The sequence below is a fragment of the Hevea brasiliensis genome, chromosome 16 (genome assembly GCF_030052815.1).
Source record: "Hevea brasiliensis isolate MT/VB/25A 57/8 chromosome 16, ASM3005281v1, whole genome shotgun sequence".
Lineage (NCBI taxonomy): Eukaryota > Viridiplantae > Streptophyta > Magnoliopsida > Malpighiales > Euphorbiaceae > Hevea > Hevea brasiliensis.
The window spans coordinates 50,317,479-50,381,720 of record NC_079508.1 but is presented as its reverse complement, the minus strand read 5'-3'; the positions used below and the strand labels follow the sequence as shown (position 1 = coordinate 50,381,720).

Genomic DNA, 64,242 nt, shown 5'->3' with positions numbered 1-64,242 from the left:
GCGCAAAATAAGGTGTCTGAGAGGCGTAATCGTACTCTTAAAGATATGATGAGGAGTATGATGAGTAGGTCTAATTTGCCTGAATTCCTTTAGGGTGAAGCCATTAAAATTGCCTTGTATATCCTAAATCGTGTTCCTAGTAAATCTGTTCCCAAAACACCTTTTGAGTTATGGATGGGTAAAGTGTGAATCACTTTCATGTTTGGGGTTGTCTAGCTGCAGTTAAAATTTATAATCCCAATGAGAAAAAGATAGACCCTAGACTACCCGTTGTTTCTTTGTAGGGTACCCAGATCATTCTAAAGGATACAAGTTCTATTGTCCTACACGTGGCATAAGAATTATAGAATCCATGACAACTAAATTTTTAGAGTTTGATGTTGTTGATGTTGATTGTTCACCATATCTTATTGAGGATGTTCAAAATCAAATAGATTCTCTTTCTTTGCCTATTTTGCATGAAAAGATAGTAAAGGTAACTATTAAGAGGGAAGGTGATATACAAAAGGGTGTTATTGATAATCCATTTCCTGTTGACCATCCTCCACAACCTGAGATAATTGAAAAGCCACTTGTTAGAAGGTCTTCCAGGGAAAGAAGGTCTGCTATTCCTGATGATTATGTTGTGTATCTTGGTGAGAGTGATTATGATACAGGTCATGTTGTTGATCCAGTAGCATTTGAAGAGGCTATCAATGGCACTCATTCATATTTTTGGTTTAACGCTATGAAAGATGAAATGGCATCCATGGCTCATAATGGAGTATGGGAATTAGGGCAGCTTCCACTTGGTTATAAGCCTATAGGATGTAAATGGGTGTTTGAAACTAAGAAGGACTCTAAGGGGAAAATTGAGAGGTTTAAGGCAAGATTAGTTGCAAAGGGTTTTATTCAACATGAGGGTGTTGATTATAATGAGACTTTCTCGCTAGTTTCCACTAAAGATTCATTCAGGATTATTATGGCTTTAGTGGCTCATTTTGACTTAGAGCTTCACCAAATGGATGTGAAAATCGCATTCTTAAATGGAGATCTTGATGCAGATGTGTTTATGGTGTAACCTAAAGGTTTTCAGGAGAGTGGTAAGGAATATTTGGTGTGTAGATTGAAGAAATCTATTTATGGGCTTAAGCAAGCTTCACACTAATTGTATCTCAAGTTTGATAAAGTAGTAACCTCACTTGGTTTTATAGAGAATAAGATTGACCATTGCATTTATCTAAAAGTTAGTGGGAGTAAATTTATATTTCTTATTCTCTATGTTGATGATATTTTATTAGCTAGTAGTGATATGAGACTACTTTGTGAGACTAAACAATTGCTCTCTAAAACCTTTGACATGAAAGATCTTGGAGAGGCATCTTTTGTCTTGGGTAATGAGATTCATTGTGATCGATCTTGTCATGTGTTGGGACTTTCTCAAAGAGCCTAAATTGATTGTGTACTTAGTAGATTTAATATGCAAAATTGTAAAGGTGGTGATGTTCCTATTGTAAAAAGGGGACAAATTTAGTAAGGAACAGTGTCCTAAAGACGGACACATTATTACATTATTGACTGACAAACTTTAACTTTTTCATGGAGTGGTGGACAGATTGAGGGTGCCAAAGTCGGAGTCATCAGAGTCGATTCCAAAAAAGTCCTTTGGCCATTGTCGATGTACAGGAGATTGTGGGTCAGCGCTTTGAATGGCATCCCGTGACTCTGTGTCCATAGGATCCTGGGAATCTTGTCACATGGGATGGGTCCAGTCAATAGGCTCATCAGTGAGAGACCGGATGGGACCAAGTGATGTACAATTCACATGGGGAGGCACCAGGCAATAGCAGCGGTTGATTTCACAGAGGTATTCGGCTAGCTGTTTTCTTAGGGGTCCTTTTAATATTTTTTTAAGCAAAGATATTAGCTATTTGACATTTCACAAAAAGTGTGTATATATATATATATATATATATATATATATATATATATATATATTAATTTTTTAAGCCTACTCTTCTTAATTTTACTTTCCTTTCTAAATGTCATTGCAAGTAATTATAGCTTGACTATATTATAAACAACGCATTAATTAGTTTATGCTTTGCAGGGATTTATTTTTATTATATTATTTAATAAATTAATCAAATTATATATATATATAATTTCTTTTATTAAAGAAAATGAAATTATATTAATTTAAAATAATTAATAAATATTTACAAAAGAAAATTGAAAATTTCTTAACTTCACCCATATATAATTTAAATATCAATAATATTTTATATTAACATGTTAACTGAATTATCTTTTTATGTTATTGTTATTTTTGTACAATAAAAAGTATATAATTTTTTTTCTTTTTATTGTTATATAATTTAATATATAACATTTATTTCCATTGGTAAGAATAAATTTATTATTATAAAATTAAATTTAAGCATTTTTATTATAAATAACTAATATTATTATTTAAAATTTAATTAAAATTTTAAATTATTTTATTAATTTACATATTAAAATTTAATATTAAATTTATTTTAATAATTAATAGTTTGTAAACACATATAAGTATTAATTAATAAAACATTATTAATATTAGTAGTAATTTTATAATATTTATTTAATAATATGTTGATTAAATTCTGTGTAAATTTTAAATTTTAAATTATTTATTTTTATCAATTTAGTGATTGGATCGAATTTAAAATTTTTAACTTTATATATTAAATTCAAATAACCAAGCCAATTAAAATAGTGAATAGGTGAATTAGACCTTAAACTAATCTGAAATTGCAACTGACTTAATTAAGAAAGTAAATTGATTGATTTTATCGGTCTGACCGATAAAACCGATGTGATATAGCCGGCGATTTATTTATCATATTTGCGTGCTGATATCAGCGATAATGATGAGGTGACAAAAATTTATATATATGAATAAGTGAAAAGTTTTTAAGTAATTTTCTTATCGATTATATTACATATTAATTATTGATTGATTAATTTATTTTTATCGTTGACTTGCTAAATTTTTTAAGACAAATTATAAAATAATTTCTATAATTTATCATAATTAATATAATTACTAGGTTCATGTACTTTAAAATTAAATTAATTTATTCCTCAAAGTTGATAAAGTTAACAATTAATTTTTTTATCTAATTTTTAAATAAGTTCCACTAATACAAGTCTTTACTTAGTACCCTCATTTTTATCTTTAACAATAACAATTCAATTTAATTTAATTTTATTTTATTTAATAATTAAAGATATTTTTTTTATAAATAATAATTTTATTAAAAAGATATATTATTTACATATATGTTTGAGTCATCAGTCCCAACTCCCCTATCGAAACAAAATTCCCCACTCAAACAAAATCCCCCCAATCCACTCTTTTAACATGTAAGCTCTAACCCCAAACCGGTAGGTCTGGTAAAAAATAATTAAATAAGTAAAATATAAAATTATTTAAAAAAATAAATTATTAAATTAAATAATTAAAATTTCAAACCACATGAAATTATTTATGTTCATCTGAACAAACACTCATAATGATAGAATTGTTTATTGCATATGGGATGCTTTACTCTCATATTTAATTTGTAAAAATATTATCATATACTCTTGCAGGGCATGAAATATGGTTATGAAAGAAAGCAGATGTGCATTCTCTCTCTCTATAGCATTTTTTGTTATATAAAATGGAATCTTAATAGGCTATTAGGTATAATTAATCGAAGCACTAAGTCTTCATAAATACCGATGTAAAGTTTGATGCAGGATTCAATAAACAAAAGGAAATCTACATAGCAATGCAACAATCACCACGTATATATATATATATATATAACAGCCCTTGGTTTATTTATGTTCCGTTTTAGGTCTGATCTCTATCCCTCGAACAACCAGACCGTGCTTCCAGTTAAGACGCTTCACTTCTAAAACACTTATTTCCAGCTCTCCATGGTCGCCTTCCTCATTCAAGAACTCGCCCAATTCAATCTCCAGCCATCCATCTCCTCTCTTTTTTGGATAGTTTTCACTGTTTTCTGCATTTGATACAGATGCTTCACGCCTCGAACCAGTTCGATTGTCCAAATAAATGGTACGCTTACTGCTTTCGCTCCCAGCAAATCCCACTATGCCCTCTACTGGTAGGCCTCCAAATCCATAAGCTCTTCTTAATTTGAACACCAGATAAGCTTTATATAAAGTTGCTGGGGATAGCATGCAAGTGTTGATTTTGCCACGGATTTCAAACCAACACACAGAAATAAGCTCCGCCACCTCTGTGAATCTGCATTTTAAGCATTTACAGGTATACAGTATCACTAAATATGTCATGTTATTAATCAGTTATGTACGTACCTGGGGTATAAATGTTTCGGGATGAAAGCTAGAACTTCTCCAAATTAAGGAATCAGAAACTTCTTTATGTTCAGCAAAAGTTTGTAAAATTTCACTTCCATTAAAATGATCTCTTTTTTTTTTTTTTAATTGAAAATTTGGAAATTATTATTATTGTAAATCGAGAGTAGTCTAATTAACAAACTATAAAAAATGAAAATTTTCGAATTTGAGTATCCCTATTTATTCATATTGTGACAAAGAAACTACCGTCAAAGGTAAAGCCACTTTTGGCTCAAAGTTAAAATAATAATAATAATAATAAATTACAATTACCGAAGTATGGCGGTATATGCATGTGAAAGGAAGGTAGTGGAAATTGAGTCTGGACCCACATCTTCTTTCCTTATCTGATAAGCTTTTGTCCAGCAAATAAATTGCTGTAAAATGGTTGCTTAACCATGTTGAAAACAGAGTGATATATTAGCTGTATAAGTCGGTTATTTTAGCCACCGTAACCGACTCATATATATACAGAACTCTTGTATTTGTGTAAAATATATATGAGAGGTGTGAAGCGTGTGAGTAGTGAGGAAATCTTAGAGAAAAATATTGTCTTCTCATATTGTAATATCTTCCACGTATAGTGAAAATTTTCTTCTACTGTGTGTCTATTTCTATCTTTTCTTCAACTCTGTTATTGTTGTCAGATATATTTCCTGTACCCAAATAACAAGATCAGTTTATATATATCTTCAGTCCTTAACAGTGGTATCAGAGCCAAAGGTTGCCGATATTGTAAACTGATTTCAGTTGGGGAGCAGGTCTCTGTCAATACCATGGCAGCAAAGTATGAGATTGAGAAATTCAACAGGAGTAATTTCTCCCTATGGAAATTGAAGATAAGGGCAATTTTGAGGAAGGACAATTGTTTAGCAGCAATTGAGGACAGACCCACAGGGATAACTGATGACAGATGGAAAGAGATGGATGACAATGCAATTGCTAATCTACATCCAGCAATGGCAGATACAGTTTTATCAAGTGTTGCAGAAAAGAAGACAGCAAAAGAAATTTGGGACACGCTCACCAGATTGTACGAGGCAAAGTCACTTCACAACAAGATCTTCTTAAAAAGGAGACTTTATACTCTTCGAATGAGTGAATCCACATCAGTAGCGGATCACATCAACAATCTCAATACGTTATTTTCTCAACTTACAGCGTTGGAATATCATATAGCAGAAAATGAACGTACAAAGCTTCTACTTCAAAGTCTACCCGATTCATATGATCAACTCATCATCAATTTGACAAATAATATTCTCACGGACTATTTAGTCTTCAATGATGTTGCAGCTGCTGTTTTGGAAGAGGAGTCCAGGCGCAAAAATAAAGAAAATAAATTGTTCACTTCACAACAAACAGAGGCATTATTGATGATGAGAGGGAGATCAATGGAACGTGGTTCTAGTGGGAGTCAAAACCATAGCAGATCGAAGTCACGAAGCAAGAAAAATTTTAAATGCTACCATTGTGGCAAAAGAGGGCATGTGAAAAAGGATTGTTGGCATTATAAGAAGATAGTAGAAAAAGCTCCTGAAGCAAAAACTTCTCAAGGATGTGTTGCAAGTACCTTAGATGATGAAGAAATCCCATATAGCAAAGCAGCAATAAGTTCTAAAGGTGGAAAACAGCTCACTGATATTTGGATAATGGATACGGGAGCAACTTGGCACATGACTCCACGATGAGACTAGTTTTGCACTTATGAATCTATCTCGGAAGGATCTGTGTTCATGGGAAATGACAATACCTTAGAAATTGCTGGAGTTGGTACTATCAAATTAAAAATGTATGATGGTACTATTCGAACAGTTGAAGGATTACGACATGTGAAGGGCTTGAAGAAAAATCTATTGTCTCTTGGGCAATTAGATAACCTCGGATATAAGACTCATATTGTAGATGGGATCTTGAAGGTTGTAAAAGATGCTCTGGTGGTGATGAAGGCAGAAAAAATCACAGCTAATCCATTTGTGCTTTTAGGAGATACATTGCAGAAAGTAGACGCATCAGTTGCAGCAGTTAGCCAAGAATCAGAAACAACGATGATGTGGCATTACAAACTAGGCCATATGTCAGAACGTGGTTTGAAGATTCTTGCTGAACATAATTTGCTTCCTGGACTCAAATCGGTAAGCTTACCTTTCTGTGAGAAATGTGTTTTAAGCAAGCAGGATAGATTAAAGTTTAATAGATCTACTACTAGAAGCAAACACATTCTAGACTTGATTCATTCTGATGTATGGGAATCACCAGAAGTATCCTTAAGAGGTGCAAAGTATTTTGTGTCATTCATTGATGATTACTCCAGGAGATTATGGGTGTGCCCAATCAAGAAGAAGTCAGATGTGTTTCCAATATTCAAAGACTTCAAGGCACAAGTAGAACTTGAAATTGGGAAAAGGATCAAATGCTTAAGGACAGATAATGGTGGAGAATACACGGATGGTAATTTTCTAGCATTTTGCAAGCAAGAGGGTATTCAAAGGCAATTTACAGTTGCATATACACCTCAGCAAAATGGAATAGCAGAGCGGATGAACAAAACTCTCCTGGAAAGAACAAGAGCTATGTTGAGAACAGCAGGTCTAGCCAAGTCTTTCTGGGCAGAAGCAGTCAAAACTGCCTGTTATGTGATAAATCGGTCACCATCAACTGCAATTGAGTTAAAGACGCCAATGGAGATATGGAGCGGTAAGCCAGCAGATTATTCTTCACTACAAGTATTTGGGTGTCCTGCATATGTAATGTATAATTCTCAAGAAAGAACAAAACTGGATCCGAAATCCAGAAAATGCATATTATTGGGGTATGCTGACGGTATTAAGGGGTATCGCCTGTGGGATCCCACTGCTCGCAAGGTTATAGTCAGCAAAGATGTAATATTTGTAGAAAATGAACTGCAAAGTGATCAAGAAAATGATAGCACTTCTAAAGAGACTACTACAGTTCAAATAGAGGAAAAATCTGAAAATTCTTCTGAAGCATAATCAGAGCACGAAGAATAAGAACCAAATGAGGCCAATGATGTTCGACGATCAACACGTCAAACAAGGAAACCAACATGGCACTCAGACTATGTTATGACAAGCCATGATGCATATTATCTTCTAACAGAATATGGAGAGCCATCAACCTTTCAGGAGGCTATAAAGAGCCCATAGGCTTCTCTGTGGATGACAGCAATGCAAGAAGAAATGAATGCTTTACATAGAAATAAGACTTGGGAACTTGTTCCACTCCCACAAGGAAGGAAAGCCATTGGTAATAAGTGGGTCTACAAGATCAAGCGAGATGGTAATGATCAGGTAGAACGATATCGTGCAAGATTGGTGGTTAAAGGATATGCTCAGAAAGAAGGTATTGACTTCATTGAGATCTTCTCTCCAGTTGTTAGACTTGCTACTATCAGAGTAGTCCTTGCTATGTGTGCTGCATTAGATCTGCATCTACAACAATTGGATGTAAAGACAGCGTTTTTTCATGTTGAACTTGAAGAAGAGATATACATGCTCCAACCAGAAGGTTTCGAGGAACAAGGAAAAGAAAACTTGGTTTGCAAGTTAACCAAATCTCTATACGGTCTAAAGCAGGCGCCAAGGTGTTGGTATAAGAGATTTGATTCCTTCATTATTAAGCCTTGGATACAACAGATTGAATTCAGAACATTGTACGTATTGCAAAAGGTTTGGGATAATGATTTTATCATTCTACTGTTGTACGTGGATGACATGTTAGTAGTAGGCCCCAACAAAGATCAAGTCCAAGAATTGAAGGCACAGTTGGCTAGGGAATTCGATATGAAGGATTTGGGACCAGCAAACAAGATTTTAGGGATGCAAATTAACTGAAACAGAAAAAATAGAAAAATTTGGCTTTCTCAGAAGAATTATCTGAGGAAAGTCTTGCGGCTCTTCAACATGCAAGATTGTAAGCCAATTTCTACCCCACTTTCTGTTAATTATAAATTATCCTCAAGTATGTGTCCTAGCAATGAAACAAAGAGGATGGAAATGTCTCGAGTGCCGTATGCATTAGCAGTGGGAAGCCTTATGTATGCAATGATCTGCACAAGGCCAGATATTGCTCAAGCAATTGGCATGGTTAGTCATTTTATGGCAGATCCTGGTAAAGAGCATTGGAATACTGTTAAGAGGATCCTAAGATATATTAAAGGAACCTCAGATGCTATGTTATGTTTTGGAGGATCAGAATTAATTGTCAGAGGTTATGTTGATTTAGATTTTGCAGGTGATCTTGATAAAAGAAAATCCACTACAGACTATGTGTTCACACTTGCTGGAGGAGCTGTAAGCTGGCTATCTAAGTTACAGACTGTCGTAGCTTTGTCTACTACAGAAGCTGAATACATGGCAACTACAGAAGCATGCAAGGAAGCAATTTGGATTCAAAGGTTAATGGAAGAACTCGGGCACACTCAACAGAAAATTTCAGTATATTGTGACAATCAGAGTGCCTTGCACATTGCAAGGAATCCAGCCTTTCATTCAAGGACAAAACACATAGGAGTACAATATCATTTTGTTCGAGAAGTAGTGGAAGAAGGAATTGTGGATATGCAGAAGATTCGCTCTAAAGACAACCTAGCAGATGTAATGACAAAGCCAGTCAACGCTAATAAGTTTAAATGGTGTAGATCCTTCTATGGCGTATTGGAAAGATAAGCAGCATGGATTTGGCAAGAGCAGAAAGTTTTTGAAAGCTCACCAAAAGTGACTTTAAGTGGGAGATTGTCAAAGGTAAAGCCACTTTTGGCTCAAAGTTACAAGTCAAGTCAACTCAAGTCAACTAAGCCTTTATCCCAAAAATTTGGGGTCGGCTATATGGATTCGCTTTCTCCACTCTAAACGCTTTTGGGTTAAATCCTCAGAAATGTGTAATGCTTCTAGGTCATGTTGTACTACTCTCCTTCAAGTCAATTTAGGTCTACCCCTTTTTTTCTTTCTATCCTCTAACCTAATGTGCTCTACTTATCTAACTAGAGCCTCCGTATGTCTACGCTTCACATGACCAAACCATTTCAATCTCCCTTCTCTCAACTTATCTTCAATTGGCACCACTCCTACCTTTTCTCTAATACTCTCATTACGGACTTTATCTAGTCTAGTGATGTGGCCCAACCGCAAGTGCACGGGTTGTTCAAGTAATACAGTAAAGATATCGTTCCCACGAGGAGTTGTGTTAATGATTGAATTTTTGATATAAAAAGTTGACTAAATTGAACTAATTTCAAAATTAAAATAATAGATTGAATGGGTATTGGAGTATGAAATCTATATGTGCAAAATTAATAATCTATCCAACAATGTATTAATTAAACTAAAATTGCATCAAATTGAAATAAGCAAGAGCAAATATGACAAGATTTAAAATGGCAAGCAATTAAATTCAATTGAAAATTAGCAATGATAAAAAGGTGATTCCGGAGTTCGGGATTTCATAGTCGAGCTATTTTGGGATTTTAAATTGGTTATCCAATCTTATGAAACTTATGGATTTTAAGGAGATTAATTCTTAAATCCTTTGAATTCCCTTTCGAGTGAGACAAAGAGTGCCTTAATCAATCTAATCCTACTTTCGTGGAGTTAGAGTTAATTAAGACCCATTAAGTTCTTTAATTAATCTGTGAATCCTCTTAATCCTTAGTCTATTTCTAGATCTAAGTTAATTAAGTCCAATTCCTTGATTATCTATCACAAGGCCTTCTCCTTTTGGTGCCTCAACCATGGATTAAGAACATTACTTAATGGGATCCTACACTAAGCATGTCATTAAGCACACAAGAAATGAATAAAACTCATTAGGACCACAAAATATGGATTACCCAATCAAAATTCACAAAATATCTCAAATATTACAACCCTTACTCCAGAATCAAAAGTAAAACTACTCACTATCCATAATGCTTACAAGATATATCGAGTTTAAATGGAAATAAAGCTTTAATCTAAGCTAAGAAACAAGAAATTAAACTCTAGAAAGGTAGGAAAAATGTAAGGAAAGAAAGAAATCTGCAAATCTTGGTTGAAAATGGTGTGGAAGGTGAAAGTGACTCTTCAAATTCTGCCTCTCCTCTCTCTTTTCTTTTCTGCTCCTTTTGTCTCCCTTCTAAAATGGGAAATGGGACTATTTATAGCATTTTCTGACATGGAGCCCTAAAATGGTGTGTTCTAGGAGGAATTTTCTGAGGGAATCTTCTGCCAGCTCATTAATGAAACCTTTATGGGACTGCATAAGTGGACTGCATAAGTTATGCAGTCCCTTATGCAGTTTTCGGCTGGTTCTGGTTCACTTATGCAAAACTGCATGACTTGGTGCATAGGTTATGCACAATTCCGTGAGAGTGCATAAGGGAGGCGTGAATGTGCATAAGCTATGCAGTCTCCTTATGCACATTTTGGCAGGTATTGAATAGTGATTTTTCTCCTTATGCAGATCTGCATAGCTTATGCGGCAAGTTATGCACAATTTGGTTAATGCATATTTCAGCTTGAAAATTTGTTTTTGACATCTTTGGCTATAGAAGTCACTCCTCAATGGCAAAATTTCTCTTCAGTCCTTCAAAAACACTATTTTTCCTACAAAATAAAGTAAAAATTACAAATTAATCCAAAATCGACAATTATGAAAAACTAACTAGTTAACTAATGAAATTAGCTAAAAATGACTAATAATCAAATAAAATGGCTATGAAATTAGACCTAAATGACTATGCAAAATGTATGCATCAAATACCCCCAAACTCAAGCTTTTGCTTGTCCTCAAGCAAACTTTAAAATGTAATGCAAAATTTTTAGGGGTGCCTTATCCAAAGAGCTATGAAAATCACCTATTAAAGTAACTTAACACCCCTTTAGCCATACCAGCAATCCATATACCCATCCTTCAAAATGCAAAGAATTTAATACTTATCCAAGCTTTCACCGCTTAGCCATCAAGTCAATTATCATTCAAAATCCCCAAACCAACCAATCAAAAGAGAGAGTCATGCATAAAAGGAATTCTAGAACAACCAATAGTCAAAGTGTCTCTATATGGAATGATGGAATTGAATGAATGAATAGATAATTTTTCCAATCCCATAGGCAAATTCCCTATTCCTATCTCCACTAATGTAGCAAGCACTATCAAGAGATCAAAGATCTTTTTAGGGGTGTAATGGGGCTATAGGGTTCAAAATGAGGCTAAGAAGAAAAATGGGTAAAAAGGATTCAAAGCATGAGAATATTTCCAATCTTGACAACATGAGGCACACTTTTTTTTTTCTTTTTCTCTTTTTTTTATATATATATATATTTATAGAGGAGAGAAATACACAATGAGAGTTGTCAAGTGCTAGCATATTTTACAAAACACATAAAGATGGAGGGACAATTTGATACTTTAACTTGTATTTTGCATTTTCTTTTGATGATGTCCCTAAAATTGCCACCCCCAAACTCATTTCTTTTAATACTTTGGGTGGATTTCTTTCAATTTGAATGACAATAATGAAAAGCACATATACTAGCACTTTTACAAGATGACAAGCATTTCTTCTCCCTTTAATTGTATATTTTTTCTTTTTCTTTTTCTTTTTTTTTTATAAAGTGTACCTAATATTCAATTATCCTCATGAAAAAGGTTGGAGTGTTTGGTTCATTGGCTAGGTAGCAATAAGGATTTCAAGAAAAATTAGGGATAAAAAGGCTCAAAGGGGTTTTCAAAGGTCAATTTTAATTAGGAAAAAGGGCCAAAGGTTTAAAATGAGAATGTTTAAATCAAAGAATGCCTAATCATCTCTCTTTTTAAGTTCAAGCTGGTATTTCTCCTTGAAAGGTTTAGAAAATTTGTTCTAGGATTGGTGAGACATCATTTGACTACCTTATATCCAATAACTCCCTCTAAACATTCCAATCTCTAAAGGACTAATTGGGTGGCTTTTTGGCTAAGAAGATATAGGCAAGGGATAGACACTTCAAAACCTTGTACCTCTTAGGAAACTTTCAATCCACAAACCCAACTAAAAGGTGAGTCAAATCACTCTCATAGGCAGCTTTTCAATACTCAAGGGATTTGGCAAAAGATTTTAATGCATGATGCATGATTCCTAAAATGAGTAATGCATTAACTAAATGGAGGAAGTCTATTTGTCTCTTTGTGTGCAATGTGATGTATAATGTGTATGTAAATGTGTAATGTGTGTGTATGTATGGATGTATATGTAAAATATTTACAATATATGTAAATGGAATGGGATGAGATGCTCCTATACTCAAAATGTGAAAAATGAAGTAAAAATCAAAATGTGCACCCCCAAACTCAAAATTGGACATTGTCCTCAATGTCTCAAGTAGTGCATTATCAAAACTCAAAGCAAAAAGTAGTTACCAGGAATTTTGAAATGTAAGAGCAAAAAGAAAGAATTACCTGGGATAGAGCAGATGATAATTCAAGAGATAATAGGAATGCATAAGAAGCTGCACAGGTTATGCATAATAAAGTGCTGTCCAAAACAGGTGCATAAGGAAGTTGCATAAGCTGTGCGGTTCTGCATGAGTGGCAATAAGGACTGCACAGGCTATGCAGAACATTTGCATGAGGGGATGACAGCCTGTGCAGATCTGCATAAGTGGCATAAAGGGCTGCACAGGCTATGCAAGATAATTGCATAAAGGAATTCACAGCCTGTGCAGTATGTGCAAAAGCTGTTGTATGATAATGAGCAAGGACAAATGTGCAACCACCAGTAGAAGCATGCAAGTGGTTGTGGGAGGTGGTGGAGGTGTCTCTTGTGGAGGGGAATCGGGGTTGGGAGGCCGTACTGACAATGGCGAAACCTAGAGAGGAGAGGTAGGAGGGGAATGGGGAGGCGACTCCATGGTTCCCGATGGTGAGGGTAGAGGAGGTGAGGAGAAAAGAAAATATGCACGGGGTAGTTAGGGCTAGGGCGGCGGAAATGGGTGTGGAGAAGAATAAGAGGGAAAATGTAGGGAGATATGGAGGGGAACGGATGGTCGTGAACAGAAAAGACAGGAGGCGGGAGAAATGGGTGCCGACGAAAATTTGGGATTAGATTGTGTAAGACTGCATAAGTGAAAAGTGAGTTGTGCATAACCTATGCGCTCTCTTATGCATGTTTAGGTGGTGATAAAAAGGTGTGAAAAACTGATTATGCAGGAGTGCATAGCTTATGCACTAACTTATGCAAGTTTCGGCTTGTTTTGGACTTCAGAGAATTAGCTCATGCAAAAGTGCATAAGTCATGCACTGTCCTTATGCACTGTTCGGCAAGTTTTGACCTTCAGGGAGAGTGGTCATGCGGAAGTGCATAAGCTATGCACTCTGCTTATGCACTTCTCGGTGGGTTTTGGGTTTTGGGAAATGTGGTCATGCAGTTGTGCATAAGTCATGCACTCTCCTTATGCACCTCTCGGCAAGTTTTGAGATTTTGGGTTGGTGGTCATACAGTTGTGCATAAGCTATGCACTCTGCTTATGCACTCCTCGGTGGGTTTTGGAATTTTGGGTTTGTGGTTATGCAGAAGTGCATAAGTCATACACTCTGCTTATGCACCTCTCGGCAGGTTTTGGGTTTCAGAGTTTTTGGTCATGCGGAAGTGCATAAGTCATGCACTCTGCTTATGCACCCCTCGGCAGGTTTTGATTTTTGGAGTTTCTGGTTATACAGAAGTGCATAAGTCATGCACCCACCTTATGCAGACTTCGGCAGAGAGAGAAAATGCAGAATTTGAAGTTATGCAAATGTGCATAAGTCATGCACTCTGCTTATGCAGGTTTTGAAAGATATGAAATTTGACAAAATTAGGCTATGCAGAGTTGCATAAGCTATGCACTCTTCTCATGCACTTTGCAATATGAATGAAAATGGCAAGAATTGTGGTTATGCAGGATTGCATAAGCTATGCAGTTGCTTATGCACAATTCAACAAGATTAAGATTGTAATGGAACATGATTTGCAAGTGTGAAAAATACCCTAGAATGAGGAAATATAATTCTATGAAGCATAAACCATGAGAAATTTTCACCAAAAACACATCAATATATACAAAGTCCATCAAAATTTCATCACACAAGCATGTAGAAATGGATCCTACATAAAAGACCTTTGAGAACCATGCCATTTTTACCTTTGAGAACCATGCCATTTTTACTCAAATTCTGCAAATCAACATTTAGCACATTAAAATTCAATAAAATCTGCATAAAATTGCATCTATTCACAAATGATGAACTCTCCAAGTTTTGCCAAGAGAATGCAATATTGTCCACCTTGAATTCCACAACCCAAATAAGCTCAAAACTACAAAGATGACCAACTTACCACCATATTAGCATTAAAAGCACATATACTTAAAAGTTACACACCCAACCTCACCAAGAACATAAGCCATTTGCTGCAGACACCCTCTTTGCTGCAGAATTTCTTCTTCCTCTCTGCATAAACTAGGTAGCAGACCTGCACAGGTTATGCAGCAAAAATCAATCAATTTTGGGAGAGTTTGAAGAATAAAATATCAGTTAAGGGTCACTCCCCAGCAGTTCACCAGCCTTTCTTCATTGAAATACATCTACAAGGGACAAAATTCAACAATGTCAAAAATTAAATTTGGGGAGATTCAAGATAAAAATAAAAGTAATGAAAGTAAAAGTAAATCAACAAAATAAAAATAAAAGGACTTGGGATGCCTCCCAAGAGGGCTAATTTATAGTCCTTAGCTGGACTTTTTATGCATTTCATGGTGGCTGGAATTGGAATTTATTGCCTCTGTTTCCAATAGGTGCTTCAATGAATCTATACTTCATTTTCTTTCCATCACATGAGAAGATCCTTGTTGCTTTGTCTAAAAATCCGACCATTTCTTTCTTTACAACCTTTGGTGCATCTTTTTCTTTGAGAGATGGTTGCTTTACTTCACTTTTCTCCACTTGCTCAACTTGAAAGATTGGTGCCATAGGACAAGGTGGATTACTATTCAAATCTTGTGCAAATGCAGCCTCTTTTGGATTTTCATCATTGATACTCCCTTCATGGATAAGATAACTTTCAAGAGAAGCCTTCGGATAGCTCTTTCTAAAGTGCTCTTTTACTAACTCATCAACTATATCAATTCTCAAACAAGAGTCTACATCTTCATGTTGCTTCTTCTTATCGTTGCCAATGTTGAAGATTAAATGATCCTCTCCGACTCTGAGAGTAAGCTTTTCACCTTTCACGTCAATCAAAGCACCAGCTGTAGCTAGGAAAGGCCTCCCCAAAATGATTGGGATATTAGAATCCTCTTCCATGTCCAAGATGACAAAGTCAACAGGTATATAGAACTTCCCAACCTTCAGAGGCACATTCTCCAAAATCCCTTCAGGATACTTAATTGATCTGTCAGCTAACTGAAGAGAAATGTGGGTTGGCTTAAGATCTCCCATATTGAGCTTCTCATAAATGGAGAGGGGCATAAGGCTAACACTAGCCCCTAAATCACATAAAGCTTTTACAGAACATGATTCCCCAATGTGGCATGGAATTGAAAAACTCCCTGGATCCTTGAGCTTTGGAGGAAGTTTCCTTTGGAGGATAGCACTGCATTCCTCAGTTAAGGCTATAGTCTCATAATCTTCAAGTCTTCTTTTGTTTGAGAGAATTTCTTTCAAAAACTTAGCATAAGAAGGCATTTGGGAAAGAGCATCGATAAAAGGCACATTTATATATAGCTTCTTCAAAACCTCTAAGAACTTCCCAAATTGCTTATCAAGCTTGGCTTTTTGAAATCTCTGTGGAAAGGGAAGCTGTGGCTTGTAAGGCTCTGGAGGTATATATTTCTCTTCTTTCTCTCCAACCTCCTCTTTACCTTTTCTTGCACTCCCTTTTTCACTCTTTTGTTTTTCATCTCTCTCAAAATCTTCCTCATTTTCTCTCTTCTCAACTTTTTCACTCTTCTCATTATGCACTATTTTACCACTCCTCAGTGTGATGGCATGACATTGCTCCCTTGGATTTTCTGTTTGACTAGGAAGTTTCCCCATAGAATTGGTACTTGATGAGCATGCTTGTTGTGCAATCTGATTTTCCAAAGATCTGTTGTGTGTTTGCATTTGTTCCAGCCTTGCTTTCATCTCTCTCATCTCTTCATCACGCTTAGTTTGATTAGCAAGAATTTGTTGTAATAAAGCCTCTGTGGTGGAACTTTGTTCTTGCTGTCTTGGTAAAGGTGCAGGATTTGCATTCTTTTGCTGAAAACTAGGTGGTGGTTGCCTAGGTTGTTGGTATTGATGCCCTTGTTATAGTGGTGGAAAGTTCTGAGTTGAAGCTTGATTTTGCTAATTCTCCCATGAGAAATTGGGATGATTCCTCCAAGCATATGAAGGATAATCTACTCCACAGCTCATTGTTCCTTTTGCATAAGTAACTTGTTGAGAACTTCCAGAGCATGATGATGAACTGACTAGCATACTTAAATCCTTCTTTTTCTTAGCAAGGACATTAGTGAGTGCATCAAATTTGGCATTGATCATGTTGAATGGATCAAGCTCATACATTCCAGCAACTTGCCTTTTTTGAGTTGGAGTTGACCCCCTTAGGCTACTCCATAAATGACTGTTCTTTGCTATTTTCTCTAACAACTCATAAGCTTCATCTTCATGCTTAATGATGAATTCCCCTCCAGTTTGAGCATCAATGATTCCTCTGATAGCAGAAGTGACATTTGTGTAAAAATTCTGGTTTATCATCCATTTAGGAATGGCATGATGTGGACATTGTCTCTCCAACTCCTTCCATCTCATCCATGACTCATAAAGAGTCTCATCTTCTCTTGGTCTAAAAGCAATCATTTGATTCCTCATCTCTTGAGTTTTTCCAGGTGGAAAGTATTGGGCAAGAAATGCATCAGTGAGCTGCTCCCAATTTGTAATTGAGTTGTGAGGTAAAGAATCAAGCCAATCCAATGCTCTATCTTTCAAAGAGAATGGAAACAATTTTAGCCTTGCTGCATCATCAGACACTCCTGGTTGCTTTTACATGTCACAGATCATAACAAACTTCTTAAGATGAGTATGAGGATTTTCTGAAGGATGACCTCCGAATTGAGAATTCTGAATCATTTGTAGTACTCCAAAATCCATCTTATAACTATTTGCATCAATTCTTGGTCTTGCTATACTCTCTCTTAAGTCATCAAAATGAGGAAATGCATGATCCATCATACCTCCCTTAGGCACATTAGCATTTACAACCTCTTCACCTTGGGCTGCATTTTCATTGTTTCGATCATTTCCAACATTACCACCATCAATTCTAATTCTTTCATCAGCCATGTCTCCTTCAATTTCAGCTGCTCTCAGTGCTTCTTTTCTTCTTCTGGTTTCTTTCTTGCTGGCTCTACAAAACTTCTCAATTTCAGGATTAAACAATAAGGATGTGTCATTTGTGCTTTTAGCTCTTCTCATAAAAGATTAAGAGTACCTGAAAAAGAACAAACAAACACAAAAATGAAAAGATAACAAAGATAAAACTAAAAACAACTAAAATAATCAAGAATTCAATCTTAAACAAACAACTCCCCGGCAACGGCGCCAAAAACTTGATGTGGCCCAACCGCAAGTGCACGGGTCGTTCAAGTAATACAGTAAAGATATCGTTCCCACGAGGAGTTGTGTTAATGATTGAATTTTTGATATAAAAAGTTGACTAAATTGAACTAATTTCAAAATTAAAATAATAGATTGAATGGGTATTGGAGTATGAAATCTATATGTGCAAAATTAATAATCTATCCAACAATGTATTAATTAAACTAAAATTGCATCAAATTGAAATAAGCAAGTTCAAATATGGCAAGATTTAAAATGGCAAGCAATTAAATTCAATTGAAAATTAGCAATGATAAAAAGGCGATTCCGGAGTTCGGGATTTCATATTCGAGCTATTTTGGAATTTTAAATTGGTTATCCAATCTTATGAAACTTATGGATTTTAAGGAGATTAATTCTTAAATCCTTTGAATTCCCTTTCGAGTGAGACAAAGAGTGCCTTAATCAATCTAATCCTACTTTCGTGGAGTTAGAGTTAATTAAGACCCATTAAGTTCTTTAATTAATCTGTGAATCCTCTTAATCCTTAGTCTATTTCTAGATCTAAGTTAATTAAGTCCAATTCCTTGATTATCTATTACAAGGCCTTCTCCTTTTGGTGCCTCAACCATGGATTAAGAACATTACTTAATGGGATCCTACACTAAGCATGTCATTAAGCACACAAAAAATGAATAAAACTCATTAGGACCACAAAATATGGATTACCCAATCAAAATCCACAAAATATCTCAAATATTACAACCCTTACTCTAGAATCAAAAGTAAAACTACTCACTATCCATAATGCTTACAAGATATATCGAGTTTAAATGGAAATAAAGCTTTAATCTAAGCTAAGAAACAAGAAATTAAACTCTAGAAAGGTAAGAAAAATGTAAGGAAAGAAAGAAATCTGTAAATCTTGGTTGAAAATGGTGTGGAAGGTGAAAGTGACTCTTCAAATTCTGCCTCTCCTCTCCCTTTTCTTTTCTGCTCCTTTTGTCTCCCTTCTAAAATGGGAAATGGGACTATTTATAGCATTTTCTGACATGGAGCCCTAAAATGGTGTGTTCTAGGAGGAATTTTCTGAGGGAATCTTCTGCCAGCTCATTAATGAAACCTTTATGGGACTACATAAGTGGACTGCATAAGTTATGCAGTCTCTTATGCAGTTTTCGGCTGGTTCTGGTTCACTTATGCGAAACTGCATGACTTGGTGCATAGGTTATGCACAATTCCGTGAGAGTGCATAAGGAAGGCGTGAATGTGCATAAGCTATGCAGTCTCCTTATGCACATTTCGGCAGGTATTGGAACAGTGATTTTTCTCCTTATGCAGATCTGCATAGCTTACGCGGCAAGTTATGCACAATTTGGTCATTGCATATTTTAGCTTGAAAACTTGTTTTTGACATCTTTGGCTATATAAGTCACTCCTCAATGGCAAAATTTCTCTTCAGTCCTTCAAAAACACCATTTTTCCTACAAAATAAAGTAAAAATTACAAATTAATTCAAAATCGATAATTATGAAAAACTAACTAGTTAACTAATGAAATTAGCTAAAAATGACTAATAATCAAATAAAATGGCTATGAAATTAGACCTAAATGACTATGCAAAATGTATGCATCATCTAGTATGACCACTCATCCACCTTAACATTCTCATCTCTGCAACTCTTATCTTAGACGCATACGACTCTTTCAGTGCCCAACACTCACTACCATATACCATAGCCAGTCATATGGCTGTACGATAAAATTTTCCTTTCAACTTATTGGGAATTTTACGATCATATAAAACTCCCGTGGCACGTCTCCACTTCAACCATCCGGCTTTAATCCTATGACTAACATCCTCCTCACATCCCCCATATACTTGAAGGACTGAGCCTAGATATTTAAAGTGATTACTTTGAAACAGTACCACTCCATTCAAATTAACTCCTTACCTATCACCAGTTTGGCCTTCACTGAACTTGCAATGCATGTATTCTGTCTTCGTTCTACTTAACTTAAAACCCTTTGATTCTAGAGTACTTCTCCAAAGCTCTAGCTTTCTATTGACTCTTTCTCGTGTCTTATCTATCAGAACAATATCATCTGCAAACAACATGCACCAAGGAATACTCTCTTGTATATGTTTCGTCAATTCATCTAAAACTAATGTAAAAGAGTAAGGGCTTATGATTTATCTTTGGTGTAATCCAATTGAGATTGAAAAATCTCTTGTGTCCCCTCCCACTGTGCGCACAATAGTAGTTGCTCCTTCTTACATATCTTTCAACACTTGTATGTACCTAATAAATACCCTCTTTTGTACTAACACATTTCATAAGACATCTCTTGGAACACTATCATAAGCCTTCTTTAAATCAATAAAAACCATGCGTAGATCTTTCTTCACATCTCTATATTTTTCCATCAAGCTTCTAATGAGAAAAATCGCTTCCATAGTTGAACGACCGGGCATGAAACCAAATTGATTGAGAAAGATAGAAGTATCATGACGTAGTCGATGCTCCACAACTCTCTCCCACAACTTCATAGTATGGCTCATGAGTTTAATTCTCCTATAATTTGAGCAACTCTGTATGTCTCTCTTATTTTTAAAAATAGGTACTAAAATACTCTTCCTCCATTCATCAGGCATTTTCTTTGAGTTTAGAATCTTATTAAATAATTTAGTTAACCATGCCACTCCCATATCTCCCAAACATTTCCATACTTCAATTGGTATTTCATCAGGTCCACAGGTTTTACCCACTTTCATTCTCTTAAGTGCTTCCTTTACTTCTAAAGATCTAATCTTTTTAGTATAATTCACATTCTTTTCTATTGTTCTATAGTCTATATTCATGCTATTACCATTTTGACTATTATTAAAGAGATCATTAAAATAATTTATCCATCTTTCTTTAATGTCCTCATCTTTCACCAACATTTTTCCTTCTTTATCCTTAATGCACCTAACTTGATTCAGATCTTGACATTTCCTTTCTCTTCTCCTTGCTAATCTATAAATATCTTTCTCCCCTTCTTTAGTTCCAAGTTTCTCATATAACTTTTCAAAAGCCTGTGCTCATGCTTGACTAACTGCCTTTTTTGCCTCTTTCTTTACTATCTTATACTGTTCATATGCCTCATTATTATCACATTTAGGTAATTTCTTATACCATTCCCTTTTTCTCTTCACTGTCTTTTGTACTTCCTCATTCCACCACCATCTCTCTTTTGAGGGTAGTCCATGTTTTTTAGACTCTCCAGTACTTTTCTAGCTACTTCTCGAATCTTTGATGCCATCTGTATCCACATATCATTGGCCTCCATATCCAGCTTCCATACTTCGGACTCGAGAAGCTCATTTTTGAACTTCACTTGCTTTACTCCTTTGAACTCCCACCACTTTGTTCGAGCTACACTATTTCTTCTGACCTTACTTGAATTGTTCCTAAACTTGACATCCAAGACCACCAACCGATGTTGACTTGTTAAAGCCTCTTCTGGAATGACCTTGCAATCCTTGCATAGAGCTCTATTTGTCTTCCTGGTTAAGAGGAAGTCGATTTGGCTTCTATGTTGCCCACTTTTGAAAGTCACTAAATGTGACTCTCTTTTTATAAAGTAGGTATTTGCTAGTATTAGGTCGTATGCCATAGCAAAATCCATGATATTTTTCCCCCCTCATTTCGACTGTCAAAACCAAAACCTCCATGAACATTCTCATAACTTTGTCTATCACTTCCTACATGTCCATTCAAATCTCCACCAATGAAAATATTCTCTTCATTCGGTGTGCTTTGCATCAAATCATCCATATCTTCCCAAAACCTTTGTTTACTCTCACTGTCTAGTCTTATTTGTGGGGCATAAGCACTAACTATATTTATTGTTTCTCCTTCTAGTACTAGCTTTACTAGTATAATTCTATCTCCTACTTTTTTTACAGCTATTACTGCGTCTTTCAATGTCCTATCTATGATTATACCCACTCCGTTCTTGTTTCTCTACTTTCCGGTAAACCATAGTTTGTAACCTAAATTGCCCACTTCCTTACTTTTCTCTCCTACCCATTTAGTCTCCTGAATGCAAGCAATATTCACCATTCTCCTTTCGAAGGTATCCACAAGCTCCATCAATTTTCCTGTAAGTGATCCAACATTCCAAGTACCAACCATGATCCTCCTCCTATCCTGCTCCTTCCTAATCGGTCTCCTTTTATGATATCTTCTATTATTTTCTATGTCTATCTTGTGTTCTGTTCCACTATCTGTTCTACTATCTGTCCTATGGACTAACTTCTTTACCCACACCCGTCCATGATGTGGGAACCCTTGCTCACTTAACACCACACCCGGGCACCGGTACGGCGCATCGCTTTCGGTGAACGCCCTACACCCTTGCATATTTCTCACTAAACCCAGACTCCGATGTAGCGCGTTCTGAGTAAAAGACGCCCCAACGTTTATATCATTTAAATCCATATCATAAGGTGTGACAAAATTTTTATGCTGGTTGTCACCTAACGCATGACGGTATATGCATGTGAAAGGAAGGTAATGGAAATTGAGTCTGGACCCACATCTTCTTTCCTTATCTGATAAGCTTTTGTCCAGCAAATAAATTGCTGTAAAATGGTTGCTTAACCATGTTGAAAAGAAAGTGATATATTAGCTGTATAAGTCGATTATTTTAGCCACCGTAACCGACTCATATATATATACAGAACTCTTGTATTTGTGTAAAATATATGTGAGAGGTGTGAAGTGTGTGAGTAGTGAGAAAATCTTAGAGAAAAATATTGTCTTCTCATATTGTAATCTCTTCCACATATAGTAAAAATTTTCTTCTACTATGTGTCTATTTCTATCTTTTCTTCAACTCTGTCATTGTTGTCAGATATATTTCCTGTACCCAAATAACAAGATCAGTTTTCATATATCTTCAGTCCTTAACAACTACCCTTCAGTTTGTCAATTATTACTCATCCATTGAGCTTGCATGAAAAAAAAAATCTCAACTATTTCAAATTCACATATCCCAAATGGATCTCAAGCTATATGAAGACAAGTGAAGCTTTCAATTACAATACCCAAAATTTTCATATTCATAACCTTCACACCAAGCCTTGCCTGAATGAAATATCAGAGAAAGTAAGTGATGAGAGAGAGAGAGAGAGAGAGACAGAGACAGAGAGAGAGAGAGACCTGGAGTCGGGTTCAGAGATCCATTGCCAATACTCAGGAGTATTGCCCCAAATAATCTTGAGATCCCTTGCAGAAAGCATGAAGCATTTCTTCCCAGTCCATTTATCCAACGCAAAGCTCTATTTAATTGTGCCAAAGAAAGAATTGAATCTCCAATGCATAATATCACTATACTAAGCACAGATTTTTGAACAAAAATAAGAGCACAATTTTACCATTTTGCCATCGTCGATGAGAATTGGATTGTCGCAGAGGCTGAGAAACATCTGTTTCCTGGGAAGGCGAGAAGCCAGCAGTGAAGAATCAGACGATCGGGATACAATAGACTGATAATCGGCAGGAAGGAAACTATTCCAAACGATGTCGGAATTAGCGGCTTCGTTAAATGTATGAGAGATGAGCGACAGTCGGCATGCTTCCTGAGGACTAGTAAAAGATAGGACGTGAGCCACACAGCCTTCAGTTTCAGGAAATTTCGACATTTCTCCTGTTCCTCCACTAGCTTACTTTGTACTTCTCTGCACTAATGAGATGTATAGATGTCATACCCTGCTTTAAAACGAAAATAATAATAATAATAATAATAATAATAATAATAAAAGAAAAGAAAAGATTTTGGGCTATTGGGAAATGCTCTGGAAATGTCCCCAACATTTACGTCAATGATTATCCGTTGTTTCTTCCTCCTCTTTGCCTTATCAATTTCTAATCCCTTCATCCATTAATGACGTGTCTATCATTGTTTACCATTTTACACAGACACACACATATATACAATTGGCTAAATTTATTTATAATTGCTATGTAGTCAATTTTTCTTTAACGCAAAAAACTTTTCACTTTCTTATTAGTAATTATTATTATTTTTAATGTTATTATATTAATATTTTATTTTATTTTATATGTTATTTTCAAAATTATTTATCTTCTTATCATCATGACATTTTTATATTTTTAATTTTTTTATTTATTTGTTTTATGAGTAACAATATATTTTAATTATATATGTTAACTAATTTGTTTTTCCATAGAAAATGAATTGCAAAAAGTGTAAGAAATGTAATTTTATTGAAAATTTAAATAATATATATAAAAATTAAAAATAAAATATTAAAATAGAATGGTATAGTTACTTGTTATAAACTTTAATAATTAATTATATAAAAAATATTATAAATTATTTTAGTAGAAAAATAAAATATTAAAATTTAAATTAAATATATAAAAAAATTAAATTTCTATTGATTTTACGCGTAGCACAAATATGTCAACAGTTATATTGTCTATTATGATTTCGTAAATAATGATTATTCAAGGAAATTTTTTTTTTCATCATTTAGGTTAGACGAGTATTTCAATATTGTACAAAAATCCTGGATGTATTAAATTGCATGAAAGAAAATACTCTTAAAATCATTTAAAAAAATATTTAATCTCATCAACATGAATAAGCTGAATTGAGGATACTTAAGACTATAAAATATAAATGAAATAATTCTTCATTTATATGGTTTCACAATTAATGATTGCTAAATGCAGCTCAAATTTGTGAATTTTCTCATCATTAGCCCTTTAATAATTTTGCATACAAATTAATCTCAATTTACACAAAAATTATTGAAAGTTATGTCATCTAATTATAACAAAATAATAAAATTATGACTCCCGTTCTCGTCATAGCAATCGTGGGCCAACCAGTTAGGGATTCGAAGATGACCATCAAGTGATTTGTGTAGCACTTCTATGTTTCCACGTCTTAAAAATGGCTTATTGGTGGTGGCATCGCAGGTTATCAAGAAAGTATCATCTAGGAAGCACCCTTAGAGAGTGCCAAATGGGTATGGGATATCGCTGAGGTTTCCGCAACTGCGGTTGCAACCAGGTTTGGCAAGAGATATTGGTGGTAATGCTGCTACTGCCGCTGCAGTTGCTAATGATAACAGTAGCAGCCAGTGAATCATCAAGAGGTGCATCTCTTTATGCAATCCTGTGTTTTCCTTCTTTTCTTTGTTTTCAGTGAAAGACCTACCTGTATGGTTAAAAATTTTTGGGGTTGCTGAAGTTTATGATAATAGTGTATACTCGTCAACCTTCTACTAACGCAAGTGACACGCTTTGCCTTGCGGAAGAAGACCATTATCATTAACTTGCTACGTCGTTTTCTGCCTTTTCTATGTGCAGCGGGACGAAACGAAAAATTGGAGTAGCCAAAGAAAGCTGTACATAACATTAAACAATCAATATACATATATACGTACTAGCTAATGGTAAACATCAAACCGATTTAACTAAATCCTGCGAACCAAGGCAGCGTGACAAACACGTTGTACTTGTACCTATCAATTAATTTTGCACCACACAATAGAAGATTATTACAAAGACTTAGGAGTCTCGACAAATTGGAGAAAATCACAAGAGATGTAACGCACATTAACTTTAAAAGAGAAAAAGTCTTTTCAAACGCGGATTTGAAAATTAAAAAAAAAGATTTAATCAATCCAATCAAATTTTGAATCGACGTTGTGAATGATTCATGATCAATTGAAATTGCCTTGAGGGAGACTTATCTTGATTCTTCTCTATTCCTTTTAGATATATATAATAGTAAGCCAATCATATAAAGACAAATAAGTAAATATACAGTTTGTCACAATTTGTTCATTGGTGCCTTTCATCTGTGTGGAGCTACGGCTTATTTATCTTGCTGATAATTTTCGAGTTAAATGGATATTTTTTTAATCGGATATTTTCTGGACATTTCTTTAATTAATAAATTATTTTATTTAAAAAAATAAAAATATATTTATATTAAAAAATTATTTTGCAAATATAAATAAAATTAAATTTTATGAAGTTAATTAATATTTATTTATATTTTTTAATTGGTTTGTCATTTTATACATGAAATAGCAATGTTTCGTTATAATTTTCCCAATATTTAGGTCCATAATCCTTCTTCTTGCCCTGTCAATTCCTAATTCCTTCGTTCATCAACGACGTGTAAACTATTATTTATCAAAATAAATATATATTAATAAATTAAATATATAAATCTCATATATTTATATTTTAAATCTATAATAAATTAAATTTATGTAAAATTTTTCATTATACTCTCTATTCTTAATTATTCATTAATTATTTAAGGAATTTTTCTCATCAATTTGGTTAGAAGAGCATTTCAAGATCGTATAAAAATCTTGAATGTATTAAATCGTAAGAAAGAATGTACACTTAAAATCATCCCAAAAAATATTTAATTTCTTCATTAACCCTTTAATAATTTTGCATACAAATTCATCTCCATTTACACAAAAATTATTTAAAGTTATGTCATCTGATTATAACAAAATAATAAAATTATGACATTAAAAATGAAATTGGTAATAATTATTCTAAAAGGTTCGATTAGATTGCATGATTGGAATATGAAGACAAACATGAAAATGTCGCATAAAAGAATCATCTCCCACCTTCAATTTCAAAAGTAACTTGACTTTCCACGGTATTATTCACCGCCATTCCTTCATAATAGAATTTGCATAGTTTCGTGAGAATGTATTCGCCCTGATCTTCTGCAGGCGAATCACCTTCCCCACAGGGCTGCAATCTCATTGCCCTCAGTGCCTCTAATTCCATTGCAACTTCCTTCATCGTTGGCCTTTCATCGCCCTTCACTCTCACACATCTCATCCCTAGCATGGCCACAGCCATCATTTCCTCAATATTATTTTCACTCAGTACTCGTTGATCAAAAATGGCCACCAAGCTGTTTCTGTCCACTAAAGAAACAAAATACAATGCCAAATTTCTTTCTTCTTCAGGCCTGTCAAAAGAAACTGCTTTCTTTCCTGTCACCAGCTCTATAAGAACAACCCCAAAACTATAAACATCGCTCTTTACAGTCAACTGGTGTGTATGCAGGTATTCAGGATCCAAGTACCCCAGAGTTCCTTGCAATAGCGTGGTAAATTGAGTCTGGTCCGAAGGGATCAACCTTGAAGCTCCAAAATCAGATACTTTAGCTGTGTAATTATGATCTAAGAGTATGTTGGCAAGCTTGATGTCTCTATGAATGATTGGAGTAGAAGCAGCAGAGTGCAAGTATGAAAGGGCTCCAGCGGTTTCTGTGGCTATTTTCAGACGAGTTTCCCATGGAATTAAGGTTGCACGGCCAGCTCTGTGCAGGTGGTCGAAAAGGGTACCGTTAGTCACAAATTCATAGACCAACAAGGAGCTTCAGTTTCTAAACAACATCCCAAGAGTTTTACCACATTTTTATGGTTAATTTGGGAGAGTATTATCACTTCATTAATGAACTTCTCAACTTGGCTCTGATCGACTGTTTTAGCCTTCTTGATGGCAATAACTTGATTGTCAGGCAAAATACCTTTGTAAACTCTACCTTGGCCTCCTTCGCCTAGAATTCTGCTTTCATCATAATTGTTTGTTGCCTTCTTGAGGTCTTCTGCCGTGAATATTTTAGCTGTTTCAATGGACGCATTATGTTTCGAAAGCTCTCGCTCTAGCAAATTGCCCCCATTTTGTAAAAAATACTTTTCTTTGAGCTCTCTGAACTTTCTCTGCTTTCGTCCCAAATAAATCCATGAAATGCCCAGCAGTAGAACTAAAAGGCTTATGCTGATTCCTATACCACATGTCAATATACGTAGAGAGAAGTAACAACAGATTAGAAGACTAAGAACAGCAAGTTTGAAGACTTCCAAACCAGTACAAGAATAAAAACAGCAAGTTAGACTATCCATATATATCCACGAGAATTTTTATTTCGATCTGATCCACTATGGATTTCACGTAAATGAGTAAATTCATGTATTTAATAGGGAATCTCGCTAGTTGAACTAAGTTTTGAATGCTACAATACTTTATTCAATGACTTGTGAGATTAATTAATTAATTGAGTATTTAAAATTTTAAAAAAATTTTAAATAAATATTATATGTCATTAAAAAATTTATAGTTTATGAATATTTGCCCCTTTTGTGTATATATATGTATATATATATTATTCATTTTGCTCCTTAACAATAAAAATATAAATTTTTACTCGGTTGGATTTTTTTTTTTTTTTACAATTCATTGATAACTTACATTGAAAAAAAAAAGAAAAAAGATAATTTGATATTATTCAATTAAATAAATGCAAATTACGTAAAAAAGAGTTTGAGAACAATTTAAAATGCTTAGTAGAGATGGATCGTATGCACATATTTCGCTTTACTATCATTGTTTGAATTAACATATAAATAAATATGACTTTTTATTTATAATTATAAACATTTTTCTTTAATAAATAAACATTTTATTATTTCTAAAAATGCGAATATTTTATTTAGATTTTATATTATTTATTCTCGTTCCATAAATTTAAGAGTGTAGGTTCATTTTTCCCTCAAATTTAATTAAGATCCTAAATTTTCCAATAATAATAATATTAATATTAATCTCCTGATCTTGGGTAATTGAATCACCACATATATTATTATTTCAATGAATATAAGAGTTTATCAAATAAAAAAAAGATCAAAACTAACCTAGTGCAGTGATGATATGAGGAAGCCTCTTGGATTGATGGGTGGCGATGACTTGTTGAAGAATGCAGCCTGCTTCGTCTTTCCTGCCGTCGCCTTCAAAAACTGCTGGACAAGAGCAGTTGTAACCGCCAGGAAAATTGTGGCATGTCCCATTGCAAGGTTTTAAAGTTTCACACTCGTCGATATCTGAATTGTGAAGCTCAACGTGCACTAGATGTGCAATTGTTAGATACCTTACAATTTTGTGTATGTTTTTTTTTTAATTTTTTTTTGTAAGACAGATAATCTTATTAAATAAAAATAATATGAAGCCAGAAAAAAAACTTACCATGAAACGCAAACGAAGGCCTACTCAGTATAACGATGAATAACATTTGAAAGTTAGTTATATAGAACATAAAGAGTTATGGATCATTCACCTGGAACATAATTAAATATCATCAAGTGAAAACAGCGAGAGGAGAGTGGTAAGTTTGTTTTTTTTTTACCTTGGCAACCGTTAGGGATATAAGGGTTTCCCTGAAAGCCCGCTGAACAATTGCATCGATAACCTGAACCATTTTTCGAGTCAATACAATAGCTAAACTCCTTGCATGCAAAAGTTTTAGGATCCTTCTTGGCCTGTTCGCAAGTCTGATTTCCGATCGACCAATCAAGCACCATCGGGAGGTCTGTAATATTCTGTAAATTTTTATTAAGATCTGAAGAGGAGAAATTGTAAGCCCCATCCTCCGCAATAAAAGCATAATTACAAGGGTAGAGTTTAGGAATCTTGCTGTCTTTAAACAAAGCTATGTTTATGTAATAATCACGCATCCCTCTTGGAAGGGGGTTCTGGCAACAGCCTATGCTGGAGCATTCCCCATTCTTCATGAGGTTTGTAGAATTATTGGGACACACACTCATGCATCCTGTCAGGCGATCTTGCTTTGGTAAACCTATAATCTCTGCTTCAGTGTTACAACCGACAAGGGTGAACATGTTTTTGGTATTAGATATGGGAAATTCCAACTGCCTGGGGAAGTATGGAGATTCAAAAAGGGGTCTGCTCAATGGGCTATCGGTGCAGCAATTGTAGGATACTGAGTCAAGGATGCGCAAATAGCCATCGAGGGAAATGTCGAGGACTGGGATATTGCTCAAGTTTAAGAATGGTTTTGGAGGGTTTGTTGCGTTGTTACAAGTGATGAGAAATTGTTCATCCATGTAACAACCCTGGGTTGTGCCGAAGTGGTATGGGATGCTAATGTTGCCGCAGTGGCTCTGGCAGCCAGGTTTTCCTTGAGCTGTTGCTAATGGTGACACAGCTGCCACAATCACCACCGGCAATGCAAGTTTCATTAGCATTGTATTGAACCCCATGGCTATTGGAGAACTTGAAGTGTAAACGTTAGTCATTTATGGAGACCTTAAAAGGGAGTTTTAATTGGTTGGTCTCCAAAACAGGTGGAGTCATTGATACTGACAAAAAAGATATTAGTTGTCTCAACCAACTCCACCTCCATGCCCCGCTTGACCACGCACCCCCAGAGACGAAAATGTCACATGGGTAGTATCAGTCGAGCAAAGCTAGCTTGTAAGCTGTTGAGTTGAGGCAACTAACTGATGCCAAACGGGCAATATAATCATTCTCAAGAAATCACGGCACAACGCATGCAAAGAATTAGATTAGGAAGAATTAATGCATTCATGATATAATGGAAGAATTTCCTCCTAAATAAAAAATAAAATAAAATGAAAATCTGTGGAAGTCAATCTCGTGGAATATTGGAAGAGCAGAAGACTTATATAAAATAAATATAATCCATATAATTATTTTTTAAATCTATAGAAGTTTTTTTCAATATAAAAAAAAAAACATAGCGTGAGATATTCATTAATGCTGAAAAAAAAAATATGAGAGGCACAAAGGAAGAAGAACTCGGGCGTTAGAGCCAGAATAACAGAGTAAAAAAAACAGAGTGCTAGTTGTAGGCTGTAGAGGATTTAGCCTCTACGTAGGGGCGGAACCGGGGCGGCGAGACATTCCAGAAAAATCATTCATGATGTGTTAATTTATTTTTAGGAACAAAATAATAATATATATTTTTAACAGAAGTATTAATTAATATATGTTTACTGTTAATTAATTACAATAAATTTTTATTCTTCCCATTCAAAGTAGAATGTATATTTTTTCGCCATAAATTAGAATTTTGATTAAGTTAATAAACAGTCTAATTAAAGTTTAGATGATATATTTTACAATAAATGCACAATTATAGAAGATAAACAATCAGTTTAAAGAAAAGATAGTAGAATTACTTGTTTTTAACATATTTTTAGATCATATAAAAATTATAAAACATTAATTTAATATTGAAAATAATTGCATGAATTTATTTTGAAGTTTGGTTAAATAGATCATTCAAATTTGATATTGCTTACTTCTAAAAAGTGTCAATAATTCAGAGTTGGGTAAAAAAAAATATTCTTTTGATGATAAATTTATATAATTATGTTAACTTTACCTTGGTCTATAATAATAAAAAATTATTTAGATAATATTGTGCAATAATATGAAGGATAATATATTTGCCATTAATATTTTAGGTGAAAACGTATATTTAATATAATCTTCTTATATCTATTAAGTTATATATTTTAATTAAAATTTATTAATTAATTTATGTAAATATATATTCGCCTCTATAAAATTAAGAGTCAATATGTTTTATACAATAGCTGTATTTTAAAATTTATCCACAATCTCAATTTGAGGAGCCACTCTGTCTCCCCACCGAAAGTAGAGAGCAAGTCCAAACTATTATGTTACTTGAGCAATACGAAGAAGAGGTCATATTTTTGTCCTGATAGAAAACCTCTAGGAGTAATTAGCTACTTATATCATTTGAAAAGTGAGAGTTTATTGATTTCTTCTGTTTAGAAAAAGGCATACAAGTATTGTCTTAATCAATACAGAAAATACATGTTTGAATTTGTGGATAATGCTAAAGAACATGAGGATGGTAGAATTGAAACGTATAAGTTTTTGTGGAGCATTTATATATTCTTTGCAAATTACCCTCACTAAACTACCTAGTGAGTCTATGTACATATTAGAAAAACACTAATTCATACCCACAATCACTTAAATTTAATAAGATATATTTCATTTTAGTTTATCAATTTTAATTTTTTCAATAAATTATTTAATTTTAATTTTATTCCACAGAAAGTATCTCTATTCTTTTCAGTTAATTTTTAAGTTACTAAAAAAGCAATTCTTATAATCAAAATTAATCAAAGTTTATTTATTAATCACGTTATTTTATTAATAAAAAATTTTTCCATTTATTATTAATTTAAAATTTATTAAATAAATTATTTTGTTGTACTAAAATTAATCTAAAAAAAATAGCATATTATATCAACAGAGAATTTTGAGAATATTTCATTATTATGAGAATTGACTTAGTCACATAAGTTGACACAAGCATCCTCTCTTTCTCCCTCTCTTTCACGTTCGATCTCTCTCTTCTCTTTCCCTCTCTGTCACACACACACACACACACACACACGCATACGCACAATACATTTTGCCACTCTCCCTCCTCAGTATCTCTCTCTTTCACATTCGGTGTCTCTCCCTTCACCCTTTCCTTCTGTCTCTCTTATATTATACCCCTTTCAGACGCACATTTTGCCTCCCCTTCAAAATCCACAATAGGCCCTAGCCAAGCCTCCATAAAAACCTCTAGCAACCCTCAGCAAAATCCCTCCATTGAAACACAACATCGTCAAAACAACAATTTTATACTAAGATCAAAAAACAAGCATCAAATTTACAAAATTCAACCAACCAAAAATGTAAGAAACTTTTAGTTAAAAAAAGGACAAATATAATAGAAAGTGAATCCAAACTCATCGAGATTGCAATTGAATGCATGAATTATATAAAAGCTATTAACTATCATAACGATCTCCAAAATACACTAGAAGTTTAGAAGTTCCAAAAGTCGTTATCCTGGAGCTCAAGACGTCAAATAATTAAGAAGAAAAAAGAAAAATAAAGCAGTCATGATGATGATGATATATGGAGGGGCACTGCACACATGAAATAAGTACTGAAACCACAAGAGCTTCTCCCTTATATGGAGTCAACGGTGGACAATCATCTTTGGCCTTATCAACAGATCAGAAGTCAATTATATATGCCTAATTTAGACACTATGCAAAAACTTGGAACCCCAAAATATTTCCAAATAGATTTGTGACTTTTGAGTCAAATAAGCTCTACCATTGCATATGTCCTAATTTAGACACTATGCAACACTTGGAACCCCAAAATATGTCCAAATAGATTTTTAACTTAGTCAGATAGACGTGCTCCTTTTTAATTTTATTGCTGCTTTTGAGTTAACGGATGCTGAATTAAAAGGAAGATGTTTCACATGGAGATCTTCGACCAGTATGAGTAGAATCAACAGATAGATTGGGGGCCAACACGCATCAGGAGCTTGGATTCCTAGTGTCATCCAGGCTTCCATGAAACAATAAAGAATTTCTAGGCTAATGCTATCCTTCTATTGTAGCATTTTAATATTAATTTTTTTATTATCTTTAAATTAAGTTATTTATTAATATAACTTAAGTTATTTATCAACTTAAGTAACTTGTTAATTTAACTTAATTTTTTATTTAATATAACTTAACTTCATTAAAAGATGACTTAAGTTATATGTTAAACTTTTTCTATATAAATAGATGACCATTCCACCTTTGAAAATACATAACACTTAGCAGCAAAATAAAAGATATTTGTGAGAGTTTAAAAGTCAAAGAAAGATGTTTCTTGATGGAGTCTTGGATCCAACCACTAGTGCAGAGTTTGGTTTGAATCATACAACGAAATTGTCAGGCTATTGTATCCTAAAGGGGACAAGTTAATATAGAAAGTCTGTTGCGTCGATGTACAGGCATTGCCTATTGCAGAGAGCTTGAATCTCCTTAAAAAGAGCGAGATATTTATGCCTCAGCCTGATCAATCTTATTAATTTGTTCCTTGTATTTTAATTACTTTTAATTTACTGTAATTTCACCAACACTTTATTTCCTCTCCTGCCAAGAAATTAAAGCATGTAGATCAGTGTTTAAAGATTTGGAATCAGTGGTCATCGGCAATGTAGAGCACAAATTGAAAGATATGGAAGGAAAAACTGTTGAGATAGAAAAGGAAAATGAAATTAGGCAATTATCCACTAAGGAATTGGAAGAGTTGGGTAGTCTTAAGGCAAGCAGATCAATTACCTCTAGAAAAGTGGAGAGTTGGAAGAGACAAAAATCAAGGGCACTTGGTGCATGCTTGGTGATTGTAACACGGAAATTTTACATGAGGTAGCATCAAATAGAAGAAGAAGGAACCAGATTTGGTGTGTTCAAGTGCCTTTTTTCTTGTCCTATTGGCATCTCAAACTCTAATGATGCGCAGCTCAAGACTATTCACAAGGCATTGCTACGGTCGAACAACTTCTTCCTAACCTTTTAGGAAACTGCAACTTTATTCTTGAATCTAATTCCTCAAATGCAATTTCTTGGACTTCCTGCAAAAGTGATGATATATGACTTGATAAAGGAATCCTTTAACCTCTGTGCTGCTCTACCAAGTATCTCCACTTAAAAATTAAATTTATTGTTCTTTCCTGCTCCGGTATTCCTGTAAACTTTTCCAAATCAGGCTGCATCTCTATTTGTTAGTTTGTTTAGATAAGTCAACAAGGCTAGAATGTAGATTTAACTCAATAGTCAAGCCTTTAATGCATATAGCTTAATTATGTGAATCAGCATGGAGGATTTATTTTCTATTAATTTGCAATGAATACAAGAGTACAAATTTCAAATAATTAACCGAATAGAATTCAAATATTATAAATATTAAAAATTAATATTGTTATAACAAGCACGCAAATCTAAGACACACACAAATCGCACAATCATAAGTATTGAAAAGAGAAAAAGAATAATACAAGATTTAACGTGATTCAACCGTAAGGTCTACGTCCACGGGTAAGACAAGAGAAAAAAGTTCCACTATGATGAAAAGAGCAAGATGCAATCAATCAGAACTCTCAAACCCTAACCCCAGTGTGTTTCTCGAATATCTCACAACTCTACCGCAAATGGTAGAATATTACAATATTTATACTGGTCCATACCGCGGGAGCGTTGCCTCCGTACCCCCAAGGAGATCAGTGATTGGCTTTGGGCACGGGCCGATACAGATCTCACTTTTTATCCCAATCGGGTCGCAGCGCGAAACTTTCGAGTCGGGTCACATTCGGGTCCATGAAAAAAACATATCCCAAAATTCAAAGCCACAAAAATAATAATTCTTCTCCTTTGCTTGAATTTCCTCTATCATCAATAAAATAATCACAAAACAATTTGTCTTACCATATGCCCTCGCAAGGGCGTTACTGAGCACTACAAACACCAACCAAGTCTAGGTAATGCCTAAACTTACTGATTGGGACTCCCTTGGTCATCATATCTGCTGGATTATCATGTGTAGAGACTTTTTGTATAACTACAGTCCCCTGAGATACAATGTCCCGAATGAAGTGATATCTGACATCAATGTGCTTAGTTCGCTTATGGTACATCTGATTCTTTGCAAGATGTATTGCACTCTGGCTGTCACAAAATATTGTTGCCTTATTCTGTATCAACCCAAGATCACCCACCAAACCTTGTAACTATAAAACTTCCTTTACTGCCTCTGCTAAGGCCATATATTCAGCCTCTGTGGTAGACAAAGCAACTGTGGTTTGTAATATTGCCTTCCAACTAATAGCACTTCCTGATAGAGTAAACAAATAACCTGTCAAAGATCGCATCTTGTCTAAGTCCCCTATAAAATCTGAATCCACATAGCCAACAACTGAATCACTCATCTTGGCCCTGTCAAATGTCAGACCAACATCTGTAGTACCCTTCAAATACCTCAAAATCCATTTCACTGCCTGCCAATGCTCTTTCCCAGGACACGCCATGTATCTACTCACAACACTAACTGCATGTGAAATGTCAGGTCGAGTGCATACCATAGCATACATGATACTACCAACAGCACTCGAATAAGGAACACTAGACATGTTCTTCATCTCCTCATTTGTTTTTAGTGGCATGTCTATAGATAACTTGAAATGGGCAGCAAACGGAATAGTCACAGGCTTAGCATTATTCATGTTGAAACGCTTAAGCACTTTCTCAACATAGGCCTGTTGAGATAAGAAAAGCTTTCCAACACTTCTATCCCTGGCAATTTCCATTCCCAATATCTTCTTTGTAGCATCCAAATCCTTCATCTCAAACTCATCACTCAACTGCTTTTTCATAATGTTAATTTGTGATATGCTTTTAGCAGCAATAAGCATATCATCCATATACAACAGTAAATAAACAAAAGGAATCATCTAAAAGCTTCTTATGATACACACAACTATCATATGAACTACGATTAAAGCCATTACAAACTATGAATGTATAAAATCTTTTATACCACTGCCTAGGAGACTGTTTCAGACCATATAAAGGTTTCTTAAGCAAGCAAATATGGTTTCCCATACCTGGAATAACAAATCTCTCAGGCTGACTCATATAAATTTGCTCCTCCAACTCACCATGCAAAAATATTGTCTTCACGTCTATTTGCTCAAGCTCTAGATCATGAAGAGCAACCATAGCAAGTAAGACTCTGATAGAACTGTGCATCACAACTAGAGAAAACACTTCATTAAAGTCAATCCCCTCCCTCTGAGTAAAACCTTTTACTACTAACCGTGCCTTATATCAAGGTGCTTCAACCCTTGGAGTGCCTTCCTTTTTCTTGAATACCCATTTGCAACCTACCACTTTTTGTCCCTTAGGCAATGTTACAAGCTCCCAAGTCTGATTCTTGTGAAGAGATTCAATTTCTTCACTCATAGCACTGACCCACTGATCTACATCTGAATAAGAAATAGCTTCTCTATAATTGCTGAGTTCATACACATCAACTGTTTCAGCAACTGGCAAGGAAAACGCAACTAGATTTGCATATGCATATCTCTGCGGTGGTCTAATCTGTCTTCTCTCTCTATCAGTTGCAATGCTATATGGTTCCTGTTGTTGTTGCTTTGGTGCACTTTGAATCACTGGACTGAACTGCTGAAGTATCAATATCAAGGTCCACCTATTCTCTGACACCGTGATCTGATTCTGCTATTGACTTCTCCCTCTGATTATCCAATGAAGCAGACTCATTAAATGTCATATCCCTGCTGATAATTAATCCTGGAGACTTTGGAACATTGCACCACAACCTGTAGCCTTTCATTCCAGATGCATACCCTAGAAATATGCATTTTCTTGCCCTCGGCTCAAGCTTACCATCTCTCACATGAGCATAAGTAGGGCAACCAAATACTCTCAGCTGAGAGTAATCAGCAGGTGAACGGGACCAGATCTCAAAAGGAGTTTTGCACTCAATAGCTGTAGATGGAGATCTATTAACCAAGAAACAGGTTGTATTAATTGCTTCAGCCCAGAAATCCTTTCCCAATCCTGAATGGGAGAGCATGCTTCATGCTTTGTCACAAAGTGTTCTGTTCATGCGTTCTGCAATACAATTCTATTGTGGTGTCCTTGTACAAGTGCAATGTCTCACTATACCTTCATTGCTGCAGAATGCATCAAACTCACGATTGCAAAATTCCAACCCATTATCGGTTCTAAGATGCTTGACCTTCTTTTTTATCTGCTTCTCAATCATCGTCTTCCACTTTACAAAGGTTGAAAACGCTTCATCTTTTATTTTCAGAAAATACACCCACACCATCCGTGAGTAATCATCAATCAAAGTCATGAAGTACTTGGCACCGCTCTTGGAAGGGATTCTGTTAGAGCCCCATAGATCTAAGTGGATATAATCCACCATTCCTCTGGTCTTGCGCACTGCCTTTTTATCAAACTTTACCCTGATCTGTTTGCCAAACACAAAGTGTTCACAAAAGTCCATAGATTCAGTTTTCTGCCAGTCCAACAAATCCCGCTTGCTTAACATAGATAATCCTCTTCCACTCATATGACCAAGATGCATATGCCACAATTGAGTCTGATTCTGATTATTGCTTTCGAATGCTACTGCAACTTCTCCTGAAACTGTACTGCCCTGAAGAAAATACAATCCTGAAACCAAACTGCTCTTCATGAGTACCATAGAGCCCTTGCACACTTTAAGAACTCCATTCTCTGCATGGTATCTGAATCCATGAGAGTCAAGTGTCCCAAGAGAAATTAGGTTCCTCTTTAGTCCTGGAACATGCTAACACTCTATAGTTCTGACAACACCATCAAACATCCTCAATCTGATGTGACCAATTTCTTCAACAGATAATGCACGATCATTGCCCAGAAACACTTTGCCACTCATCTGTTTGTAAGTGACAAACCATTTTCTGTGTGGACACATGTTATAAGTATCACCAGTATCAAGAATCCAGGAATTTTGTCCATGATCTAAACTCACGAATAAAATTTCTCCAGCACTGTCATCACCATTAGAATCAATAAAACTATCAACCACATTCGCAGAACTTTCTGGCTACTTTTCCTTTTTATTTTTCAACTTGGGACAGTCTCTCCTATAGTGACCTTGCTCCCCGCACTCAAAACAGTTGGCCTTTTTTATTCTTGACTTAGATCTGGCCTTAGATTTCTTCCTGCTGGAAGAACCCTCCCTTGAATGTGTTCTTCCCCTGCTCACCAAACCTTCCCCTCAAATCTTTCTCTATTATTTGGAAATTTTTTTCCAACTCCTTCGATTTTAAAGAATTACTAACATCGTCTAGCGAAATACTGTCTTTCCGATACAATAGAGTATCAACAAAAGTTTCATAGAAGGGGTGGCAAAGAACATAACACAATAAGGGCATGATCCTCACTATCAATCTTAATATCAATATTCTTCAGGTCCATAATAATTGAATTCAATTCATCTAGATGTTCTTTAATGGGCGTACCTTCACTCATTCTCAGATTGTAAAGCCTTTTCCTCATATACAGGCAGTTGGTCAGTGATTTGGCAGAGTACAACTCCTTTAATTTTTAATTTTTTCCATGCCACAGATGCTGAGCTTTCACCAGCAATCTAACGTATGACATTATTAGTTACACTCATAAAAATTGCACTCAAGGCTCTCTCCTTTAGATAAACCTTCTTCGCCTCTTTCATACCTTCTGGAAAGTTATCCTCGATTACTTTCCATAGACCTTGTAGGATCAAGGAAGATTTAATTTTAATCTTCCACAAACTAAAACTCGATTCACCATCAAACTTCTCCATCTCATACTTCGTTGAAGACGACGCCATCTGTAAATCATAGGTTTTGCACACAAAGCTCTAATACCAGTTTGTTATAACAAGTACGCAAATTTAAGAGACCCACACAAATCGCACAATCACACAGTATTGAAAAGAGAAGAAGAATAACACAGGATTTAACGTGGTTCAACCGTAAGGTCTACGCCCACGGGCAAGATAAGAGAAAAAAGTTCCACTATGATAAAAAAAGTAAAATACAATCAATCAGAACTCTCAAATCCTAACCCCAGTGTGTTTCCCGAATATCTCAAAAGTCTACCGCAAAGGATAGAATATTATAATATTTATACTGGTCCATACGGCAGGGGCTTTGCACCTACACCCCCAAGGAGATCAGTGGTGGGTTTCAAGCCCAAGCCTATCAGCCCATGCCCTCCGCTACTATCACAGATCTCACTTTTTATCTCAATCGGGTCGCAGTGCGAAACTTTAGAGTCAGGTCACAATTCGGGTCCATGAAAAAAACATATCCCAAAATTCAAAGCCACAAAAAATAACAAATATATATTTTAATAAACAATTCACTTAAAGTTTAAAATCCAACACTGATTCCAGTCGTTTCACTAAACTAGGGATCTGATGTAAAATTCTATAGGCAGGGGTAAAAGGCAATTATAGTGGAAATTGAAGAATAAAGACAAGCCAATGCAAGCAATGGTCATTTTATCCACAAGCTGGTAATGGACATAATGCACACTGACATACAAAATAGTAAAAAAAAAAAGTCATCTACCATCACCTACTGATAAAATCACATGGTTTTTCATGCTATCATAGCCAGCACTTGCAGTGCTATCATCTCCATGACCAAAATCGTTGGATTTCTCACCAAGCAGGTACTCTGTCTCCTCTGGGTTTACTTCAGCCCATATATGCACTTCCATCATTTTTAGGCCCTCTAATTCCATTGCAGCTTCCTTCATAGAGGGCCTCTCCTCCCCTTTCAATCTTAAGCAACGAGTGGCTAGCCTCGCCTCTTCCTCTATCTACTCTTCCTTTCCTTGATTTATGATACAACTATCAAGAACCTCAAACAATTTTCCTTCTTTCATAGAAGAAAGAAAAGACATAGTCAGACTTCTCTTATTCCTAGGACGATCAAAGCAAAGTGCCTTCATACTTGTCAATAGCTCCACAAAGTATTACTCCAAAGCTATACACATCACTCTTATAAGTCAATTAACTTGTGTGTAGGTATTCTGGTTCTAAGTATTCCCAAGTTCCGTGCACCATAGTAAATAACTCAGTTTCATCCAGTGGAAGCAACCTTGAAGCTTCAAATCAAACACTTTTATTGTGTAATCAGCATCTATGAGTATGTTGGCAGTCTTGACATCTCATTAGATGATTGGCATAGAAGTTGAATGCAAATAGGACAATAGTCTTGCCATTTCTGTAGCTATATCTTTAGACGAGTCTCCGAGGAGAGAGTTTTGCTTTCATTGCGTTTGCAATTGAAAAGGGTACCATTGGTGATGAATTCATGAAGTAGTAATGAGACTGGAGTCTTTAAACAATAACCTAAGAGCCTAATCGCATTTTTGTGATTAATTTAGGACAACATGACCACCTTGTTAATGAATTGCTCAATTTGCTTTTCATCAACTATTATTGACTTCTTAATGGCAACTAGTCTGTTATCTGTTAAAATTCCTTTATAAACAAAGTCAAACCTCCTTTGCCAATTATTGTACTCTCATCATAATTGTTGGTGGCCTTCTTCAACTCCTCTGCTGTGAAGATTTTTGCTGTGTGATCAGGGGTTCCTTCTCGTCTAGAAAGTTTCTGTTGTAAGATGGCGCCACCATTTTGCTGGAAGAATTTTTCCTTTAGCTTGATGAGCTTTCGTTTCCTGGAGACCAAGTAAAGCCAGGAGGCAATAACAACCAAGGCTGTAAGGCCTACGCCAACACCTATAGTTAAAGCGATTTAGAACATTGTTTAATTCATGGACTCTGTATATAAGACTGTTGAAATTGAGGAAAAGATTTGGTAAATACCTAGAGTGATTTTAACAAGTGACAATTGATTGGGAGTGCAACCTTGTCCATCCTTTCTTCCATCGCCATGGTATCCCTTCGGGCAAGAGCATGTATAGTTTCCATCCGTGTTAGTGCATTTATCTGTGCACTCATTTTCATTTTCGCATTCATTGATATCTGCAAGTAATCAAGTTTTACACAACAAAGTCATAAATAAATTATAAAATAAGTAAATTATATTTTCAATCTATATGGATTAAGTCAATTTTTTTTTTTGAGGATATTCAATGTGACGAGTAATAATTATTGAATATACAATGAAAAGTAACAATTTCATTTAAAAAAAAAAAATTTTTTTTGTCAATTCTTAAATTTGAAATTAAAAAGTTAATTTTTTTAATTTAAAAAAAATCATTTTCAAAAAAATAGATGATAGGGTGAGATTTATTTTAATTTTTTTCTTATAAATAATTTATTTCAAATGAAACTATTATAATTCTTATATAATAGAAAGTAGTATTTCATACTAATGATTCTATCTGTAAAATTTATAAATCTCACAAATAGTAAATAATATCGGTGGAAACTTGAACTTAAAAACTTTTGTTTTTCTACATCTTTAAAAGTGGAGAACAGCTAATCACACTATTATTATCATTATTGATAGAATAAGTTTATTAATTTAAGGATATTTTACAATTCAGTTCTCAAAATAGGACAAAAATTTGTAATTTAGTTTATCTATTTTTAATAAGAAACAAATTAATTTTTGAGGCATGTTTTGTTAGCAGAATGATTTTTTCTGTAAAAATTTACTGTTAATCTTAAATTGAAGTGGTCAATCCAAATTAAAAAAAATTAAATTGTTACAAATATTAAAATTATAAAGACTAAATTATTACAAAATGTGAAATATGATATACATAGATTGTTACAGCTACTTTTAATTTTTTAATGGAATAACTATTTAATTAATAGAAAATATAAGGATTAACTTATTTTTCTTTAAAAAATTAAAAAAAAAAACTGTGATTTTTGTGTTGATAACTAAATTATAAATTATCATTAATTTAAATACCAGGTAGATAAATAAATTATATTCTTTCAAAGCCTAGCTACGTAATAACAAGTTCACCTCTCCACTTAGGAATGGACAAGTTTCAAAATTCAACTTTCCTCAATTTCCCTTCTTTTGTACAAAATTCAACTTTAATTTGATTACAATTAAGGTACTCTCAATTGATTTTGGTGATAATTAATCCAGCAAGAATAAAACTTATATATTCTTTATATTTTCTAGAATTAAAATTGTAGTGAGTTTATGTAGTAATAATTGAAATACCTTGGCATCCAACGTATGGGTTCCCCTGGTAACCAGCCTTGCATTCACAGCGATACCCCGAAATGTTGCCAGGGGGCTGATAACTTTGGGCATGGTCCTTACAGGCGTTTGTGTTGTTGTCCTCGATTGCCCAATCAAGAACCATTGGGAATTCTGCAGTATTTGATATATTTTGAAGGTATTTGAAGGAGAAATTAAATTTGCTATCTTCTACAATGAAGGCATAAGTACAGGGGTTGAAATCCGAGACATTGGTGTGATTATTGAAGCTGTATGCAGTGACATTTGCGCGGTACAGTCCGTCGGGAATCTCTATCTGGCAACACCCACTGCCGGAGCAAGAATTATCGTCCACGAATTCACGTTCAGCACAGACTGACATGCACCCGGAGCTATACAATTTCCCATCTCGAAAGCCTTGGAGGTATGCATAACTGTCACAGCCAATAACCGTGAACTTGTTTTGGGATTTTGAGATGGTGAAATTTGACAAAGAGAGGATCCGTCGTCGGAATCCCGGCTGTCGTGCGCCTGATTGATTGTAGCAATCTCGGGCTGCAATTGTGACGATTTCCAACTTGCCATCTAGAGTTATGTTTTTTACCTTGATATTTGATTTCCTCAGAAATGGCAGCGGAGGGTTGAAACTATCATTGCAGGTGATGAGGAACTCCGGGCTTAGATTACAGCCGTCTAAGCCAAAAGGGTATGGAATGGTTGAATTTCCACAACGATCAGAGCAGTGAAGCCTATCTTGGGCTGCTGCTGGCGCTTCAATAGCTGATAATAGCACAACCACCATAAGCAAAGCAAGGAAACCCATGGTGTCAAGCCGCCAAGAACTGCTACAATTTTCTTTGAGACTTTTCCAAATTAAAGCAAGTTCGCAGTTCTTTTTATAGACAGTCAAATGGAGTTTAATATAATTTCCCAGCTCGTCGGTGGCGTTTGTGGCCATGTGGTTATATCAAGTGGAAATTTTCATACTCAATTAAAGGTAATTGCAAGAAAAAAAAATTAAAAAACAATAGCTCGCAAGACAAGTCAATGGATGAATGTCAATAGTTTGGACAGCATAATAAAATTAATATAATATTTATTAATAAATTTTATTTTAATGATATTAGAGTTATTTTTAAATTGTTAGGTGTTGAATTTAACTTTTAATATCTCCCACAAAGAAAAAAAAAATGCCACGGCAATTTGAAATCGAAATTGTTGACAAATGTCATAGGAATTAAATTAGCCAAATTCATGCACAATCTTATGACACAAATCACAAATTTATTTATTAACTAATGACCACCATAAAGCCTTCTCTTCCAAGGATGGTGCTTTCGTCGTAGTTGCTGGTGGCTTTCTTCAACTCTTCGGCAGTGAAAATTTTTGACAAAATCACAAGGTCCTTGTTGTCTAGAGAGTTTCATTGTGGAATTCACCCAGCCCCCATCATTTTGTTGGATACTTCTTTTTTTTTTTTATTGGATCCATACATATATATGAGCTATTATAATATTAATTTATAGTAAACTACGATTCTCTGATAAAAATAAATAAACTACGATTAATCAAGCAATTGTCTCGGTTTGATATTTCCATGTACAATTAAATTCATCTGCCACCACCAATTGATACAGTTAAATGGTCCTTCATGCTATCAATCCCAGCACTCGATGCAGTGTATCCGTCCCCATCACCAAAAGCACTGGATTCCTCTCTGGCCAGCAAGTACTCTGTTTCCTCTGTATTCACTGCCACCCATGGATGCATCTTCATCCTGTGGAGGCCTTCCAGTTCCATTGCTACTTCCTTCATAGGAGGCCTTTCCTCCCCTTTCAAACTCAAGCATCGTTTCGCCAGCTGAGCCATTTCCAGTACCTGCTCTTTCTTTCCCTCATTCACAATATGCTTCTCAAGAATTTCAAACAATTTACCCTCTTTCATTGAAGAAAGAAAATGCATCGCTGGACTTCTCTCCTCCTCAGGCCGATCAAAAGAAAGTGCTTTCGTACCCGTTAGTAGCTCCATAAGTACTACTCCAAAGCTATAGACATCGCTTCTCAGTCACTTGACTTGTGCGCAAGTATTCTGGGTCCAGGTATCCCAAAGTTCCTTGCACCATCGTAGATAGCTGAGTTTCATCTAGTGAAACCAATCTTGAAGCTCCAAAATCAGACACTTTTGCAGTGTATTTAGCATCTAAGAGGATGTTAGTAGTCTTCACATCTCTATGGATGATTGGTACAGAAGCTCCAGAATGCAAATAAGATAGAGCTCCTGCAGTTTCTGCTGCTATCCTCAGACGGATGTCCCAACAGAAAGCTGATGCATTTCTTTGGTCACGTACGTAATCAAAGACCGTACCGTTGGAGATGAATTCATAAACTAGCAGAGGGACTTGAGTCTCTAAACAACAACCCAAGAGCTTGACCACATTCCCTTGGTTAATTTGGGACAGCACCACCACCTCATTAATGAATTGTTCGATTTGGTTTTGATCAACAGATATTGATTTCTTGATGGCAACTTATCTGTTGTCAGCTAAAATTCCCTTATAAACAGTGCCAAACCTCCTTTCCCCACGATGGTGCTCTCATCATAATTGTTGGTGGCCTTCTTCAACTCTTCATCCATAAAGATTTTAGCCATATCAGGGTTTCCTTGTTGTCCAGAGAATTTCTGTCGCAAGATAAACCCGCCATTTTCCCTGAAGAATTTCTCTTTAAGTTTGATGAGCTTTATCTGCTTTAAAACCTGTTATAACAAGCACGTAAATCTAAGACAAACACAAATTGCAGAATTACAGTATTGAAAAAAAAAAAAATAACATAGGATTTAACGTGGTTCAACCATAAAGCCTACGTTTCATTATAATGAAAAAGCAAGATACAATCAATCAGAACTCTCCATCCTTAACCCTAGTGTGTTTCCCTAATATCTCACAACTCTACTGCAAAGGATAAAATATTACAATATTTATACTGGTCTATATCGCGGGGGCGTTGCCCCCTCACCCCTAAAGAGATCAATGTTGGGCTTCGAGTCCGGGCCTATTAACTCGTGCCCTCTGCCATCACCACAGATTTCACTTTTTATCCCAATTGGGTCGCAGCGCAAAACTTTTGAGTCGGGTCGTAATTCGGGTCCATGAAAAAATATATTCAAATTTCAAAGCCACAAAAATAACAATTCTTCCCCTTGGCTTGAATTTCTTCTATCATCAACAAAATAATCACAAATACTCTGTCTTGCCATATGCCCTCATAAGGGCATTACTGAGCACTACAAACACCAACCAAGTCTAGGCAATGCCTAAACTTGCTGACTAGGACTCCCTTGGTCATCATATCTGCTGGATTATCACATGTAGAGACTTTCTGCATAACTATAGTCCCCTGAGATACAATATCCCGAATGAAGTGATATCTGACATCAATGTGCTTAGTTTGCTCATGGTAGATCTGATTCTTTGTGAGATGTATTACACTCTGGCTGTCACAAAACATTGTTGCCTTGTTATGTATCAATTCAAGATCACCCACCAAACCTTGTAACTATAAAACCTCCTCTACTACCTCTACTAAGGCCATATATTTAGCCTCTGTGGTAGACAAAGCAACTGTAGCTTGCAATGTTGCCTTCCAACTGATAGCACTTCCAAAAATAGTAAACAAATAACCTGTCAAAGATCTCCTATTGTCTAAGTCCCCTATAAAATCTGAATCTACATAGCCAACAACTGAATCACTCATCTTGGCCCTGTCAATGTCAAACCAACATCTGTAGTACCCTTCAAATACCTCAAAATCCATTTCATTGCCTGCCAATGCTCTTTCCCAAGACATGCCATGTATCTACTCACAACACTCACTGCATGTGAAATGTCCAGTCGGGTGCATACCATAGCATACATGATACTATCAACAGTACTCGAATAGGGAACACTAGACATGTGCTCCATCTCCTCATCTGTTTTTGGTGACATGTCTGCAGATAACTTAAAATGGGCAACAAACGGAACAGTCACAGGCTTAGCATTATTTATGTTGAAACGCTTAAGCACTTTCTCAACATAAGCCTATTGAGACAAGAAAAGTTTCCCAACACTTCTATCCCTGGTAATTTCCATTCCCAATATATTTTTTGCAGCACCCAAATCCTTCATCTCAAACTCATCACTCAACTGCTTTTTCAGAATGTTAATTTGTGACATGCTTTTAGCAGCAATAAGTATGTCATCAACATACAACAACAAATAAACAAAGGAATCATCTAAAAGCTTCTTATGATACACACAATTATCATATGAACTACGATTAAAGCCATTACGAATCATGAATGTATCAAATCTTTTGTACCACTGTCTAGGAGACTGTTTCAGACCATATAAAGGTTTCTTAAGCAAGCAAATACGGTTTCCCATACCTGGAATAACAAATCTCTCAGGCTGACTCATATAAATTTGCTCCTCCAACTCACCATGCAAAAATATTGTCTTCACATCTATTTGCTCAAGCTCTAGATCATGAAGAGCAACCATAGCAAGTAAGACTCTGATAGAACTGTGCATCACAACTAGAGAAAACACTTCATTAAAGTCAATCCCCTCCCTCTGAGTAAAACCTTTTACTACTAACCGTGCCTTATATCAAGGTGCTTCAACTCTTGGAGTGCCTTCCTTATTCTTGAACACCCGTTTGTAACCTACCACTTTTTATCCCTTAGGCAATGTTACAAGCTCTCAAGTTTGATTCTTGTGAAGAGATTCAATTTCTTCACTCATAGTACCGACCCATTGATCTATATCTGAATAAGAAATAGCTTCTCTATAATTGTTGAGTTCATGCACATCAACTATTTCAGCAACTGACAAGGCAAACGCAACTAGATCTGCATATGCATATCTCTGCGGTGGTCTAATCTGTCTTCTCTCTCTACCAGTTGCAATGCTATATAGTTCCTGTTGCTGTTGCTCAGGTGCATCCTCTTGTTGATTAGGATCTTGCACCTTATCCTCTGAATCACTGGACTGAACTATTGAAGTATCAATATCAAGCTCCACCTGTTCTCTGACACCGTGATCTGATTATACTATTGACTTCTCCCTCTGACTATCCAATGAAGTAGACTCATTAAATGTCACATCCCTGCTGATAATTAATCCTGGAGACTTTGGATCATTGCACCACAACCTGTAACCTTTCACTCCAGATGCATACCCTAAAAATATCCATTTTCTTACCCTCGGCTCAAGCTTACCATCTCTCACATGAGCATAAGCAGGGCAACCAAATACTCTTAGCTGAGAGTAATCAGCAGGTGAATGGAGCCAGATCTCAAAAGGAGTTTTACAATTAATAGCTGTAGATGGAGATCTATTAACCAAGAAACAGGCTGTATTAATTGCTTCAGCCCAGAAATCCTTTTTCAATCTTGAATGTGAAAGCATGCTTCGTGCTTTGTCACAAAGTGTTCTGTTCATGCATTCTGCAATATCATTCTATTGTGGTGTCCTTGAATAAGTGCGATGTCTCACAATACCTTCATTACTGCAGAATGCATCGAACTCACGATTACAAAATTCCAACCCGTTATCAGTTCTAAAATGCTTGACCTTCTTTTCAATATGTTTCTTAATCATCGTCTTCCACTTTACAAAGGTTGAAAATGCCTCATTCGAGAGTAATCATCAATCAAAGTCATGAAGTACCTGGCACCACTCTTGGAAGGAATTTTGTTAGGGACCCATAGATCTGATTGGATATAATCCACCGTCCCTCTGGTCTTGCGCACTACCCTTTTATCGAACTTCACCCTGGTCTGTTTTCCAAAGACACAGTGTTCAAAAAAGTCCATAGATTCTATTTTTTGCCCATCCAACCAATCTCGCTTGCTTAACCCAAATAATCCTCTTTCACTTATATGACCAAGATGCATATGACACAATTGAGTCTGATTCTAATTATTGCTTCCGGATGCTACTGCAGTTTCCCCTGAAACTGTACTGCCCTGATGAAAATACAATCCTAAAATCAAACTGCTCTTCCTGAGTACCATAGAGCCCTTGCACACTTTGAGAACTCCATTCTCTATACGGTATCTGAATCCATGAGAGTCAAGTGTCCCAAGAGAAATCAGGTTCCTCTTTAGTCCTGAAACATGCCAAAACTCTATAGTTATGACAAAGCCATCAAACATTCTCAATCTGATGTTACCAATTTCTTCAACAGATAATGCACGATCATTGCCTAGAAACACCTTGCCACTCATCTATTTGTAAGTGACAAACCAATTTCTATGTGGACACATGTTACAAGTAGCACCAGTATCAAGAATCTAGGAATTTTGTCCATGATCTAAACTCACGGATAAAATTTCTCCAGCACTGTCATCACCATCAGAATCAATAAAACTATCAACCACATTCGCAGAAGTTTCTGATTGCTTTCCCTTTTTATTTTTCAACTTGGGACAGTCTCTCCTATAGTGACCTTGCTCCCCGCACTCAAAATAGTTGGCCTTTTTTATTCTTAACTTAGATCTGGCCTTAGATTTCTTCCTGCTGGAAGAACCCTCTCTTGAATGTGTTCTTTCCCTACTCATCAAATCTTCCCCCTCAAATCTTTATCTATTATCTGGAAATTTCTTTTTCAACTCCTTCAATTTTAGAGAATTACTAACGTCGTCTAGTGAAATACTGTCTTTCCCATATAACAGAGTATCAATAAAAGTTTCATAGGTGGGTGGTAAAGAATATAACACAATAAGGGCTTGATCCTCACTATCAATCTCTATATCAATATTCTTCAGGTCCATAATGATTGAATTGAATTCATCCAGATATTTTTTAATGGGCTTACCTTCGCTCATTCTCATATTGTAAAGCCTTTTCATCAGATACAAGCAGTTGGTCAGCGATTTGGCAGAGTATAACTCCTCTAATTTCTTCCATGCCGCAGATGTTGAGCTTTCACCGGCAATCTCACATAGGACATTATCAGTTACGCTCATGAAAATCATACTCTAGGCTCTCTCCTTTAGATCAGCCTTCTCCACCTCTTTCATATCTTCTGGAAAGTTATCCTCGATTGCCTTTCATAAACCTTGTAGGATCAAGGAAGATTTAATTTTAATCTTCCACAAACTGAAACTCGATCCACCATCAAACTTCTCCATCTCATACTTCGTTGAAGACGAAGCCATCTGTAAACCCTAGGTTTTGCACACAAAGCTTCGATACCAATTTGTTATAATAAGCACGCAAATCTAAGGCACACACTCAAATTGCACAATCACACAGTATTGAAAAGAGAAGAAGAATAACATAGGATTTAACGTAGTTCAACCGTAAGGTCTACGTCCATGGGCAAGACAAGAGAAAAAGTTTCACTATGATGAAAAAGAAAGATACAATCAATCAGAACTCTCAAACCCTAACCCCAGTGTGTTTCCTGAATATCTCACAACTCTACCGCAAAGGGTAGAATACCCATACCCTCCGCCGCCACCACAGATCTCACATTTTATACCAATCGGGTCGGAGCGCGAAACTTTTGGGTTGGATCACAATTCAAGTCTATGAAAAAATATATCCAAATTTCAAAGCCACAAAAATAACAAAACCAAGTAAAGCCAAGAGCTAGCAACAAACAGGACTATAAAGCCTATGCTAACACCTGTAAACGAATCAAGATAAAATCATTACATATTGAATTCATCACTGTGTGTAAATAGATTTTAAAACGAGATTCAAGTATAGAAAATTTACCAATAATTATCTTGTTAAGTGGAAATTGAGAAGCTGTGCAACTTTGTCCGTCTTTTCTCCCATCCCCATAGTATCCCTTCGGGCAATCGCAGCTATAACTTCCCTCCAAATCAATGCATATATGTGAGCAGTTATTTGGATGATTGCATTCGTTGGTGTCTACAAGTCATTAATTCTAGAAAATGAAGCTTATATTATGCAAAATTTTAAAGTACCCAAATTTCTTAATTATTAAAAAAAATATATCATGACAAGAAATAAACAGTAGATCATGAAAATAACAAAAAAAAGAGAGTTATATGTAATTGAATTCTACACAGTATTTGGAGATACCTCGGCAACCACGATATGGATTCCCTTCATAGCCTTTCTTGCATCGGCAACGATATCCAGAAACTTTGTCTGGTTGATAACTCTCGACATTATCCTTGCACAGAGAGCTTAGTGTATTGTTATCAATTGACCATTCAAGAACTATCGTGAACTCCGTATCTTCTGGGATATTCTTGAGATATTCAGAAGAGAAGTCGTATTTTTCATCTTCTACAATGAAGGCATAGGTGCAGGGATTGAATTCTTGCACCTTTTTATAGTTGTCGAAACTATATGTTGTGACATTTGTATAGTATAGCCCATTAAGAATTTCCATCTGGCAATTATTGTAGAAACCCAAATTGTTGTAGAAACCTTAGATTCCATCTAGCCATAATCCATCATGCCAAATCATTAATAAATTAAACAGAATGCGGAAGCGTACTTGAATCCATGATACCGATAAAATTTTGCGGTTGTGCAATTCTAGGTCTTCCAAATTGATATGCACGATCAAGAGAAAGAATTCTATCTTTTTTAATGATGGGATGTTAGAAAAGAATCGTGCCTATAATATGGGGACCATAACCCTTTTATATCTGGATATATTTTTCCTATTTCTAATTTAGCCTATCATAAAATTAGAAACTATATATAGAGTATCTACACATTTAAACCCATACTTTATGACATAATTTAGGCCCATCTTAATTTTAACCAAATTATATCTCTTTTACTATTTGGGCTAAGCCTTTTATGATAGACATAACATATAATTATTGTTAATCTTATATATCTATATTACTTTATAATTATATGTCATAATATAACCTTATGAGCTCAAACTTTTACTATCATGATTCAAAGGCATTTCCAAACAATCTTGTCCATCAATTAGGCCAACATAGAACTAAGGCAACTTTCGTTACTCATGTCATAACTAAGTCCATCCCTAATCATGTTTACTAACATAATCAAATGACATAGATCAAGTATGGATGTGTAGCATGAAAATTACATGCATTGTGATCTGAACATGTCTATTTTCTACTGGTCCACTTTAAACCTTATGAGATCAAACCATACCAAAATCAAAGTGTGAATAACTAAAAGAAATTTTATTTCTGCAAAAAATATCCTCAAAATATCCATAAACTGAAAACTAAAAATGTGTCTATAATAGAAAAGTAAAAATACAAATTCCCTCTAAAACTGAATATCCTCAAAAGACATGACACCCATATGAGCAGTATGCCCATGAAAGACCTTGGGTGGCAATCCCTTAGTAAACGGATCTGCGACCATGAAGTTTGTGCCAATATGCTTTATAGACACCTGACCACTTTGAATTCTTTCTTTAACAACTAGGAATTTAATGTCTATGTGCTTTGACTTACTTGAACTCCTCTTGTTATTGGAATACAAGACTGCTGACTTATTGTCATAGAAAATCTTAAGTGGTCTTTCTATTCCATCTATAATTTGTAGCCCAATGACAAAGTTTTGCAACCATATTCCATGATTATATGCCTTAATAGCATGCTATAAACTCAGGTGCCATGGTGGAAAAAGCTATGATTGTCTATTTAGCACTCTTCCACAAGATAGCTCCTCCACCAAGCAAATAGATATAGCCTGATGTAGATTTCATGCTATCTTGACATCTTGCAAAGTCAGAGTCTGAATACCCAATGATCTCTAACTTATCCGACCTTCTATATGTGAGCATGTAATGTTTTGTTCTTTGTAGATACCGCATGACTCGTTTTGCTGCTTTCCAATGATCCATTCCTGGATTGCTTAAATATCTGCCCAACACTCCAACTATGTACGCAATATCTAGACGCGTACAAGCCGGAGCATACATTAGACTTCCAACTACTGATGCATAAGGAACCTTTTGCATTTCTTTTTCCTCGAAAGCATTTTTAGGGCATTGTCCAAAACTGAACTTGTCTCCTTTAGCCACAGGGGTATCAACTGGTTTACAATCTTGCATGCCATATCTCTTGAGAACCTTTTCGATATAAGCCTTTTGGGATAATCCAAGGATACCTTGAGAGCGATCCCGATGTATCTAGATCCCTAATACAAAAGTTGCATCACCAAGATCTTTCATCTCAAACTTTCTTGCTAGAAATCTCTTGGTCTCGTGCAATAATCTTATATCGTTGTTGGCAAGCAATATGTCATCGACATATAAAACCAAGAAAATATGCTTACTCCCACTCAATTTGTGGTATATACAATCATTAACCAAATTCATCTCAAAACCAAATGAGACAATGACTTGGTGAAATTTGTAATACCATTGACGAGACGCCTGCTTAAGCCCATAGATGGATTTTTTTTTAATCTACAAACCATTGACTTTGCATCACCTGATACATAGTTTTCTGGTTGCACCATATAAATTGTCTCATCAATGTCGCCATTGAGAAACGCTGTCTTAACGTCCATCTGATGTAGCTCAAGATCAAAATATGCCACTAATGCCATTATAATCCTAAAAGAGTCTTTCAATGAAACTGGAGAGAAAGTCTCTTTATAATCGATGTCTTCTTTCTGTGTAAAGCCTTTAGCAATAAGACGTGCCTTGTACCTCTCCACATTGCCCTTTGAATCCCTCTTGGTTTTAAATATCCATTCACAACCAATGGGTTTCATACCTTCAGGCAATGGGACAAGATCCCATACGTCTTTATCTTTTATAAACTTAATTTCTTCATTCATGGCATCTTTCCACTTTTCAGAATTGGAACTTTCCATGGCTTGACGGAAATTGATTGGATCATTTTCCATCACACCAACATCAACATCATGTTCTTGGAGAAACACAATATAATCATTCGGAATCATATTTCTCCTTTCTCTAGTGGACCTCCATAATGGCGATGGTTCTTGAGGCTATAAAGTTTGCTCTTCTGGAACAACTTCTTGAGGTTGAGTATGAGGGTCAATAACATTGTCTTAATCTAGAGTTGCTTTTTGAACAATGTTAGGTATATGAAACTATTCCTAGTCATTGTCCATAGTAATTAATTATCGATGTATTCCTCTTCAAAGACAAAGTCCTTAAGTCTTTCTCCCCTTGCAAACTCAACATCCTCAAAGAACTAAGCATTACCTGCCTCGAAAATGGACTTAGTCATGGGATCGTAAAATTTGTAACCCCTGGACCTTTCAGAGTATCCAATGAAATAGCAACTGACAATCCTAGAGTCCAATATCTTTTCATTTGGTCTATAAGGTCTTGCCTCAACTGGACATCCCCAAATATGAAAGTGCTTTAGACTAGGCTTTTTACCTATCCAAAGCTTATAAGGGGTCTTTTTAGTTGCCTTAGTTGGTACTCTATCGAGTATATATGCTGCGGTCTTTAAAGCCTCTCCCTATAGTGATTTAGGTAAGGTAGAATGACTGATCATACTCCTTACCATATCCTTAAGCATTCTGTTTCGTCTTTCAGCAACACCATTCATAGTGGGTGAACCTAGCATAGTGTACTATGGGATGATACCGCATTCCTCTAGGAATTTCACAAATGGACCTGGACATTGTTCGCCTGATCTGTCATATCTACCATAGTATTCACCACCACAGTCAGATCTAACGCTTTTAATCTTTTTGTTGAGTTGATTCTCAACTTCAGCTTTATAACTTTTGAACATGTCCAGTGATTGTGATTTCTCATGAATGAGATAAAGGTAGCCATATCGTGAAAAATCATCTATGAACGTTATGAAATATTGTTGACCATTCCAAGAAGCTGTAGGGAATGGTCCACAAATATCTGTATGTATTAGTTCTAAGATGTTTGATTTCCTGTTAGCACAAAATCTCCTGACATTTGTTTGTTTCCCCTTAATGCAATTCACACACATAGCAAAATTTGAAAAATCAAGGGGATCGAGAATACTTTTAGACACAAGGCTCTCAATTCTCTTTTTAGAGATGTGACCTAATCTCTTGTGCCACAACGAAGCTGAATTCTCGCTGGTTAATTTGTGTTTTTTACCCATTACATTAACATGTAAGGATTCATTGAATGAAGCAATTGTATCAAGCAAATATAGATTATCACAACCTGATAAAGAATCGGAACCAACCAAATTTCATTTTTGAAAAAAACTAAATTTTCCATTTCCAAATGAACAACAATAACCAAATTTGTCCAATACTAAAATAGAAGTCAAATTTCGTCTAAAGGACGGTACAATAAAAGTCTCAATCAAATCCAAATAATAACCAGTTCTTAGTAATAATCTAAAAGTTCCAATTGCTTCGACCTCTACCGACTTGCCATCACCAACATAGATGTATCTTTCACCATCATTAGGCTTTCAGTAATTCAAGCAACCCTGCATGGACACACTGATGTGAGTTGTCGCACCAGAATCTATCCACCATTTATGTCTAGGTACTAGAGCAAATTAACCTCAGAACAAACAAAGTTAAGAAGCATACCTTTTTTTGCACGCCATGCGTGATAGTTGGTACACTGTTTTTTCTTATGACCTGCCGCTCCACAGAAAAAACAACCATCCTGAGTTGGTTCCTTGTGTTGTTTCTTCTGCGGTGCTATTTCCACGGCTTCCTTTTTCTTCTTTCTCTTATTGTCTTTCCTTTTATCCTTTGTGGTGGAGGCCAAGTGAGCACTCGGTGTCCTTTCTTGCTTCAATCTATCTTCCTCTTGAACACAGTGTGAGATGAGCTCATTAAGGGACCAAAAGTCCTTTTGATAGTTATAGCTCACTTTCAACTGATTGAACTATGCTGGAAGGGATATCAAAACCAAATGCTCTAATAAGTATTCAAAAAAATCCAACTTGAGTGCCTTTAATTTTGAAGCAAGATTAGACATTTCCATAATGTACTCTCTTATATTTCCTTTGCCTGTGTACCTCATAGAGATGAGCTTTGCTAATATTGTACTAGTTTCAGCCTTTTCATTCTTAGCAAATCTCTTTCCAAGGTCCTCAAGGAAAACTTTAGCTGTATCCACCTAATTGAACACAGTGCCCCTAAAAGCTTTTGGAATGGCACGCTTAATGACCATAAGACTTATGCGATTAGACTTTTTCCACTTTTCCATCTCCCTCTTTTCATCAGAGGTACTATTATCAGTGAGATTAGCAGGTTTGGGAACCCTTAATGCAAGGTCTAGATCCATGACTCCGAGAGTGATCATTACACTCTCTTGCCATGCTTTAAAATTCATGCCATTTAGCATAGGAATGGAGTTGATACTAGCAGTGATATTAGCAGTAGGAGTAGAAACTAAATTAAGAACCAAACAAAATAAAACAAACAAACTCACATAAGTACCAAAAAAAAAAAAAAAAAAACAAAATGGAATATGCTAAGTGGGAGAGATCTAATCGTCTGAGTCTCATTGCTATAAGAAAAACTATTTCTGACTATCTCAAGAGTGGACTACCAAGTAATGTTAATGTAAAAGCTTATCTTGCTACTGTAAAACAAAGGTACTTTGTATCTGATAAGGCTGAGGCTAGGACCCTACTGAACCAATTAACCAATATGAAATACATTCATGTTGGGAGTGTGAGAGATTATATCCTTAACATGGTTCATATCCAAATAGATTCATGTTGGGAGTGTGAGAGATTATATCCTTAACATGGTTCATATCCAAACCAAACTTAGGGGTCTTAAACTTGAGATTTTTTATAATTTATTGTCCACCTTGCTCTTAATACCTTGCCACCTGATTTTAGTCAAATCAAGGCTGCCTATAACACCCAAAATCAGACTTGAAGTGTTAATGACCTTATATCTAAATGTGATGCTGAGGAAAAGAAACTTGAGAGTGAGAAGAAACTTAAGAGTGAGACTACCTTGTTTGTTTCCCAATCCAAACCTCGCCCTAGAAAAGATAAATCTATTATTAGACCTAATCATCATGCTCCTAAGAAATATCAAAAATTGAAAATGCATAGGTATGGTCAGGTTAAAAAGGTGGATGGCAGTGATGTTGCCCAGAAGAGTGGTTTGAAATGTTTTTTTTGTAAAAAGAGTGGTCATAAGAGGAGCAAGTGTCATGAGTTTATAGTTTGGCTAAGGAACATAAACAAGTGAGAAGGTAAATCCTTAGCTTTTGTTTGCTTTGAATCTAATTTGGTTGATGTGCCACCAAATTCTTGGTGGCTTGATAGTGGTGCAACTGTTCATGTTGCTATTACCTTGTAGGTCGTAAGCAAAAGGAAGCCAAGGGAGCATTGTAACGATTGGACTCTAACCACTAGAGGAATTGTCTGTTTTGGCCATAAGCCTCGCTGTTTTGTCCCAAAGATGGAATGGAGAACTTTCCAGGAGGTCACCCATCCTAGGATTTCTCTCAAGCAAGCACGCTTAACCCTAGAGTTCTTCCAACTCTCTAGACCATTCCACCAAAAGGCGCCTCTAGTGATTAGTTTCCCCATTTTATATATCATTACTTTTTGAACCCAATACCAACCTATGCTTTGCCGATGTTGGATTTGCCTAAGGGACCTTTGATTAGTTCCCCCATCTTATATATCATTACTTTTTGAACCCAAGACCATCTCCGTGCTTTGCCGATGTGGGATTTGCCTAAGGGACCTTTCTCCACCCCTTTCGAGACTCAGCGTCCTCGTTGAGGTTTGCCCCACCATCGCCCAAGAGGACACGCGAGCGGCTCTGATACCTATTGTAACGATCGGGCTGCAACCACTAGAGGAATTGTCCGCTTTAGCCATAAACCTCGCGGTTTTGTCCCATAGGTGGAATTGAGAAATTGAGAACTTCCCAGGAGGTCATGTAATTGAATATGGATTAGAATCTATGTAATTGAATACATGTTTATTTTTATGACTTGAATTTTGGATATATTTTTCATAGACCCGAATTGTGATCCGATCCGAAAGTTTTGCGCTGCAACCCAATTAGGATAAAAAGTGAGATAAGTGGTGGGCTTCGGGCCCCAGCCGAACTCTCCCGCGGTATGGACCAGTATAAATATTGTAATATTCTACCCTTTGTGGGAGAGTTGTGAGATATTCGGAAAAACACACTGAGATTGATTGTATCTTGCTCTTTTCATCATAGTAGATTTTTTTTTCTTGCCTTGTCTGTGGATGTAGATCTTACGGTTGAACCACGTTAAATCCTGTGTTATTCTTCTTCTCTTTTCAATACTGTATGATTGTGCGATTTGTGTATATGCCTTAGATTTGCGTGCTTGTTATAACAATTCATATATTGAATTATTGAGTATTGAAGAATCAATTTTTAAGATATATATATATATGTGTTTTTATTTTTTTAAATATGTTATTAGATATATTATATAATTTCAATAAGATATGTATACATAACTTAATTATCTTTTGTTTTTTAACTTTATTTTCAATAATTTTAATTACAATTACATTAAATTATTTTATAGTTCTTAATTATATAACTAAATTACACGTTAATCATATAAAATACCTTTTAATTCTTGAATATATGTGTATTTTTTAATTAACAACCATATAATTAAGAAATAGATAGAAGATAATGTAATATATTTATTAAAGATTGTATATATAATATATTTTTAATATTAATATTATTATTATTTTGAAGTTATTACTATTACTTTTATTATTATTTTGATATTAAAAATTTAAATGTTTTTACCTTTTTAAAATGAGCACAATAATATTACAATTTTAGGTGAAAGAATCGTGATTCAAATTGAAATTAAAATTAATATTAAAATAAAAATCAAAACAAGAAATTAATATGAATATTATTTTCTAATTTTAAATCATCTCAAATTTAATTTTATGTTATTTAAATTTATTTTAATAAAATTTAGTAAAATTAGATATCTAAATATAGTCAATCTTAAAATCCGAATCCCTACTTGATTGGCTAAATCCAGCCAACCAGGAAAGAGCGCCGGACGCGTTGTGCTTGAGTAATTATATCTGCCAATTCATTCTGCACCTCATGATAGAAGATAACGACAAGACTTTTAGTAGACTTTTTTTCTTTTTTTTAATGGACTTTAAGTTGTCTCGTCATAGACGGATTAAACAACGGAATAAGACTGAAGACAACTCAGTTAAGTTTTTAGCTGAAACAGTCAATCTATATATATATATATATATAAATGGCAAGGACAGCCAGTGATTCATGAATCTAAACTGCAATGCAACTGTTTGCAGACAGACTGACGTTGATTTTTCTTCCTTTTTCTTTTAAATATTAAATTAAAATTAAATTATATTAATAATTAAATTTTAAATTCAATTAATTAATTAAATCATTGATAAATAAATTTTTAAATTAATTTAAATTTATAATTAAATTAAATAAAAAAATAATATGATATGATTTAATTAATTTAATAATTAAATTGATAAATTGGTGTGATCTTATTGATTTGATTGATTTAATTATTTAATAAATTTTTTTATTTGAGTATTGATACAGATAATTAAATTTTAAAATTAAAATTAATTGAATTAATTCGATAATTAAGTGTTTTTTTATTTAAATATATTTATTTTTTAATATATTTTTAATATTTGATAAATATTAAAAAGAAAATTATAAATTTATAAAAAAAATTTATTCATTATATTATTTAATATTTTTATATAAAATTGTTTAGAATAACCAAAACTGAAATCGGAGTTTAATTCCAAACCAAAAGTTTAATTTCAATTCTTATTTTTAAATAAAATCAGAGTTGGAATCAAAACCAAACACCCCTAGCAAGTATGACAAAATGAGAAAGATAAGCGAAAGAATACTATAATGTCATTATTAAAGTACTTTCGTTGAAATTTGGTAGGTTGTAACGTAAAGTAATGCAATTAAATTTTATATTGAAATTCAATAGAAAATATAATTGTATTATATTGTATTATGACTTACCAAATATACCATTAGATTATAATTGTTGTAGTATTTATATATAGTTATTGATTCCAGTATATAATTTTTTTTTTATTGATATTTCAATATATAGTTAATTATAATCTTTATCCACTAATAACTATTCAAAAAGATTAACTATTTCATCTTATGTTATGAGGTATTATTCTATATAGAAATATTATACCTCTATCTATTTTTATTTATCGTGTAAGATTTTTATAAAATAATTAAAAAAAGCAAAAAAAAAAATCTAAATTATAAGAGAATACTCTTTAATTTGATTAAATTATCTTTTTGTCTCACCTAATTAAGAGTGAGATGATAAGATGAATGGATAAAATTGAAAAAATTAATTAATATTCCTTAATCTTTTTAGAACGATAGATAATAATAAATAAAATAACTTTTAAAAAATGACATAAAAAAGTGGATGAAAAGAGTACTATTTTAGGAAAAACACTTAGGGACATATATATATATATGAAGCGGGGGATGCTGAAATCTAAGCTGTGTTCACAATCTGGATAGCATAGAGGATATAGGTTAGGATATTCCTGAGTGCAATGAAAATAGAGTTTTGAATGGTACTCCCATTCCCATGACCATCCATTGTGACCTTATTGATTACTTTTTGTAAAATTGAGACCTTTTTGGAGAACATCCAGCTGTTCTTTGGTTCTGGACTGGATGATGTTTTGTAATATCTGTTCGCGGATCTCTTGAGAAAGACCGTTGAGAACTTGTTGCCTGAATTTCTTCGAAAGACAACGGGTTTGGAAATGTTCTAAGGACCTATTGGCACCAAGTGAAGCAAAAAGGACTTCACTGTGGTGATAATTTTTCACATTGATCAATGGGGCCAATGGTAATTTCACACTAGGATCCAGTGGGGATCCTAGGCCTTCGAATTCCTGTTTTTGTAATTCAAGGTGATGATTTTGGTTAGAAGTGGATGGATCTCATGGACTAATTCTAGATGTAATGGTTTTGTATAAAATTTGGTTTTGTATAAAATTTGGTTTTGTAAAAACTCGATGAATGATTGAGCTACCATGATATGATTCTCATTATATTGAATTCTGCTAAGGAGGTCAGCCACATATTTATTAGCTTCCTCAAACTCAATACAAAGTGCATTGAGAGCTGTTACTCCCAATCGTTTGTTTTGTATTAAAGTCTAAAGATTGTCTAATAAAAATTGGTGCCTTTCTGTGAGAACATAAGCAGTTTTGGCTATATTAATTCTGAATTTTTTAGTAAGATTTTTGGAGAGGACTATCGGTCCGAAGTTGACTAAATCACCATTGTTAGATGATTCTGTCATCTGTAAAAACTCACAAGGGTTAGTTTGTAATAAGCAGTAATTAAAAAATTAATTTTTGAAAACAAACTCATTTAAAGAAATGTCTTTTTGTAAATACTAACTTGTTTCCTGTTCCAAATCATTTATTTGATTACCAAAAATGGAATAAGCTTTTATGATATTCAAATTCTTTGTTTTGGGATCAAAAGGGGGATGAGCTAACAGGGAAGAAGCAAAATCTAAATCGTGAATAATATATAAATAATTAAAGAAAAAAACAAAATGCACAAGAAAAGGAAATCTTCAAAAATGAAAATTAAATTTGTAAATTAAATATTAAAATATATATATTCTGTAGGTGGCAGAGCCAGTCCGTTAAGAATATATATATATACTTATCAAAAATAAAAATTAAACTTGAAATTTAAATATGAATATATTCAATAGGCGGCATAGCCAGTCCGTTATGAATATATATACGTATATTTATGCTAGATAGGCGGTTGAACCGACCATATGCATGCAAAATAAATTTGAAATTTTGTAAAAGAAATTGAAGAAAACTTACTTCAAAATCTTATAAATTTTGTAAGATTTATACAAAGGTTTTGGAGATATAATTCCGGGTAGGACTTACAAAGGTTGCTCAGCACATGAGCTTCCTAAGATCTACTACAAGGAAGTTATAGTGTTTGTAGGTTTGTAGGTGAGGTAGAGGTAGGGCAGGATGGGAAGTGAATCGACCTTCTTGCTCCTTTCTTCACCTTAGGGAGAAGCTTGCGTTCAAGAAGCTTGAAGCTTGTAGCTTGTCTTTTTGAAGCTTTTTTTTTTTTTTTTTTTTGCCTTGGATAGGTGCCTCCTTATATAGAAGTGACCAAGGCAGTTTTGTAATTTTTTGAAATCTTGAACAGTATCTGCCACTTACTTTTTCATATGTGAACGATTTTGAACGATTGTCCAACAGCTTCTTCCCGTCAGTGAGCGATGCTCGAGCAATGCTTGAACAGTTCTTCCTGTTGTCTTCACATGTGAACAATAAAAAAGTGAACAGTGATAGGTGAATAGTACCTTGTCAGATTTTTTTTGTAAGAAAGAAAAGTAAAAGTGTAAAATTACAAGAATAAAAGCAGAATGAAAAAGTAAAATGGATAATTTTGCCGCCATAAATTTCTTTTACCGGTCTTTTCTTCCTTTTTTTTTTCCTTTCTTTTTTTTTTTTTTTTTTTTTACAAGAGATTTGGTGCCTATGAGGAGGTACCACAACCTTCTTCATCATCATCCCCCAAATTGATTATGGGTTATGAATCAGAATCAGCTGTAGAAGAATTTGCTCTGTTTTCCAATAACTATTACATTATTGCAAAATATTCTTCATCAATTTTAGCTCTCGCCAATCTAGCCATAGCATGTGATCGTTGAGCCAAAAACAACTGGTTTTGAACTATATTTTGTGGTAAGAGATTTTTTTCTCTTAAGCCAGTCTTTTGTTCCTTGATTTGTAATTACTTCAAGGACATTAAATGAGTCCCACCATTTGACCTTAAATCTTCTGGTAATAGAGTTCAATCCATCTTGGGGTTGAAATTCGAAAAACTAGATGAGAACCCAAGGTAAAAAGAATTTTGAAGAAAACAAGAGAAGAGATAGAAATCTTTTCTCTTTGGGTGAGGGTTTGTAATGCGTTTTGAAAAGGTTTAAACTCTTTGATATTTCTGGTGTAAGAATTTCAGGTAGTACACCAAAATACTTCTACCACTGAGCAAACCATGAAGAGGTTTTGGAAGGATCAAATGTTTTTTGGAAATAGAATAGCCATGAATGACTATTCTTGTGCTTTTGAATGAGAAAGGTATTGTACCATGCCTGTTGGTAATCCCAGTAATTGAAATGTTGGCAATGGTCAATCCTATTTTGAAATAATAATGGGAAGATTTTTGGTTTTGTAAGTTCTTGCCCCCAATCAGAAGGATTAAGGACGTTTTGGATGTGGCAAGTTGAATAAGCCGGATCAGCATGGTTTTTTTTTAAGTAAAAATGTTTGAATTTTGCTGAGCCAGTGATTTCAAGGATTGCCTGGTAGTAGGATTGGGTCTTAGTAAGATCCCACGGTTTGTAATGCCATTCTTTTGGGAAAGCTCTTGAAATTGCAATAGAGGCGTCTTGGCGTAAAAATTCATCCTCTATAATCAAAACATTTTAAAAATGTGATTTTGTAATCCATTGTGAAGACTTCTTTTTTAATTTTGTCTGGGACAAAATTATTTGAGAAAAATTCGGTTGGGAAAGACTGTTTTGGAATTTGATTTGTAAAATCTGAATTCGATTTGTAAAATCTCATTTGCTTGAAAAACATTTTGAGAAAGGGTTTTTTGGGAGGAAGATTCTCCTTTCTCAAGGGTTTTGGAAATGGGCATTTATAAAATTATTCTGTAGAACAATGTTTTTTATATTCACAGAATCATTTTCATTTGGAATTTTGTAAGGGGTTGCTTCTACTGTTTGTTCTAAGTGGGAAGTTTTTACTTTCCTAAGAGGAGGATGTTCAGACTGTATTTTTCTACCATCTGAAATTTCCCATTCAGGAACTTTGTTTCTAACAGTGACATGGTTAACAGACAATTTTTCTTCTATCTTCTTTAGAAGAGCTTTTAGAGTTGCAATGAACTCTGATTGATTCTCTTCTAACTCTTGTTGTCTAGGTTTTGAAATTTGGGAAGGTTTTGAAACTATGATTGTTGATTTTGTAGATTTTTTGGACTTTTTGGAAATTTTTGAAAATGGATATGAAATGTCATGATAATCGGCATACATTTCAAACCATTCAAAGAAAAGCGTATGAACTTTATATTCATATAGAAAATCATAATATTCTTTTTGAAGTTCTTTCCTTCGATTATTGAAATGTTTGAAAAACCACATTTGCTTTTTATAATTTTTAGGAGAATAAAAATCATCATGCAAATATTGTTTATCTACTTCAAATTCTTTTTCAAGCACATTAAGTTCATGGTTTACATTTTCTGTAATGGCTGAAAAGGTAGGAGAAGTAGGTTCCGACTCTATTTGGGTTTCAACCTGAACAGACTCATTTTGTAAATTTGTATAAACTGGATGTGGAACATTTATATATTAATCTACGTTTTGTAAAGTGGATTTAGGTATTTCTAAAGTAGAAAACCTAGAAGAGCTAGGTAAGTCTGAGGTAGAATACCTAGGCTGAATATTTTATATTCCAATCGGTTTTGTAACAGGCAAACTAATGACAGAAGGTATACAAGACACTCTTCCTATGTCTATAGTACTGGACGTTGAAGAATCATCTGAAAACCTAAGGCTTCTATTAAAGCTAAAGCTGACTCTTCCATCGTCATACTAGGTTATTTGCCTCAGTTGAACGTTTGGCTCAACTATTTTTGAAGATTCTGGTTCTACTACACCTTCTAAGATCCATTCTTCTAGTAGGGTTA

At 34.8% G+C, this 64,242-nt stretch overlaps 1 protein-coding gene, 1 non-coding gene and 3 pseudogenes across 2 annotated transcripts; 1 reads left to right on the top strand and 4 right to left on the bottom strand.

Moving 5' to 3' along the window:
• Positions 1–3,820: 3,820 nt before the first annotated feature.
• LOC110649981 (F-box protein At2g02240) lies at positions 3,821–23,740 on the bottom strand. The gene is made up of 3 exons (XM_058138653.1): positions 23,411–23,740; positions 23,196–23,314; positions 3,821–4,282 (listed from the first exon to the last, which is right to left on the bottom strand). The coding sequence occupies exons 1-3, from the start codon at positions 23,675–23,677 to the stop codon at positions 3,847–3,849; spliced, it is 822 nt and encodes a 273-aa protein (XP_057994636.1). The 5' UTR covers positions 23,678–23,740; the 3' UTR covers positions 3,821–3,846.
• LOC131175127 (small nucleolar RNA R71) lies at positions 17,156–17,262 on the top strand. The gene has a single exon (XR_009145288.1). It is a non-coding gene; the product is annotated as a small nucleolar RNA R71 (small nucleolar RNA).
• Positions 23,741–26,493: 2,753 nt separating the features above from the next.
• On the bottom strand, positions 26,494–30,112 carry LOC131174648 (wall-associated receptor kinase 2-like; annotated as a pseudogene).
• A 9,514-nt stretch (positions 30,113–39,626) lies between these two features.
• LOC131174755 (wall-associated receptor kinase 2-like) lies at positions 39,627–43,391 on the bottom strand (annotated as a pseudogene).
• Positions 43,392–44,020: 629 nt separating this feature from the next.
• Positions 44,021–53,415, bottom strand: LOC131174647 (wall-associated receptor kinase 3-like; annotated as a pseudogene).
• Positions 53,416–64,242: the final 10,827 nt, after the last annotated feature.

What these genes read in the sequence shown, in the direction of transcription:
- LOC110649981 (XM_058138653.1), bottom strand. Translation starts at nt 23,677, where the DNA reads ATGTCGAAATTTCCTGAAACTGAAGGCTGTGTGGCTCACGTCCTATCT. An exon ending in TCATCGACGATGGCAAAATG is followed by an intron (nt 23,315 to 23,410) that starts GTAAAATTGTGC and finishes ACAATTAAATAG; the next exon opens with AGCTTTGCGTTGGATAAATG. An exon ending in ATCTCTGAACCCGACTCCAG is followed by an intron (nt 4,283 to 23,195) that starts GTCTCTCTCTCT and finishes CTTAAAATGCAG; the next exon opens with ATTCACAGAGGTGGCGGAGC.